Source organism: Microcaecilia unicolor, chromosome 3 (assembly GCF_901765095.1).
Source record: "Microcaecilia unicolor chromosome 3, aMicUni1.1, whole genome shotgun sequence".
Taxonomy (NCBI): Eukaryota; Metazoa; Chordata; class Amphibia; order Gymnophiona; family Siphonopidae; genus Microcaecilia; species Microcaecilia unicolor.
In genome coordinates this window covers 217,699,505-217,760,452 of record NC_044033.1, presented here as the reverse complement: position 1 = coordinate 217,760,452, position 60,948 = coordinate 217,699,505, and the positions used below count along the sequence as shown (strand labels likewise).

At 50.4% G+C, this 60,948-nt stretch overlaps 2 protein-coding genes across 2 annotated transcripts in view; one reads left to right on the top strand and one right to left on the bottom strand.

Annotated features, from left to right (window-relative positions):
- Window positions 1-226: 226 nt before the first annotated feature.
- Window positions 227-36,857, bottom strand: LOC115464362 (E3 ubiquitin-protein ligase TRIM39-like). The gene is made up of 9 exons (XM_030194749.1): window positions 36,442-36,857; window positions 36,205-36,277; window positions 32,045-32,140; window positions 22,338-22,568; window positions 16,336-16,358; window positions 14,125-14,233; window positions 9,409-9,438; window positions 2,736-2,818; window positions 227-664 (listed from the first exon to the last, which is right to left on the bottom strand). The coding sequence occupies exons 1-8, from the start codon at window positions 36,855-36,857 to the stop codon at window positions 2,789-2,791; spliced, it is 1,008 nt and encodes a 335-aa protein (XP_030050609.1). The 3' UTR covers window positions 227-664; window positions 2,736-2,788.
- A 23,283-nt stretch (window positions 36,858-60,140) lies between these two features.
- Window positions 60,141-60,948, top strand: part of LOC115464360 (zinc finger protein 2-like) — a 6,014-nt gene continuing 5,206 nt past the window's right edge. Inside the window, exon 1 of the mRNA XM_030194748.1 lies at window positions 60,141-60,378. Within this exon, the coding sequence (XP_030050608.1) occupies window positions 60,355-60,378 (24 nt within the window). The 5' untranslated portion in view covers window positions 60,141-60,354. The remainder of the gene's footprint in view (window positions 60,379-60,948) is intronic.

Here is a 60,948-nt window from a genome sequence, read left to right as displayed (position 1 = left end):
TTCAGACGGAGCAAAAAAAAAAAAAAAAGAAGAGAGACCTGATACTACAACACCGATGAAAAAAAGAACTAAATCTTGGTAAGAAAGAAACTTTGCAGGATGGGAAATAGCCAGGAAGGAGTAATCCCAGTGAGGAATTGGTGGGTGGGAACTGTCCGGTAGGAACTCATGGTATACCTATGTAAGAAATATAATGTAATGCATTTTTTCCCCTTCTTTTATGACATACTGTTACTGAAGTATTTTATTTGGGTTGAATTTGCTTGAGGAAGCAGTCTACATATATAATGTAATAAAGCATAGCATAATATTATATAGCATACTAATAAAATAAAATTAATTATATTACACCATTAAAATGGCCTCCTGGCCAGGACCCTTGTTCACAAGCTCTAAATATCTTTCCAGTTCGGTTTCTATAAAGAATTTCATAAACTCTGATACACTTGCTAAATCAGAATCATGTATAGTCTCTTCACGCTCTTTCTCCAATGCGTCTATGTCTGTTAATTCGCTCTCCACGAGGCTGTCTCTGGCTGTCCCTTTTCTTTTAGTGTTGTTAGAGGCATATGCAATCTCTAGAAGGCCTTTTATCAAGATTCTTTGAGCTTTTTGTAAAAGGTTGATGGTTCGTCACTTGGTTCTTCAGAATCAATTTCTTGGCCTATGAACCGAAGAAAAGTATTTACAGAACAATAAAATCCATACAATTTTATGTATTTCCCTCCAATATTCAGCCGGCGACAGGTTTAAAAAAAAATACCAACAACTGCAGGCTGATTTATGCCGTATTATTCAGTCCCGGCACTGAATATCCAAGGTGTGGGGTCGCCTCCTCTAATCTACCAGGAATCAGTGATATTTAGCTAATTACCAAGGAGACTTACATGTGCTCAATGCGTGTCAATTTGGAATTACCACCTAGTTACCACGTGGACAGGGCGGTAATTTCATTTTTTTTTACATGCGTCCACTACGCGCGCCACAAAGTAATTTTTATTTTCTGGCATGTGGCTCTAACCGGGTGGTAAAAGGCATGCTATGGGTGTAGACCATAACCACCTGGTTAATGCGTGAGACCTTACCGCTAAGTCAGTGGGTCTGACCCGAAATGGGCGCGAACCAATTTTCATTTTGCCACACATTCATTTTCGGCAAAAAAAAATTTTTAAAAAGGATTTTTTACAGGTGCGCTGAAAAATGGATCTGCACACGTCCAAAACACGTGCCTAAACCAGCACAGGCCATTTTTCGGCACACCTTAGTAAAAGGACCCCTAGTTAACTACAAGGGTAGGAGGCTGAATTATTGGCATTTTTGTTTTGGCTGATCCTCCTCCCAACTGTTCCCCATAAGCTTGCCCCCTCCACACCCCTTAGCGTTATCTGGGTTTAAAAAAGGTTGGACAATTTCCTGGAGGAAAAGTCCATAGTCTGCTTTTGAGACAGACATGGGGAAGCCACTGTTTGCCTGGGATTGGTAGCATGGAATCTTGCTGTTATTTGGGTTTCTGTCAGGTACTTGTGACCTGGATTGGTCACTGTTGGAAGCAGGATACTGGGCTACATGGACCATCGGTCTGACCCAGTAAGGCTGTTCTTATGCTCTTATGTAACCGGATAGTACTGCGGCAATCACAGGCAATATCTAGCAGAACTACCTGCTTAAGTATCACTGAATATTAGCAGATGGTCAGGACAGCAGGGTTTAACTAGGCAAGAGCCTGTCCTGCCCTGTTATACCCCACTGAATATTTACACCTTTCTCTTTTACATAAGAATAGCCATACTGGGTCAGACCAATGGTCCATGTAGCCCAGTATCCTGCTTCCAACAGTGACCAATCCAGGTCACAAGTACCTGACAGAAACCCAAATAATAGCAAGATTCCATGCTACCAATCCCAGGGCAAACAGTGGCTTCCCCATGTCTGTCTCAAAAGCTGGGTCCATCCAGCCCAGCCTCCTGCTTCCAACAGTGGCCAAACCAGGTCACAAATACCTGGCAGAAACCCAAATAGTAGCAACACTCCAATCTACCAATCCTGAGGCAAGCAGTGGCTTCCCCCATGTTTGTCTCAATAGCAGACTATGGACATTTCCTCCAGGAACTTGTCAAAACCTTTTTTTAAACCCAGATGCGCTAACCCACTGTTACCACATTCTCTGGCAACGAGCTCCAGAGCTTAACTGTTCGCTGAGAGAAAAATATTTCCTCCTCTTTGTTTTAAAAGTATTTCCATGTAACTTCATGGAGGAGTGGCCTAGTGGTTAGAGCAGTGGACTTTGATCCTGGGGAACTGAGTTCAATTCCCCCTGCAGCTCCTTGTGACTCTGGGCAAGTCACTTAACTCTCCATTACCCCTGGTACAAATAAGTACCTGAATACACTATGTAAACCGCTTTGAATGTAGTTGCAAAAAAAAAAAAAAAAAAACAGAAAGGCGGTATATCAAGACCCATTTCCCCTTCCCTTCATTGAGTGTTTCCTAGTGTTTGTACTTTTTTGGAGTAGAAAATGGATTCACTTCTTCTCGTTCTATACAATTCAGGATTTTGTAGACCTCTGTCATATCTCCCCTCAACCATCTCTTTCCCAAGCTGAACAGCTCTAACCTCTTAAGCCTTTCCTCATATGAGAGGAGTTTCAGCCCCTTTATGATTAATGTAGAATAACGGACTCAGTGCCTGCTTTTTTTTTTTTTTCACATCAGAATAAGCAAAATGCAGTGCTTACTTTTCGTTTTATTCCATGTTCTGTAAATTGATTCTTTGAGCTGTATGCGTGTTCTATGTCAATTTGCTCACACATCTGCTGAACTGTCAAATAAATCACAAACAAGCAAATTAGTACCTTCTCTCCATTTAGCGAAAGCTACATACCTGTAGTAGGTATTCTCCAAGGACAGCAGGCTGATTGTTCTCACATGTGGGTGACGTCCACGGTAGCCCCTCGGATCGGAGATCTTCACTAGCAGCGTTTGCTACCCCTCGCGTGCGCATGCGCGACCGTCTTCCCGCCCAAACGCGAGCGTGCTCGTCAGTCCAGTAAAAAGCAAAGACAAGGGAAGACGGGCGGGTTGGTGAGAACAATCAGCCTGCTGTCCTCGGAGAATACTTTCTACAGGTATGTAGCTTTCGCTTTTTCGGAGGACAAGCAGGCTGCTTGTTCTCACTGATGGGGTATCCCTAGCCCCCAGGCTCACTCAAAACAACAAATATTGGTCAACTGAGCCTCGCAAAGGCGAGGACATAACCGAGATTGACCTAAACTTATCCAACTAACTGAGAGAGCAGCCTGGAACAGAATAAAAATGGGCCTAGGGGGGGTGGAGTTGGATTCTAAACTTCGAACAGATTCTGCAGCACCGACTGTCTGAACCGACTGTCGCGTCGGGTATCCCGCTGAAGGCAGTAATGTGATGTGAATGTGTGGACAGATGACCACGTCGCAGCCTTGCAAATCTCTTCGATAGTGGCTGACTTCAAGTGGGCCACTGACGCCGCCATGGCTCGAACACTATGAGCCGTGACATGACCCTCAAGAGTCAGCCCAGCCTGGGCGTAAGCGAAGGAGATGCAATCTGCTAGCCAATTTGAGATGGTGCGTTTCCAGACAGCCACTCCCCTTCTGTTGGGATCAAAAGAAACAAACATTTGGGCGGACTGTCTGTGGGGCTGTGTCCGCTCCAAGTAGAAGGCCAATGCTCGCTTGCAGTCCAATGTGTGCAGTTGACGTTCAGCAGGCCAGGTATGAGGATGGGGAAAGAAAGTTGGCAAGACAATTGACTGGTTCAGATGGAACTCCGACACCATCTTCGGCAAGAACTTAGGGTGAGTGCGGAGGACTACTCTTATGATGAACTTTGGTATAAGGAGCATGAGCTACCAAGGCTTGAAGCTCAATGACTCTGCGAGCTGAAGTAACTGCCACCAAGAAAATGACCTTCCAGGTCAAGTACTTCAGATGGCAAGAATTCAGTGGCTCAAAAGGAGGTTTCATCAGCTGGGTGAGAACGACATTGAGATCCCATGACACTGTAGGAGGTTTGATGGGGGGCTTTGACAAAAGCAAACCTCTCATGAAGCGAACACTAAAGGCTGTCCCGAGATCGGCTTACCATCCACACGGTAATGGTGTGCACTAATCGCACTAAGATGAACTCTTACAGAGTTGGTTTTAAGACCAGACATAGACAAGTGCAGAAGGTATTCAAGCAGGGTCTGTGTAGGACACGAGCGAGGATCTAGGGCCTTGCTCTCACACCAGACAGCAAACCTCCTCCATAGAAAGAAGTAACTCTTCTTAATGGAATCTTTCCTGGAAGCAAGCAAGACTCGGGAGACACCCTCAGAGAGACCCAAGGAGGCAAAATCTACGCTCTCAACATCTAAGCCATAAGAGCCAGGGACCGGAGGCTGGGATGCAGAAGCACCCCCGCGTTCTGAGTAATGAGGGTCGGAAAACACTCCAATCTCCACGGTTCTTCGGAGGACAACTCCAGAAGAAGAGGGAACCAGATCTGACGTGGCCAAAAGGGAGCGATCAGAATCAAGGTGCCTCGATCTTGCTTGAGTTTCAACAAAGTCTTCCCCACCAAAGGTATGGGAGGATAAGCATACAGGAGGCCTTCCCCCCAATCCAGAAGAAAGGCATCAGACGCTAGTCTGCCATGGGCCTGAAGCCTGGAACAGAACTGAGGGACCTTGTGGTTGGCTCGAGTAGCAAAGAGATCCACCAAGGGGTGCCCCTCTCTTGGAAAATCTCGCGTGCCACTCTGGAATTGAGCGACCACTTCGTGAAGTTGCATGATCCTGCTCAATCTGTCGGCCAGACTGTTGTTTAAGCCTGCCAAATATGTGGCCTGAAGAAACATGCCGTACCGGCGAGCCCAAAGCCAATTCTCATGGCCTCCCTGACACAGGGGGCGAGATCCGGTGGCCCCCTGCCTTGTGATGTAATACATGGCAACCTGATTGTCTGTATGAATTTGAATAATTTGTTGGGACAAGCCGATCCCTGAAAGCCCTTAGAGCGTTCCAGACTGCTCGCAGCTCCAGGAGATTGATCTGTAGACCTTGTTCCTGGAGGGACCAACTCCCTTGGGTGTGAAGCCCATCAACATGAGCTCCCCACCCCAGGAGAGACACATCCGTCGTCAGCACTTTTTGCGGCTGAGGAATTTGGAAAGGACGTCCCAGAGTCAGACTGGACCGAATTGTCCACCAATGCAGGGATTGGAGAAAAACTGTGGACAGCTGGATCACGTCCTTTAGATCCCCCGCAGCTTGATACCACTGGGAAGCTAGGGTCCATTGAGCTGATCTCATGTGAAGGCGAGTCACATGCACTGTGGAGGCCATGTGGCCCGAGCAATCTCAAACATCTGCTAAGCTGTGATGTGCTGAGACGCCCGCACCCAGGAAACGAAGGACAAAAGATTGTCGGCCCTCGCTTCCGGAAGGTAGGCACGAGCTGTCTGAAGAGTTCAGCAGAGCTCCTATGAATTCGAGTTTTGAACTGGAAGAAGATGGGACTTTGGATAATTTATCACAAACCCTAGCGGCTCCAGGAGCCGAATAGTCATCTGCATGGACTGTAGAGCTCCTGCTCGGAGGTTTTCTTCACCAGCCCAATCGTCAAGATAAGGGAACACGTGCACTCTCATTCTGCGTAGAGACGCCGCTACGACAGCCAGGCATTCTGTGAACACCCTGGGCGCGGAGGCGAGACCCAAAGGGTAGCACACAATACTGAAATGTGCCGTGGTTCCCAGACGGAATCGAAGATTCCGTCTGTGAGCTGGCAGTATCAGGATGTGAGTGTAAACATACTTAAGTCCAGAGAGCATAGCCAATCGTTTTCCTGAATCATGGGAAGAAGGGTGCCCAGGAAAGCATCCTGAACTTTTCTCGGACCAGATATTTTTTCAGGGCCCTTAGGTCTAGTATGGGACGCACCCCCCCCCTGTTTTCTTTTCCACAAGGAAAGTACCTGGAATAGAATCCCAGCCCTATTGCCCCAGTGGCACGGGCTCGACCCCGCATTGGCGCTGAGAAGGGCGGAGAGTTCCTCTGCAAGTACCTGCTGTGGTGGAAGCTGAAGGACTGAGCTCCCGGTGGGCAATTTGGAGGCTTTGAGGCCAAATTGAGGGAGTATCCCAGCCGCACTATTTGAAGAACCCACAGCTCGGAGGTTATGAGAGGCCACCTCTGTTGAAAAAAGTTAACCTCCCCCCGACCAGTAGATCGTCCGGCACGGACACTTGGATTCCGGCTATGCTCTGCTGGAGCCAGTCAAAAGCCCGCCCCTTGCTTTTGCTGGGGAGCTGCAGGGGCCTGTTGAGGCGCACGCTGTTGATGGGAAACGAGCGCGCTGGGGTTTGGCCTGGGCAGCAGGCTGGCAAGAGGGAGGATTGTACCTACACTTACTCGAATAGGGAACAGTCCTCCTTCCCCCATAAAAACGTCTACCAGTCAAGGTAGAGGCTGAAGGCGCCCGGCGGGAGAATTTGTCGAAAGCAGTGTCCTGCTGGTGGAGTTGCTCTACCACCTGTTCAACCTTGTCTCCAAAAATATTATCCCCCGGCAAGGAGAATCCGCAATCCGCTGCCATGAGAGTCTGCGCATCACCACACCTTGAGCAGCGGCCCTGGACGTGACATCAAAACTATCGTAAACACCCCTAGCCAGGAATTTACGACACGCCTTCAGCTGCCTGACCACCTGCTGAAAAGGCTTGGCTTGCTCAGGAGGGAGTTTGTCCACCAAGTTCGCCAAACGAATCCAAGGTTTTAGGGTCTCTGCCCGGGGGGCGCCGAAGCATACTCCCTAGAACTCTTGACCTTCTTAAGGGCCAATCCACCACACCGGAGTCGTGAGGCAACTGAGTCCGCATCAACTCCAGGTCCCCATGGATCCGATACTGGGACTCAACCTTCTTGGGAATGTGGGGATTAGGTTAGCGGCTTCGCCCAGTTGCCAGCAATGTCTTTGAGGACACGATGCATGGGTACTGTGGACGATTCCTTAGGTGGCGAAGGATAGCCCAAAAGCTCAAACATTTCAGCCCTTGGCTCATCCTCCTTAACCACAGGGAGGGGAATGGCCGTAGACATTTCCCGGACAAGGCTGCGAAAGATAGACTCTCGGGAGGAGAAAGCTGCTTTTCAGGAGAGGGAGTAGATCAGAAGGAAGACCGTCAGACTCCTCGTCAGAGAATATCTGGTGTCTTCTCTGCCTCCACCGAGGCCTCACCATCGGTATCAGACACCAGTTCATGAACTTCTGTCCGAAGCCGTGCCCGCCTCGGACTCCGTGGGAACATGGCCATGATGGGTATGTCGAGAGGAAGACTCCCGTGCCGGCGGCGATGAAGCTCCCTCCATCGATGTCGTCGGGGAGGCAGCCGATGCAGGTACTGCAAGCGGTACCGGTACTGGAGACCTGGGCATGGGCCAGCCGTCGCCTCACTCAACGGCACCGGCGGCGCAAGCACCCCCAGTACCGGAGAAGGGCGCAAACAGCTCTTCCAGGATCCCGGGAAGGATGGTCCGGAGGCTCTCGTTCAGAGTGGCTGTCGAGGAAGGCAAGGAGTCCAGTACCAGGCGACGAGCTCAGAATCTGTCTGAGACGCGGAGGCGGTACCGAGCTGTTCACAGTTAGAGCGCATCAACACCTCCTGTATGGAGGGCGAGCGGAAAAGGAATCCTCCCGAGCGTCGACGCTTAGGGGGTGCCAGTTCCCCCGGCGACCCAGAGCTCTCGGTACCACGTCTGGAAGGTGACTGGTGCCGGTGCTTCTTTGCCTTTGCACAAAGCAGGTCACCGGGACCCTCCCGTACCGAAGAGGACGTCTAATCCAGACGCCTCCTCGGTGCCCGAAGAAGGTCGATACCGGGGGGTCTGTACCAAAGGAGCCCTCGAGGCAGGCGGAGACCTACTCGAGGGCTCATCACCGCCACCAGCAGGGGAATGGACAGCTCTCACCTGCGCTCCTGAAGAAGATGCACCACCGCGACATCAGTACACACCGATGACCCCGGTACCGTAGACGTTGAAGCATCGGCCAATGACCTCGGTACCGTAGACGTCGATGCACCGGGCGAGGCCCCGAACAAAATGGTTCCACTGGGGCCAATCTTGCTACCTGAGTCCCTTTTCTTCAACAAAAGACAGAGTGCAGGCCTGGGACGGTGCCCGGCACCCAGACACTGAAGACACGAAACGTGCCTATCAGTGAGCGAAATAGCCTGGCTGCACTGCGTGCACTTTTTGAAGCCGCTGGAGGCTTCGATGACATGGGCGGAAAAATCACGCCGCGAAGTCAAAATTCGCGATGACGATGGCACCAAAAAAGAAGGGAAAACCCCATACAGGCGGCCACAAAAAGGCTGCTCTCGAAAGCGAAAGGAACTTAACGGGGAAAAAAACCTCAAATAAGGGTGTTTTTTTTTAAAACAATACGCAAAGAAAGCAACGGAGAAAAAGCGCAAAGACTTCCGAACGGAAAGAACACCGGCAAAAGACGGGAGGGCCTCCTCAGGGCACAGACCGACCAAAAAAACAGCCGTCCTGAGCCACGGGAAGACGGTCCGCAGCATGCGCACGGTGCATGCGCACAGGCGAGGTGCTAGCAAACACTGTTGCTAGTGAAGATCTCAATCCGAGGGGCTACCGTGGACGTCACCCACATGTGAGAACAAGCAGCCTGCTTGTCCTCGGAGAATGTAGAAATTTATATTAGCAAAAAAGTATATAAATTCTTACTTTAAATGCTATGGTTGTGCAGTTCATCAAACCTTTCTTTGCTCTGAAGGAGCATTCACTCTCAATTTGCAGACACCCTTGTTGATCGTGTACTCGTGTCTAAGACTTGCGTTTGTTTTCTTTGAAATGAATCCAGGCAGGTCTGTGTAATATTAAGTAACTTGTTCCTTTAGCCATTCAACGGCACTGTTCCCTCTAAGCTGTGCGGGAGTCCCCACTACAGTCCTGCCATTGGGGGGTGCTGTTTCACTATTACATTTTCAATAGTGAGGGACAGGCAAGTTCTGCAGACTCCAGGGAACCTGCCTGTCTCTAGTGATTCAAAACAGAATACTGAAGCACCCCCCCCCCCCCCCCCCAACTGGCAGCAATGCAGTTGGAGGCTCCCGCACAGCTTAGTCCAGAAGCCTATGTGACTTGAAGCTTGTTTTTGTCCCCTACTGGAAGAACCCAGGAGCCACTCAAGAGGCATAAGGTGGTCCCTCAGCTCACAGGAGATAGATGTGTGGGAGTTGGTAGTTACACACTGGAGAAACAGAACAAGGCCCTTTGTTCAGATTGTGAGTCTACAGAGGGAGGATCAGAAGGTCACATGGATGGATTTGGTAATTTTGTACAATTAGCTACATATCAGATTGTTACCTGGGTATCTGTCACCTTCCATCCGGTATTCTGCATTAAAACAAAAGAAACAGTGATACAGTGTCAGAGAATAAAAATAAATACAACAATCTAAACTGAATAAAGCCTATCAAATTCTACAGGTTGCGATTAAAAATCTAAAAGAAGTGACAAAGAGGCTCTAGCGTTCATTTTCAAAGCATAACCGGATGTCTCAAAAGACCAAAATGGACATCCCTGTGCTTGAAATGTCCAAATAGCAAGGGGGTAATGTTCTGGGCGTGTTTTGGGTGGCACTAGAGAGGGCCCTGAAATCTGGACATCCAACAGCAATTACCAAAGTAGAAGAAACGTCCATAACATTTTATAGATCTGGCATTTAGCACATCCAGATTACAGATAGGTACTCTAATCGAGCAGCAGTCCCACTGGAGGTATTAAGGCCTGGCAAACCAACTCGATCGCACCAGTGGTTCCTATCTCCCTCTCTCTCCCCTGAGAGTAGAGAGGTTTGGTAGCCGTGTTAGTCCACTTTTAAACATTTCACAGGACCACACGGTCATTCACAAAGGAAAAATATTCAACATTAAGGAATCTTTCAAGTGCTTATCTTCCAATGTGGTATATATCATTCAGTGTAAAAAATGCAATGAAGGCTGCTACATTGGAGAAACAAGTCAGATGCTAAAGAACAGATTTAATTTACATAGACACCATATGAAAAATGCTAGTACCAATCAGGATGTCACCTCTGTGGGGCAGCACTTTACAAAACCAGAACACTGTACCAGTGATTTCATGGTAAGAATCCTGAAAGGGAACTTTAAATAGAGGAACATAAGACCCTTTTGAAGTCAGAATGATTAAATATTTTGACACCCACCAGACGGGACTTAACAAAGATCTGGGGTTTCTAGCCCATTATAAACCATAAAATTGTACTGCTTTGTCACCCTCCAATCTCCATGCATATCTCCCTGTCCCTCATCCACCCAACTCTTCTTGTCTCTCACCTATCCACCCCCATCCTGTTAGACTGTCACTGAAATGCTTTGATGTTTCACTTATATATACTGTCATCTATCAGCATTTGCTTATTTCCGATCTGACGAAGAAGGGCAACTTTCGAAAGCCAATCAAGAAATGTATTAAGTTATGTCCAATAAAAAAGTATCTTATTTTCTTTCCATGTTTTATTTCTATTGACCCCTGAGAGTGAAACCGGAAGGCGATACCAGACTCTGACTGTCAGGTATTATGGGCATTCTTATAGAACAGAAAACAAGTCTGTGGAGTAGCCTAGTGGCTAGTACACGTGGACTGGAAACCAGATTCAAATCCCACTTCAACTCTTGGGTTTTTATTTTGTTAGCTTGTGAGCCCTCCAGAAACAGAAAAATACTACTTTACCTAAATATATTTAAGACACCTGCAAGCCTGAAGTTTTATTGAAGTGATGTAGGTTACTACTACTTATCATTTCTGTAGCGCTACTAGATGTATGCAGCTCTGTACACTGGACATAAAGAGACAGTCCCTGCTCAAAACAGTTACAATCTAACTAGGACAGACAAACAGGACAAATAAGGGATAAGGGAATTACTAAGATGGGAATGATAAAACATGGGTACTAAACAGTGGCATAGCTAGGTGAGACCACAGGGGCCCGGGCCCCCCAAATTTCATCTGGGCCCCTGGTTTTGCTGGCAGGGATCCCCAGCCCCCGCCAGCTGAAGTCTTGTCCAGCACCATTTTCTGGCTCCGCTGCGTTCCCTGCCCTGCTCTCTCTTCCTCCTCAGTTCCTGCACGCTCCTTTTAATGAAATTGAGCATGCAGGACGTGAGGAGGAAGAGAGAGCAGGGCAGGGAGTATAGCGGCGCTAGAGACCGGAGCTGGAGAAGGATTCAGTTAGCATGGGTTTGGGACCCCCGCCATCCAAGGTATTTGTTGCTGTGGGGTGTAGCAGGGCGATGGGGGGGGAGCGGTGAGGCCGTAGGAGGGGCGGCAGCAGGGCAGCAGACTAAAATGTGCCTCCCCCCCCCCACCTTGGCCTCTGGCCCCCTCTCACCGCAAGGTCTGGGTATGCCCCTGCTACTAAACACGTGAGTAAGGGTTAGGAGTTAAAAGCAGCATCAAAAAGGTGGGCTTTTAGCCTAGATTTGAAGGCGGCCAAAGCTGAAGCTTGATGTACCACGGCTCAGGAAATCTATTCCAGGCATATGGTGCAGCAAGATAAAAGGAATGGAGTCTGGAGTTAGCAGTGGAGGAAAAAGGTATAGTAGGTATTTTTCTGTTCCTGGGGGGCTCACAACATAAAAAAAAAAAAAAAGTTTAAAAGTGGAATTTGAACCTAGGAACCATGGTTTACAGTCCACTGTCTAACCACTAGGCTGGCCCATGGTCTGGACAGACATCTGCACATTTAACCTCTGCACAATATTAAATGTAATTGTCACCCGGCAATGACAATGCTAACAAAACTATGTAAGCCACATTCAGCCTGCAAATAGGTGGGATAATGTGGGATACAAATGCAATAAATAAATAAAATCTGTGTGGCAATTTTCTAAGAACGCTGCTATATAGAGGTTCATGAACAGGTTTCACCTGTTCCAAATTTGGACGTTTTAGTTTGGACATTCCAGTGCATGGATGTCTGTCTCGCGTACTTTCAACCACAAGTGAGAGTGGATGTCAGTGAACTCGATGTCTGTCACTGATTCTGGGTAGCATGTCGACGTGCAGGGAATGGTATTAAAAATGTTGGGACTTAAATCACCTATAAAGGGTCTTTATGACCTGCTTGTGTTGGTACTGACTGGAGGAGAGCTGATATAAGAGTCAGTGGCCCGATTCCTTAGACAGATGAGAAGGTTAAAAGAATTATCTAACTTCGAATCACTTAGATTGGTAATCCAAAGAATTGTGACACCATGTTTTGACTACTGTAATGAGTAATTAACAAGGATATCTAAAATATGTTTTAAAAAAACACTTCAGGTAGCCCAAAATGCTGTTGCTCGGATCCTGGTAGGATGTTCATGATACTTAACAATTACGTTGGTTCCAGATTGAACAAGGATAAAAATTAAGGTTTTATTCTTAATTTTTAAAGTTTTAAATAATTGTGTTTCTGTGGTTATTGTTTCCCGTCCGCCACCCTGGGGCCTTGAGATTAGGCTAATGCAGCAATGGTGGACATGTCATCATCTCATGTAATCAAATTAGAGGAGTATCATGACTCAATTTTTTACATAATTGGTCTAAGATTCTGGAATACCATGGCATATCATTTAAGAATGCTGCAGAGTATCGATGCATTTGAAAAAAAAAAAAAAAAAAAAAGGATAGAAAACCTTTTTATTTCAACAGGATAACTTCATTCTTACAATATTCCACCATGCTTGCACTGTGCAGCTCTAAACAAACCAATTCTTTAGAACTATCTAACAATTCAGTCATTCTTCTCTCTGAGTAGCTGTAAAAACCCAAACCAGTGGTGACAATTTTGTGCCTTCTTAGCAGTCTTTCAAGTCTGTTGCACGTGGACATAATCTGGTCCCCATCCATTTGCAATCCTCCCCTCGCCATTCCTTTTCATCCGTCCTCATCCCATCCCCATGGTAATAATTACTTTTTTGTCCCCCATCCCTGTGGGCTTCCCATATCCTCGCTCGTGTGTACACCTCTAGTGCCCACACTTGAGGACCAACGGGGGAGGACTGACCCTGGTGATGGCTGTGGGGGATCAGGTAACTGTAGTGGGGCAGGGGGTATTTGACTGCTGTCATGGGTCGGGTATATCAGAGGGGCTATGGAATAGTGGTCTGGGAAGGTGGGGGAGGCATGCATTGGAGTAAGGGCCGTGTTGGGTGGGGGGAGCATGCCAATGCTGGGATTACATCTATATGGGGAGAGAATGTACATTTACCCCCCCCCAAGTCCAGCTTTCTAAAATTTCTGTTTCCATCTAGAGATATGGAGGAACTGGGATGTGCAGCCTTGCTCGTGTTTTTAAAGAGCCTATACCAGGGCTGGGCAATCTCAGTCCTCAAGGGCCACAACTCATCAGGATTTCCCCAATGAATATACATGAAATCTATTTGCATGCACTGCCTCCGATTGTATGCAAAGGAGGTCATGGCATATTCATTAAGCAATTCCTAAAACCAGACTGGGTTGCGGCCCTTGAGGAACGAGTTTGCCCTCCCCTGGGCTATAATTGGCAGAGCCCCTTGTAAAACAGTATGAGAATTCCCACATGTCCTGACTTAGATGCTGGAATTCCCCATGGCAACGTCCTTCTAATTACCATCTCTTTTCGTGGCAACCCTGATAGTTGTCACATCAGTTGTCTGGATGGATCACCCAGGTAATCCCACTTTGTAATCTACCCTGTTCAGATTTCACAGTAGTGAAAACCCATTGCTATGCATCCTCGCCAGAGTCCTGTTCTTAACTTATCTCTGGTAATGCCCGAGACCTATCACCAAGATTGCAAGTTTAAAAATATTTAAAAAATAAATAAATTTAAGAGAGAACATAACAGAATAAAAAAAAAGGAATGTTGGGGGAAAGGGAAAGAAGGAGTCATAAACACAAGTGAAGTGACAACAAAGCAGAAATCTCTCTTCTCTACAGACAGACTGTATATCTAATTCTGATAAACTTCATATTCTGCCAGTTAATGCTTTAACTCAAGAAAAGAAATCAAACTAAAAGAAAATGCTACTTTACCTCCAGATTTTGTAAACATTTATTCAATTCATGACGGTAACTGAGAGAAAAGCATGTTTCCACCTCAGTAGAAACAACCACTGGTTTTGGAATCCTCCGTTTCTGACACCTACAGAGAAAACAGTCACTGGGATTATTCAGGAAGAGTTCAGCTCTAGAAGATAGAGATGGGACAGGCAAGAGATATGAGACATACCTACAGGTAACGAGTCCTGGGATTATTCTGGGAGATAGTGATCCCAGTTTATAGAGGTGGGGCAGGAGGAGGGAAGAGATTTACCTATGGGTACAAGAGTCACTGGGATTATTCTAGCAGATATTTATTTTTTGTTACATTTGTATCCCACATTTTCCCCACCTATTTGCAGGCTCAATGTGGCTTACATAGTACCGTAGCATGTTTTGCCGGTTCCGGTATGAACAAATACAAGGTGTGCACAAGTACAGAAGGGGTGGTTGCGGTAGAACAGGTTCATATATGGTAGATACAGTGGGGGAGATTAGGTAGGAAGATGGAGAGGTTGGGGTGTGTCCCTTATGTTCTTGTGTAGCAGGTACTATAGTTCTTATGTTGGGGTCAGTGGGGTACGCCTTTGGAACAGGTGCGTTTTAAGTGTTTTCCGGAACTTTAGGTGGGCTCAACATTGTTTTTACTATTTTTGGCAGTGCGTTCCATAGTTGGTGCGCTTAAATAGGAGAAGCTGGATGCATATGTTGATTTATATTTGAGTTCTTTGTTGTTTGGGTAGTGGAGATTAAGGTATGTTCGAGCTGATCTTGTTGTGTTTCTGGTTGGCAGGTCTATGAGGTCTTTCATGTATCCTGGGCTTTCGCCGTAGATAATTTTATGGACCAGGAAGCAGATTTTGAAAGCAAATGCGTTCTTTGATTGGGAGCCAGTGCAGTTTTTCTCGGAGGGGTTTTTGGGCTTTCAAAACACGATTTTCCAAATATAAGCCTGGCTGCTGTGTTTTGAGCGGTCTGGAGTTTCTTTATAATTATTCTTTACAGACCGGCGTAGATTCCGTTGCAGTAAGTCTGCATGGCTTAGTAACCATTGATTATATCAAGTTGCGAAATATTTTCCCTTGGGAAGAATGGTTTCACACGTTTAAGTTTCCACATTGAGTGGAACATTTTCTTTATGGTGGATTTCGCTTGATTCTCTAGTGAGAGGTTCCGGCCGATTGTTACTCCGAGGATTTTCAGACTGTCTGCGATAGGAAGGGTGTAACCTGGGGTGTTTATGTTTGTGGGTTTATATGTGTTGTATTGGGATGAGATTATGATTATTAATCCCCACGGGATAGTTATGGGACAGGTAGAAGGAATGAGATTTACCTATGAGTAAGAGTGTCATTGGGGATATTCTAGGAGAAGAAACATAGGACAGATGGAGGGAATGAGGTACACCTATGTGATCTTGGTTCCCTGTGATTAATCAGCTGGAGGCAGATCAGCAAAATCTTTTCATTAGCACAGAATTTGCCAGTCCCCGCAGAGTTACTCGAAACCAGCTGTGCTTCCTAGCCGTCGGTTCCAATACACACATCCTGCTCTTTACAGGTGGAGTCACAAACTTTTCACTTCATCAACATTCCTCTCTTTCAGTATGGGGAAGGGTTAGGGATGGTCCTCCACACCCCCAGTGCAGAGAGGAGTTGAAACTGGTGTCTGCTGCAGAAGAGACTGCAGTGGCACCATGTTTTAATTGGCAAAGATTGAGCTGGTTTATACAGAAGAAATGGTGGGTGGGTATGGGGTCTGTGAGAAAATATTGAACAGCTTCATTCCCAAAACTACTGTATATTATCAGTGCCAGATCAAAGACTAGTCCCAACCCAGCAATGGGGCATAGAGGGAAATAACATAGGTAGGGTAGTGTAGAAATGAGATACATGATGGGGATGGAGAGAAAATTCCTGGAGGGCTAGAGTGGGTTGCAAGTCGAAGAGGATGGGTGGTAGAGACATTATGCCATAGCAGGCAGAGAAAATGGGGAGTGAAGATGGAAAAGATCTGTGATTGTCCATCCCTCTACTCCCTTCCCCCTCATCTATCAATGATTCCTATTTGTCCTTAATAGTCGCTCTCGCCTTACTTATTCAATTTCTTCCACCCTTTTCCAATCAATGAATACTCTATCTCCTCATCCTCTGAGAAAAATGAAATTATTCAGCCATACAACAAAGATCAGAAAACTAGCTATACCTGCTCAGGATGCCTTTTATATCCTAGAAGGAAATGAGACAGAAATTATTTCTCGTGATATTCCATAAATTATGAGTAGACATTATACACCATCATAGCAGTCTAGAAAGGGGCATATATATTTAGGAATGTACAGGACACCTATAGGAAGTCTATTCTGTAAGGAAAGTAGGTATCTACTGGCTGATATTCAGAAGCCACGATTGCAACTTGGCCAGTTAAATGCCCTCAAGCTGGCTAGCCACCGATATTCAGTGGGAGATAACTGGCTATCTCCCTCTGAATATCGCCAGTTACTGATAGACATTATATCACGCGATGTAACCGGCTATTCACTGATTTTTATCATGGGTTTGGCGGCCATCTTTGGCCTCCTGTATAGGTGGTATATCTTTTGGTCGGTTTGAAGTTAACTGGCCAGCGCCGAATATCAGCTTGGCCAGCTACATTCGAACCAAAGCGAAGTTACTTAAACCTGTAGCAGGGATTCTCGAGGACAGGAGGCTGATTGTTCTCACTGATGGGTTGACGTCCGTCAGCAGCCCCAGGAACGGAAATCTTCCTAGCAACAAAGCTTGCTAGCCCTTGCGCGCACGTGTGGCTCACCGCGCATGCACGACCGTCTTCCTGCCCGCAGCGCGAGCGTGCCCCTCAGTCAAGTAAAAAGCAAAGACAAGGAAGACACAACTCCAAAGGGGAGGTGGGCAGGGTTGGTGAGAACAATCAGCCTGCTGTTCTCGGAGAATACCTGCTACAGGTAAGTAACTTCGCTTTCTCTGAGGACAAGCAGGCTGCTTGTTCTCACTGATGGGGCATCCTAGCCCCCAGGCTCACTCAAAATAACAACACTGGTCAATTGGGCCTCGCAACGGCAAGGACATAACTGAGATTGACCTAAAAACAGAACAACTACAGAGTGCAGCCTGGAACAGAATAAAATGGACCTAGGGGGGTGGAGTTGGATTCTAAACCCCAGATTCTGCAGGCACCAACTGCCCGAACTGACTGTCACATCGGGTATCCTGCTGAAGGCAGTAATGAGATGTGAATGTGTGGACTGAAAACCACGTCGCAGCCTTGCAAATCTCTTCAATAGTGGCTAACTTCAAGCGGGCCACTGACGCTGCCATGGTTCTAACACTGTGAGCCGTGATATGACCCTCAAGAGTCAGCCCAGCCTGGGCGTAAGTGAAGGAAATGCAATCTGCTAGCCAATTAGAAATAGTGCATTTCCCGATAGGTACTCCCCTTCTGTTGGGATCAAAAGACACAAACATTTGGGCGGACTGTCTGAATGGTCATGTCTGCTCCACATAGAAGGCCAATGCTCTACTGCAGTCCAACGTGTGCAACTGACATTCAGCAGGGCGGGTATGAGGAGGGGGAAAGAATGTTGGCAAGACAATTGACTGGTTCAGATGGAACTCCGACACCACCTTCGGCAAGAACTTAGGGTGAGTGCGGAGGACTACTCTGTTATGATGAAATTTAGTATAGGGAGCATGAGCTACCAAGGCTCGAAGCTCACTGACCCTACGAGCTGAAGTATCAGCCACCAAGAAAATTGACCTTCCAGGTCATGTACTTCAGATGGCAGGAATTCAGTGGCTCAAAAGTAGGTTTCATCAGCTGGATGAGAACGACATTGAGATCCCAGACACTGTAGGAGGCTTGATAGGGGGCTTTGACAAAAGCAAACCTCTCATGAATCGAACAACTAAAGGCTGTCCAGAGATAGGCTTACCCTCTACACGGTAATGATAACACTGATTGCACTAAGGTGAACCCTTACGGAGTTGGTCTTAAGACCAGACTCGGACAAGTGCAGAAGGTATTCAAGCAGGGTCTGTGTAGGTACAAGAACGAGGATTTAGGGCCTTGCTGTCACACCAGACGGCAAACCTCTTCCATTTGAAAGAACAACACCTCTTCGTGGAATCTTTTCTGGAAGCAAGCAAGACTTAGGAGACACCCTCAGAAAGACCCAAGGAGGCAAAGTCTACGCTCTCAACATCCAGGCCATGACAGCCAGGGACTGGAGGTTGGAATGCAGAAACGCCCCCTCGTTCTGAGTAATGAGGGTCGGAAAAACACTGCAATTTCCAACGGTTCTTCGGAGGTCAACTCCAGAAGAAGAGGGAACCAGATCTGACGTGGCCAGAAAGGAGCGATCAGAATCATGGTTCCGCGATCCTGCTTGAGTTTCAGCAAAGTCTTCCCACCAAGGGCATGGGGGGATACGCATACAGTAGGCCCTTCCCCCAGTTGAGAAAGGCATCTGACGCTAGCCTGCCGTGGGCCCTGAAGTCTGGAACAAAACTGAGGGACCTTGTGATGGGTCTGAGTAGCAAAGAGATCGACCAAGGGGGTGCCCCACGCTTGAAAGATTCTGACCGTACCACACTCGAGTTGAGGGACCACTCGTGAGGTTGCATTATCCTGCTCAATCTGTCGACCAGACTGTTGTTTACGCCTGCCAGATACGTGGCCTGTAGAAACATGCCGTGCCGGCGAGCCCAAAGCCACATCCTGACTGCTTCCTGACACAGGGGGCGAGAACTGGTGACCCCCTGCTTGTTAATGTAGTACATGGCAACCTGATTGTCTGTCTGAATTTGAATAATTTGATTGGACAGCCGATCTCTGAAAGCCTTTAGCATGTTCCAGACCACTCGCAACTCCAGGAGACTGATCGGAAATCCTGTTTCCTGGAGGGACCAACATCCTTGAGTGTGAAGCCCATCGACATGGCCCCCACCCCAGGAGAGACGCATCCGTAGTCAGCACTTTTTGTGGCTGATGAATTGAAAGGGACGTCCTAAGGTCAAATTGGGTCGAATTGTTCACCAAAGTAGGGATTCAGAAACCCCGTGGACAGCTGGATCAAGTCCTCTAGATCCTCAGTAGCTTGATACCACTGGTAAGCTAGTGTCCATTGAGCCGATCTCATGTGAACACGGGCCATGGGAGTCACATGAACTGTGGAGGCCATGTGGCCGAGCAATCTCAACATCTGCCGAGCTGTGATCTGCTGAGACGCTCAGACCCAGGAGACAAGAGGCAGAAGATTGTCTGCCCTCGCCTCGGGAAGGTAGGCATGAGCTGTCTGGGAGTCCAGCAGAGCTCCTATGAATTCTAGTCTTTGAACTGGAAGAAGGTGGGACTTTGGATAATTTATCGCAAACCCTAGTAGCTCCAGGAAAATTAGCAGGTAAGGCCTAATTTCACCTTCCTCAGCAATCCTCCAGACCGTTCAAGACGCTTGGGACATACCAAAGCAGTAAACACAGCTAAGGGTGGGACCCGCGAAGCCCAGAGGACAGGACTGCAGCTCCAAAACTGGCATCCTCCCTTGCCTGTACATCCACTCTGTAATGTTTGACCAAAAGAATGCAGGGAGGACCACACCGCCGCTCTACAAATGTCCACCGGTGGAAACAAAACTACTCTCTGCCCAAGAGCCGCCATCCCCCTAGTGGAATGTGCCTTGAGCCCCACCGGCACCGTACGGCCATGCAATATGTAAGCCAAAGAGATGGCATCCTTCAACCACCGAGCTATAGATGCCTTAGAAGCAGCCGCTCCCTTCTTGGGCCCCCCATGAAGGACAAATAACTTGTACAAAGACCTGAATTCCTCCGACCTGCGCAAGTAAACCTTCACACTCTGCGCACATCCAATTTCGCCAACCGACGCTGAGAAGCATCCCTCGTCCGGTCCCCCAAGACCGGCAACGAAATCACCTGATTGACATGAAAGGAGGATACCACCTTAGGCAAAAAAAGAAGGCACTGACGCAGCAAAACATTTTCCTTAGAAAACCACAGAAACGGAGGCCTACATGAAAGAGCCTGAAGTTCTGAAATCCGGCGAGCCGACGATATACCGTATTTTTCGGACTATAAGACGCACTATTTCCCCCCCAAATTTGGGAGGAAAATGGGGGGTGCGTCTTATAGTCCGAAGGTAGAGATTTCCCTCCCTCCCCCCGGCCCTGTCACCACTTCTCCCTACTCACGTCACGCGATGTTCCCTGGTGGTCTAGTGACGTCGGGGCAGGAAAGAGCCCCCTCTTTCCTGCCCAGCGCGCTGCTCTCCGTCCTCCTGTATGCAGCCTGACGTCTTGGCGAGATTCAAAATGGCCGCCGAGACTTCAATTCTCGGCGGCCATTTTGAATCTCGCCGAGACCGTCAGGCAGCATACAGGAGGACGGAGAGCAGCGCGCTGGGCAGGAAAGAGGGGGCTCTTTCCTGCCCCGACGTCACTAGACCACCAGGGAACATCGCGTGACGTGAGTAGGGAGAAGTGGTGACAGGGCCGGGGGGAGGGCGATCCCGAACTCGGACAAGACGCACCGGAGCACCTAGGTTTAGAGGAGGGAAAAAGGAAAAATTTTTTTTTTCCTATTACCCTCCTCTAAACCTACTTGCGTCTTATGTCCGGTGAGTCTTATAGTCCGAAAAATACGGTAGCTACCAACAAGACCACCTTCATAGTAAGGTCTTTTATCGAACAAGACTCCAAGGGCTCAAAAGGAGAACCCACCAAAGAGTCAAGAACGATATTAAGATACCACTGAGGAACTAACAGCCGCTGAGGAGGACGAAGCAACTTCACCCCCTCAAAAAACGGACCACAGCCGAGGAAGACCGCAACCGACCTGCCCTGCACCTTACCCCGAAACACGCCAAAGCAGCCAGCTGCACCTTCAAAGATGACAATGAAAGGTCCTTCTCAAAACCATCCTGCAAGTATCTAAATGCCGACACAGAAGATGTCGAAGGGACACATGCCCGGTCCCCCACACCAATCTTCAAATATGCGCCACACACGCACATAGGCAAAGAACGTCAAACGGTTGCGAGACTGCAGCATCGTCCTGAATCACCTGAGGGGAAAACCCTTCCTTCTCAAAACCGTTCCCTCTCAAGGCCACACCGTAAGAGAGAACCGAGCCGGATCCGGCATGACAACTGGACCCTGACAAATAGCACCGAGCCCCCAGCTGCAGAGGCTCGCCTTCTAACTCTGTAGGACTCGACCTATCAAGGGCTAAGAGGGAAACATGTACAGCAACACCCGCTGAGGCCAGGGAAGGACCAACGCATCGATCCCTTCCACTCGCGGATCCCGACGCCAACTGAAATACCGAGGAACCTGAGCATTCTGTGCCGACGCCATGAGATCCACTACTGGCAATCCCCACTTTACAACTATCTGGTCGAACATCGACTGGTGCAGAGACCATTCTCCGGGGTCCAACATGTGTCTGCTTAGAAAATTCGCGTTCACGTTGTCCACCCCGGCCACGTGCGCCACCGATCTACCCTCTGCTGAGACTGAGAAATACTGGTTAGTAGAAGGTCTGCACAGGCTACTTGTATAAGAAGTTTTAGTGTTCTCAGTCTCCCTCTGCTGGTAGGAGTGCATAACCCAAGCATCTTGAACGGTCTGGAGGATTGCTGAGGAACTATGGAATTCATTGCCAGAGAATGTGGTGAAAGCAGTTAGCTTAGCAGGGTTTAAAAAAGGTTTGGCTAACTTCCTAAATGAAAAGTCCATAAGCCATTAAGAAGGACTTAAATCCACTGCATATTTCTAGGATAAGCAGCATAAAATATATTGCACTGTTTGGGGATTTTGCCAGGTACCTGGATTGGCCACTGTTGGAAACAGGATGCTGGGTTTGGCTTTGGTCTGTCCCTGTATGGCAATGCTTATATTCTTATGTTACATACAAGTTTGGGGACAAGAAACCATCCCCATTATAAAACTAGAAAAATTTGAAAGGAAAAGAGAAGGAATTCCATATCTCAAATAAGACTAGATAATGTAAGTAGACCATAGATTGATCAAAGATTAGGAACAGAAAAGCACATGTCCATATATTACTATAACTGAAACAAAAATGGCAGTTTAAGATTTCTGATCTTCTGCTTGAATTCTCTAATTCCTTATTGTAGAGCTATAACTTCCTTGCCAGAATACCTGTAGATCTCACCTTCAGTAGCCTGATGGCCTTCTGCTGACACTTTTCCTCTGTCTCGGAGATAAACTGCATGAGGGAGGAACTTTGTTCTTCTACCCGCATCACATTTTCCCGAATTTTCCGGAGAGCCTTCTTTTCTTCTTCCTCTAATTTTGAGAGAAGGCTCTGTTTCTTCTTATTCAGAAACTGGTACAAGTCTTCAAAGTCGGACACAATTTTCTGCCTCATGATCTCTGTCCCACTCTAGATAAAAAAACAAGGACGTAATTCTCAATAACACTGTAGTGGTTTTGTTGCACACAGCTGTGGATGCAGGTTCTGCAGTGAAAACACAAATCTCTTCCCCGAGTCAGACTGACCTTTATTTATGCATTTCCTGCTGCACAATGGTACCTTGGCTGTCGGGGGTCCCCAACCCCCACCAGCTGAAGCGTTTCTCCCGCGCTGGTCTTGCATTACCTGCCCTTCTCTGTTGTGAGTCACACATGCTCAGTTTCACTAAAACGAGCGTGCACGGTGTGACTGAGAAGAGCAGGGTAGACAATGCGAGACCAGCACGGGACAAACACTTCAGCTGATGGGGGTTGGGGCCCCCCTGTCAGCCAAACGGGAGCACCAGAACCAATTTGGGGGGGCCCAGGCCCCCGTAGCTACACCACTGCTCTGTACACTGAAAGAGCCACAAATTTCTTTATTGTACATTTGACTAGACTTGACACGGGCCATGATTTAGCCTATCGTCCTGCTTCAGGAGTCTAAGTATGTAGGGTTAAATGACAGACGGTGACGGTGATATAACCAGCTATCTGCTGATTTTCAGTGCATCGCCAGCTAATTTTGTTGGCTAAATCTGGCCACGTCAATAGCAGGCCTGTTTTTGGCCAGTTTCAATTTAGCCGGCCAGCACTGAATATAGGCTCAGCTGGTGAAGTTGAAACCTGCCAAAAATAAACCAAATATTCAATGTTGTTCACCAGGAGGGTATGTGACATTTGGGCAGCTTAGTATTTTGGGGACCCAAATTTTGGCTGCGCAAATGGAAGTAATTCAATAAAGAGCGCTCAGATTTAAGTGCCTAAATTTGGGTGCGCTCAGTATTCTCTAGTGGCACTTTAACGCACTTAAACTGTTACAAAATAGTAGTGTGTCGGCATATAGGTGCCTAACGTTAAATGCAGGGGCAGCCCAAGGCAATCTGCTGCCTGAGGCAGGGATGATACCTTTGTTTGGTGATTTTATTTTTTACTCATGTTTGTTCCGGTCTCTGGTTCTGCTTTCCTATTAGGGATCCATATTGAAGCAATTTAAACTCGCCAGAAACGCCTCCCGGCCAGATAAATTGCCCGTTTGGGGTTCACCGCTAATTCTGACTGGCAGTTAACTGGTTAGTGCAGCTGGAAATAACTAGTTAGTCCTGAACACAAAACCATCTATTCTGGGTGCATTCTGGGGGTAGATTCGGCAATTGGCTGGTTACGTGTCACTTAACGTAACCAGCCAGGTTAACCCCATAAACAGGACCACATAAAAATCAATCCTATCTTTATACAGTAACCCATAGCCAGTTAAGTGCTCAACTTAATCAGCTATGTGTTAACTGGCTCCACAAACCTGGAAATTCAATGCCAGTTTTCGGACATAGGTGGTGTTGAATTTCCAGGTTTAAACGCTGGTGGCAGTCAGCGTAATTCTGGCTGCCGCCGGCTGAATATTTATTTACTGCTTGCAAGCCTGAAAAGCAATGAAAGCGGTATACATTCAGGCAGAATAGGTATTTTTCTGTCCCTGGAGGGTTCACAATCTGAGTTTGTACCTGAGGCAATGGACGGTTAAGTGACTTGGCCAATACTAGTATAAGTAGCCACAGTGAGATTAGAACTGGGCTTCCCTGGTTCTCAGCTTTCTTGCTTTAACCATTAGGCTTCTCTTCCACTCCATTGTTTCTTTCCTCTCCACCTGTCTTCTTCACTTCCTGTCCTTCACCCATCTTTCATGTTCAGCTTTCTTCCATTTTTCTGCATACTTCTCACTGTCCAGTCCTCAAGCTACCTTTTTTATTTTTACTGCATCTGTCTAGTTTTCCATCTCTTCCTTTCCCCTCCATCCATACCCAACATCTCCCCTGTCTCTACCCTTCCCCCTCCATTCATGCTCCTCTTTCTCTCTTTCCCACTTCACGTCCAGAATCCCCCTCTCTTCCCTTCTATTATTCCATCATCTCCTCCCTAAGTAGGGATTGCTTTTGTACATCCCATCAGTTAATGGATTTATCTGCTGCTGATGACAAGGAAGGGAAAATTAGGTTTTTACCTTGATAATTTTCTTTCCTTTAGTCACAGCAGATGAATCCATTAACTGACGGGTTGTATCAGCCTACCAGCAGGTGGAGATAGAGAACACTGAAAAACCAACTGCCTTCAGTATTTGAGATTTCCAAAGCAGAGTGAACCATAAAGGTATAACAACATAAACTTTCCTCACAGCGAACAATCGCCCCAGAACAGGAGCATCAAAGGAGGGAAAATCTCAACCTCCTGTAGTAGAACATCATGTAGAAATTCTGAGAACTGTTTTCCAACTTCTCCCAATGCGATTTATATCTGCTTGAAAGATCTGAACAAAAAACAAAGTCAGACAGGGAGGGATCATGGATTCATCTGCTGTGACTAAAGGAAAGAAAATTACCAAGGTAAGAACCTAATTTTCCCTTCCTTGTCATCAGCAGCAGATGAATCCATTAACTGATGGGATGTACAAAAGCAATCCCTACTTAGGGTGGAAACATGCCAAGCCATGAGCCAATACTTGAGCTCCAAAAACAGCATCCTGCTTCACTGCAACATCCAGCCTGTAATGCTGGGCAAAAGAGAGCTGAGAAGCCCAAGTAGCCGCACTACAGATCTCTTGAAGAGAGAGTGCACCCGTTTCAGCCCACGAGGAGGAAATTGCTCTCGTGGAATGCACCTTAAACGCTTCAGGCGGAGACCGACCTGAAAGCAGATACGCAGCAAAAATGACTTCCTGAGCCAACGGACTATAGTGGCCTTAGACGCTGGACCTCCACGCTGAGAACCTGACAACAAGACAAAACGGTGATCAGAAGTCCTGAAGTCATTAGACATCTGTAGATACTGCCACAGAGCCCTGCAGACATCCAAAAAGCGTAACTGCCCAAAGGAGTCCGGAAACTCCTCCTTACAAAAGGAAGAAAGAAAAATGGACTGGTTCAGGTAAAAAGCTGAAACCAACTAGGCAGAAAGGAAGACACCGTACGAACAGTCACTCCGGATTCCGAGAACTGTAGAAAAGGATCCCGACAGGAAAGAGCCTGAAGCTCAGACACTCTTCTTGCCGACGTCACTGCCACTAAAAAAGCTGTCTTGATGTCGTGTTCTCGAGGACCTTGGCATTCTGTCAGGTTTCTTCCCCAGGAACCCTGGGTACGTGAGTCCTTGGACCACGGCCGAGGAGCGGTAGTGGCAGGCAAGATCACCTTCAGAGCAGAGAAGAGACAAGGCTGGACTTTAACCCCAGACTGGAGTCCTGCACTGGAACACTTGGGACTAAAACACACTGGACTGGAACACACTGGAGTAGGCTTCACCTACGCTTAGCTGCCTTTCCCCGAGGGTTGAGCCCTCAGGTTCGAGCAGCCGGTAGGGCTTACAGGAAAACCAGAACTGGAACCAGCAACAGGAACAACCGGAGTCAGGATCCAGCAGTGCTCTCAGGTACCTAGGCTAACGTGAGACAGGCAGGCAGGGAATGTCCGGGATCTGGCAAAAGTCCGAGACAGGTGGCTGGCAGAGAAGATCTGAGTACAGGCAATAGGCAGAGACAGGTGGCTGGCAGAGAATAACTGAGTATAGGCAATAGGCAGAGACAGGCGTGGTCAGGTTTAAAGCAGGAGTCTCTGGGCAGGCGGCTAGCAGAGCAGTAGATAGGTACAGGCAAGGGTCAGAACCAATAGCAAGACTAGGGCTGGAGCGCCAGTAACAAGGAGAACTGGCAAAGGACAAGACTAGGGCTGAAGCTCCAGAAACCAAGGAAACCCCACCGGGGAAAACCAGAGGCTAAACTCAGGAGACCTAGAAGCTGTACACAAGCTAACAAGCAGAGCAGTGCCCAAGCTAACTAGTCAAACACTAGGGAATCACACAGAGCAAACACAGAAGAACTAGTAAAGCTGTACACAGGCTACCAAGCAAGGCTGTGCCCAAGCTAACTAGTCAAACACTAGGGAATCACACAGAACTGGACAATGTAGCAGTGCACAGAGCACTCTAGCATACCAGGGACCTTATACGATGCAAAGGCTGCAGTCTCTAAGTGATTAATAAAGCCCTTCAACACCAGAGACACAGCTGCAGCAATCTCTAAGTAACTACGGAGGCTGTTCAGGCACAAACCACAGAGCAGGCAGAAAGCACAGGGAAACACAGAGAGGCTTCCCACACCCAGGTGTAGTGTAGTGAAACAATTAGAGTCATGCTGGAAGCAGCCAGCACACAGAGAGAGAGAGCTAACCCAGGCAACACCCACAGGTGCAGTATAGTGAGGCAATTAGAGTCATGCTGCTGGATGCAGCCAGCACAGAGAGCCAGAGCTAGCTCAGAAAGGACAGACAGAAGAAACAGGAGCCAGCTAGGAAGCTGACCCCCAGGAACAAGGTAAGTCTGAGGGTGGTCATGGCCACAGACGTGACACTTTAGACATAAGTACATAAGCATAAGTACATAAGCACTGCCACGCTGGGAAAAGACCAAAGGTCCATCAAGCCCAGCACTCTGTCTCCGACAGCAGCCAATCCAGGCCCCAAGAACCTGGCAAAAACCCAGAATTTTCAGAAGCCCGTTTAAGAGGCTCAAACGGAGATCACTGGAGCGCCTACAACACGAGCCCCAGGTTCCAAGCAGGACAGGGCGACAGCAAAGGAGGACGGAGATAAAGCGCCCCTGTGAGAAATCGGACAATATCCGGATGAGCAGCAAGGGACAAGCCGGAGACTTTCCCCCGGAAGTAGGCCAAAGCTGCCATATGACCTCGAAGGGAATTGTAGGACAGGCCCTTTTGTAGCCCGTCCTGCAAAAAGTCCAGCAAAAGCGAGACTGTCACCAGTCGGCAACATAGACTTAGAGTACACCACGCCTCAAAAGTGCCCCAGATCCGAGCATAAGTCGCAGAGGTAGACCGCATGCGATCCTGCAAGAGCATGACAATAACCTATTAGAATAGCCCTTGCCCCTCAATTGCGCCCTCTCAAGAGCCAGGCCGTAAGACCAAAGCAGCAAAGATCTTTCACAGTCACCGGAACCTGAACTAACAAGTTTGGAACCTGAGCCAAAGGAGGAGGCGCGTCCACCAGCATCCACCAGAGATCCCCGTACCACGGACACCTTGGCCAATCCGGGTTGATGAGAATCACCAATCCTCGGTGCAGGCGAATCCGAAGTAGTACTCGCCCTATCAAGGGCCAAGGAGGGAACACATACAGGAGGGCCCGAGGGCCAAGGCTGAGCCAGGGCAACCAACCCCACAGAGTGAGGATCTCTCTTTCTACTGAAAAGGCGAGGGACTTTGGCGTTTACGCTTGACGCCATGAGGTCCAAGCCTGGAGTCCCCCATTTGGCACAAATCTGAAGAAAAACTTCTTCTGCCAGTTCCCATTCCTCCGAGTCGATCTGATGTCTGCTGAGGAAATCGGCTTTGGGAAGCTTGCCAGGTGCCCTTGGCCTGGATTGGCCGCTGTCGTGGACAAGATGCTGGGCTCGATGGACCCTTGGTCTTTTCCCAGTATGGCATTACTTATGTACTTATGTTGCTCTGACCGGCTATGTGAGCCGCGGACAGCAGCTCTAGGTGGCGCTCAGCCCAGTCGCAGATCTCAGACGCCTCCGCAGCCAGGGCCCTGCACTGAGTGCCACCCTGACGATTCATGTAGGCCACTGCTGTCGTGTTGTCTGAACTCAGACAGGAAGACCCTTCAGCGTCCTGTGGAAGGCCAGAAGAACCTGGAGTATCGCTCTCAGTTCCAAGCGATTGATGGACCATCCCACTTCTGCGGTGGACCACAGACCCTGAGCATAGCGTCCCTGGCAATGAGCTCCCCAGCCCAAAAGGCTGGCATCCGTTATCACCAGACACCAAAAAGGAAGAGCCAGTGGCATCCCCTGCTGCAGCATGCTGTTGGAAAGCCACCAATCCATACTGAGCTGGGCCGCGGGAAGCCACCATAGTCTGCGTTGGTATTCCTAGGAAATCGGAGACCATTGCTGAAGCAGAGCAAGCTGCAGCGGCCTCATGTGAGCTCTCGCCCAGGGAACCATCTCTATGGTGGCCGTCATCGATCCCAGGACCTGAACAAAGTCCCAAGCTTGAGGGCGAGGCATCCGAAGGAGCAGGCGGACCTGATTCTGAAGATTGAGACGCCTGCTGTTGGGAAGAAAAACGAACCCCGAAGCTGTGTCGAACCGGACCCCCAAATACTTGAGAGACTGACAGGGGGTCAGGTGACTTTTGGGCATATTGACTACCCCGCCCAGAGTCTGAAGAACTGAAACAACTCTGGCTGTGGCAAGTTGGCTTTCGTCTGCCGAATCCGCTCTGATGAGCCAGTCGTTGAGATAATGGTGAACTCTGATACCCTCTCGCCTGAGAAAGGCAGCCACCACTACCATCACCTTAGAAAAAATCAGAGGGGCAGTTGCCAGGCCAAAAGGCAAGGCGCGAAACTGGAAATGTTGGCTCAATACCGCAAACCGGAGAAACCGCTGATGCGGCGGCCAGATGGGAATATGCAAATACGCTTCCTTGAGGTCCAGAGACGTGAAAAACTCTCCTGGCTGTACCACTGCAATGACAGAGCGCAGGGTTTCCGTACGGAAGTATCGCACTCCTAAGGCCTCGTTGACTACTGCGTAAGTCAAGGATAGGTCTGAACGACCCACCTTTTCGAAGTACCACAAAATAGATGGAGTAGCGACCGCAGCCGCGTTCGGCGGGAGGAACCGCAACCACCACTCCGAGCTTCAGCAACACCTGCAAGATCTCGTTTACCGCTGCCCGCTTGACGGCAGTGCCGCATCGGGACTCCAAAAAAAAAAAAAAGTATCTCCCACCGGGGCAGCGAATTCTAGTCCAGAACCCACTGATCCGAAGTAATCTTGGTCCACTCCTCGAGAAAGAGGGAGAGACGACCCCCCTACTGCGGGAACCAACGAGTGGACTGGCACCCCAGCATTGTGGAGGACACCCCTGAACTCCAGGACGTTGCCCGGACGTCGCAGCATGTTTGTCCGAACGAAAGGAGTTCCTCTGCTGGAAACAGGTAGGTTGACCAAACCCCGCAAAGCGCCCCGGGCGATACCTGCGAGCTTCGCGAAAACGTGGCCTGGAAGAGGAGGGAAAAGAAGGACTTTTGGAAGAAGGCCTCGGCCTACCCTCAGGCAACCGTTGGGACTTAGTCCCCTAGGTCCTTAACAATCTTCTCCAAATCCTCCCCAAATACCTCACCAACCTTTGTTTAGAGGCCATGCCGCAGCCCAATGCCAGAGCCAAAGAAGGCAGCCACCGACATCTGCTGAGCCGAAGCTCTGACCAGATCATAAAGGGCATCAGCCAAAAGAGACAGGGCAGACTCCATACGTGGGCCGACCTCAGCAAGGGAACCTGCTCCATTGGCAGGCTACTGCCCGTAAGGACAGGCCCGAGATTTCAAAGGAACGCTTCAGCACGGATTCCAGCCGCAGGTCCTACATATCTTTCAAAGCGACCCCTCCCTCCACTGGGAGAGTAGTCTTTTTAGTCACAGCCTTGACTAACGCATCCACTTTAGGCAGCCCAAAGAGGGCCAACTGACTTTCACTCAGCGGATAAAGGTGACACATAGCCCTGGCCACCTTGAAGGGACCATCAGGGTCAGACCATTGATCTGAAATAAGCTCTTGGATGAAAGCATGCATAGGAAAAGCCCGAGAAGGCTTCTTAATACTAGCCATCCGAGGACTAATAGAAGAGGCAGCGCCCTCTTCAGGATCTTCAATACAAAGGGCCTGTAAGGCATCAGAAATGAGAGCTGGCAGCTCGTCGCGATGGAAAATCCGAACCGCTTTAGGGTCATCCAACTCCTGTATCAAGCAGCCACCCTTGTCTGGATCATCAGTCCGTGAGGGCCTGCCAGACCCCTAAGACTCCCCGAAACTAGACCACGGGGGAGACCAAGGTGAAGAGTCCCCCTCAGATGGGGTAGTCACTCGTCTACGCTTAGCGTCAGCCAAAAGCTCAGGGGAAGAAATAAAGTCTGCAGCAGACGCTGGGCTATCAAGAACTGGAGGCAACCCAGTCCGAAAGGAATTATCAGGAGCCTCAGGCAGTGCTCTTTTTAACATAAAAGCCTTATGCATCAGCAGCACAAATTCAGGGGAGAAAAACTCACCCTGTGTATCCGCCCCCACATTGGGGGAAGCGCAGGCAATAGCTCCTCTAGAAACCTCGAAACGAGGTGTCCCCCTGCACTCAGACCACTCCGCAACCGCAAGGGTCGAGTCACGCGGCGCCTCCAAGATGGCGCCTGCTGCCAACTCCATCGGGCGGGAAGAATCACCGCCCGCCATGCTCGTGCCAGCATTAGCTTCAAGGCAGTATGTGCTGCAAAGCCCCACTGCTGATCTGCATTTCCCACAGTGGGAGCAGCTCTTAACCCCTTCAGCAGCCATCAAATACAGAAAACAAAATGGCATCTTCGCACCAAAACTTACCCCGCACAGAGCGCTGTCAGCGGCAACCTCCCCGGAGGAGCTGGGCACCACTCTCACCTCAAGAGACCGAGTCAAACAAGCTTCGGTCAAGCTGCACCGAACCAGGAGCTCTGGAGAAAGTCTCAGATATTTTTTTTTTTTTTTACTGTGAGGAAAGTTAGAGGCAGGCAGCCACAGAGGAACTCCGGGAGGAGGGGGAATGGGGTAAGGCAGGGACAGGGAAAACCAAGTATGCCTTTAAAGTGGGCACCACCAGCCACAACATCCCCCGCTCTACTGGCAAAGCACAGGAGCCACCCCAGGCAGAAATCCAGGAGCTGAGAAAGCAACGACCACACCTGCTGGGAGATACTGAAGGCAGAGGGGGCTGGACGTCCAGGAACACCATGTGCTTTCAGTGCTCTTTATCTCCACCTGCTGGTAGGCGGATACAACCCATCAGTTAATGGATTCATCTGCTGTGGATGACAAGGAACTCTTCTTCAATCCCTCCATTGCAACTATCATCTCTCCCTCTCTTCCCTTCCCCCTCAGTCCATCACTGCCCTTACTTTTCTACCCTGCCACTGCTGTCACTGCCATGATCTTCATACATCAGGTGCTGCTGCAGAAGTGAAAGGTCAGTGCACGACATTACAGCTCGTGCCTAACTCAGCATCTGCTGGTCCCAGTCTTACACATGCACAGATGAAAATTATCTTTCATTTCACAGGCCTTGGTTTAAGACTGAAATTTATACCCTGCAATTTAATTGGTTAAAATGCATCCAGAAAGATGGACCCCTGACCTCAAAGGGAGAGAGTAGAAATGTACTGATTCAGAATCTGCCTGTCCTCAGCCGACTAGGAATATAAAAAAAATATATATTGCCCATACCCAATGTGAGAAGGCAGACTTGAATCCCATTATTTTCCTATTGATATGGCTCAGGGTATTGATACAACTCAGGAGACAGATACCAACCCTTAATTCTTCAGCTTTCTTTTCTTCCTCAGATTTAAACTGCAGAAGATATTCCAGGTCCTTTCTCAGAGGCCTCAGGCACTTTTCTATTTTTTGCTGTGAACATTAAACATCTCTGTTTAGAATTTCAATATTATTTATTTATTTTAACATTTATATCCCACCTTTAACAAGTACACATTCATAAACAAAAATATACACAAAATAAATCTAATATCATAAATCATTTTAGACTACGGGACTGGTATTCAACCCTGATTAACCGGGTAAAAGAGGCTCCTACCTGGTTAACTAGCACTGACCAAGCAGACGCTGATGCTCATCAACATTTAACCAGATAGTGCAGTGGCGGCCACAGCTGATTTTCTGTCGCACTATCTGGGAAGTGCCAGCAGTTACCAGGGCACCACCAATATTCAATGGCTGTAAAAGACTGTCATAGTGGAGGAGTGGCAGAGGTCGCTGGTTCAAATTCCGCTGCTGCTCCTTGTGATCTTGGGCAAGTCACATAACCCTCCATTGCCTCAGGTACAAACTTAGATTGTGAGCCCTCCTGGGACAGAGAAATATCCAGTGTACCTGAATGTAACTCACCTTGAGCTACTACTGAAAAAGGTGAGAGCAAAATCTAAATAAATAAATGTTAACCAGGTAGCTACTGAGTCCCAGCAAACAGTTAAGGGGTAAGGGCCCCCCCCCCCCCCAAAAAAAAAAAAAAATGGCTGCACAGCAAGTGCTTTACTTGCTGCTCGACCATTTCCTGCAGGAAAGAGGGACTTGCCTTTTACCCACTGCAGTAAAATGGGGCCTTGACGTGCTTGAAAAACCTGCACCAACGCCACTGCAGGCCCCCTTTTGCTGGTGGGACCCTAATTAGGATAGAAATACTCACTTCTCCATCTCCACACTGGCTCCCTCCATGGTAAAATTAAAAAATAATTCTATAGCGATAACCCAGAAATTACTACTAGTAGTAATCATTTCTATAGCGCTAGTAGACGTATGCAGTGCTGTATATGTTATCCCCCAGATACTATATAGCGTGCCTAGAGATCCGCGCCACGCACGTAACAAGCAATAATGAGCACTAATAGGCACTGATTAGAATTTAGGCTCACAACTCGCTAAGCGTGTTTTGTAATAAAGTGCGCTGAATTTCTAACACATACAGGGGGAAAAGGTGTGGTTATGGGTGGAGAAATGTGCGTTTCAAAATTTATGCATGCAGTTATAGAATATGGCCCAGCGCACGTAAATCTATGTGCCTCATTTTTGTTGGTGTAAACGGATGTGTGTAGTTTTAGGCACTGAGATATCGGCACCGATTATTAAATACACTTAGAGGGGCATTTTCGAACGGGGACGACCATCTCTAAGGGAGCCTATCTCTAAGGATGTCCCAGCGAAGGGGCGGGGCAACCCATATTATCGAAATAAGATGGGCGTCCATCTTTCGTTTCGAAAATACGGTCGGGGACGCCCAAATCTCAACATTTAGGTCGACCTAAATGTTGAGATCGCCGACCTCAGAGATGGGTGACCTCGGTTTTTGTCGATAATGGAAACCGAGGACGCCCATCTCAAAAACGACCAAATCCAAGGCATTTGGTCGTGGAAGGAGCCAGCATTCGTAGTGCACTGGTCCCCCTCACATGCCAGGACACCAACCGGGCACCCTAGGGGGCACTGCAGTGGACTTCACAAATGGCTCCCAAGACCATAGCTCCCTTCCCTTGTGTGCTGAGCCCCCCAAAACCCACTCCGCACAACTGTACACTGCCATAGCCCTTATGGGTGAAGGGGGGCACCTACATGTGGGTACAGTGGGGGTTTTTTTTTTTTTGGGGGGGGGGGGGTTTAGAGGGCTCGTTTACCACCACAAGTGTAAGAGGTAGGTGGGGATGGGCCTGGGTCCGCCTGCCTGAAGTGCACTGCACCCACTAAAACTGCTCCAGGGACCTGCTTACTGCTGTCATGGAGCAGGGTATGATAGTTGAGGCTGGCAAAAAAAAAATTTAAATTTTTTTTTAGGGTGGGAGGGGGTTGGTGACCACTTGGGGAGTAAGGGGAGGTCATCCCAGATTCCCTCCGGTGGTCATCTGGTCAGTTTGGGCACCTTTTTGAGGCTTGGTCGTTAAAACAAAATGAACCAAATAGTCGGACAAGTGCTTGTCAGGGACGCCTTTCTTTTTTCCATTATCGGCCGAGGACGCCCATCTCTTGAGCACACCCCAAGTCCCGCTTTCGCTATGCCTCCGACACGCCCCCGTGAACTTTGATCGTGCCTGTGACGGAAAGCAGTTGAGGGCGCCTAAAATCGGCTTTCGATTATGCTGATTTGGGCGACCTTTCGAGGACACCCATCTCCTGATTTGTGTCGGAAGATGGGCGCCCTTCTGTTTCGAAAATGCCCTTTAGTCAGCACTGATTTTTTTTAGGCGCCGTATATAGAATCTCCTCCTATATGCAGGAACTTTCTCTGTCCCTAGAGGGCTCACAATCTAAGCTTTTGTACCTGGGGCAATGGAGGGTTAAGGGCTCCTTTTACTAAGCGGCACTAAGCCCAACGCGGGCCTACCTCTCACTATATAGTAAGTACCGCCGGGCTACCGTAGCAGCCCAGCTGTACTTCCCACCCTTTGCGCGTCATTTCCGGCGCTACAAACATTTATTTATTTTTGTAGCGCCGGGGTGTACTCAGTGGTAATCGGGCAGTGCCGGGTTAGCGCAGGAGCCCTTACCACCGCAATGGGCGGTGGTAAGGGTTCCCCCCCCCAAAAAAAAACAAACAAACCCAAAATAGACGCATGGCAAGTGCTTTACTTGCTGCCCGACCATTTCCTGCAAAGGGAGGGAGAGAGATGCAAGAATTGGGGGAGGGGGTCCATAACTAAAGGAAGAGAGAAGAAATAAGCTGGACACGGATAGGGACAGGGACACAGAAGATGTGTTTGGCCCTAGAGGGAGCACAGAGACAGGGACACAGAGGGGAGACACTGGACAGGATGGATAGGGACACACAGAATGCAATGCTCAGACAACAAAGGTAGAAGAAAAGTTGTCTTTTTTTTCCTGGATTTATTTATTGTAATATGTCAGTTCTGGGAAATGTGCATCCTTCCTTCCCTCCCCACGTCCCCATTACTTGGGAGGAATGGCATTATAGGGAGCCCATCTCAGGGCCTATTCAGTCCTAGGCCACTGGTACTCTGCTACTCCAGTAGCCGACATTTTGGCTTATGAGGAAAGGCTAAAGCGGCTAGGGCTCTTCAGCTTGGAGAAAAGGCGGCTGAGGGGAGATATGATAGAGGTCTATAAAATAATAAGTGAAGTTGAACGGGTAGATGTGAAGCGTCTGTTTACGCTTTCCAAAAATACTAGGACTAGGGGGCATGCGATGAAGCTACAATGTAGTAAATTTAAAACGAATCGGCAAAAAGTTTTCTTCACTCAACGTGTAATTAAACTCTGGAATTCACTGCCAGAGAATGTGGTAAAGGCGGTTAGATTAGCAGAGTTTAAAAAAAGGTTTGGACGGCTTCCTAAAGGAAAAGTCCACAGACCGTTATTAAATGGACTTGGGGAAAATCCACTATTTCTAGGAAACAGGATGCTGGGCTTGATGGACCTTTGGTCTTTCCTAGTATGGCAATACCTATGTACGTATGCTACTGCTTCTGACACACTGAACTGTGACTGCCAATTAAAAAGCCCTTTCACTGACGCGCATAGGCACCTATGCGTGTCCAACACATGTCAAATTGGAACTACCACTTGGCTGCAGCATGTCCAAGCAATCATAAACACATGGTAGAAATCTTCTACCGTGTGGCGCTTACCCGGCAGTAATCAGCAGTGTACATGTGCTGACGATTACCCCCTGGTTATCACATGAGATCTTACCGCTAAGTCAATGGGTGGCAGTAAGGTCTCGGGCCGAAAATGGACATGCACTGGTTTTCATTTTGCCACACGTCCATTGTCGGACACAAAAAAAAAAAAAAAAAAATCTTTTTTTGCAGGCGCCCTGAAAAATGGCCCTGTGCGTGTCCAAAACACGGGCCTACGCCAGCGCAGGCTATTTTTCAGTGCACCTTAGTTAAAGGGCACTTAAGTGACTTTAGTGAACAGTTGGTTCTGAAGAACAACCTTAGACTCACCTGGCTTATTGTAAGAGTGGATAAAGAGAGACACAGTGGCTTATTGGCCTTTTGGAGAATTCCAGTCTCGGCCCTGCCAATAAATCTTGTTTATATACAGGGCTTATTCAACATCTGCAAACACTCCAGGTGAAAGCACCATCCCCATACTTTCAGCAGGCTGCATGGGGGCACTTAAATGGATCTGCCCACTTACAGAATCGGCTCCTTTGTGATAAGAATGAAAACAACAGGTACCTTGTATCTCTGTGCAGCCTTTTGACGGGGATCACAGTGTGCGAGGCGTGATCCCGGGATCTTTTACACACCACACAGATCACTCTCTGATCCTCTCGGCAGAACAGCTTCAGCTTCTCTTCGTGCTTCTCACACACGTTACACTTTTTGCGTCCGGCTGAGCCCTGGCTAAGTTTTCTTGCTGTTTCTATCACGTTCGCCAGCTGCCGGTTAGGTCTGATGCTGGTCCTGTGCCGAGACCATTCCCTGCACTGAGGGCAGGGGAAGTCTGTGCCGGTCCCCTCCCAGCTCCCACTGATACAGGAGCGACAGAAGTTGTGGCCACAGTCTATAGTCACTGGGTCCGTAAAATAATCCAAGCAGATGGCGCAGGAAGCTTCTTTACGCAGATTCTCAGCGGGATTGGCGGCAGCCATGCTTCTTACGAGAGGAGACAGTTTAGTTTTAAATTTTTTTTGTATGCTGGACCTGTGATTGGCTTGAACGTAAGGGAGCGTCTCTAAATGAGTAGATCTTTGCCAACCTGTGAGTGGCTTGAACGTAAGGGAGCGTCTCTAAATGAGTAGATCTTTGCCAACCTGTGAGTGGCTTGAACGTAAGGGAGCGTCTCTAAATGACTAGATCTTTGCCAACCTGTGAGTGGCTTGAACGTAAGGGAGCGTCTCTAAATGACTAGATCTTTGTCATCTGTCTGCTGAAAGCCCAATCGGAATACTCCTATGCTGTCTACCCTGCCTTTTCCTTTCCAGTTCCTCCCTGCTGCACCAGTCCATCTTTTACTACTACTATTTAACATTTCTAGAGCGCTACAAAGTGTAGGCAGCGCTGTACAAACACAGAAGAAAGACAGTCCCTGCTCAAAGAGCTCACAATCTAATAGACAAAAAGTAAAGCATTTAAATTTAAAATATTTAAGCAGTCAAGCACAAGAGAACAGTCACAGAAGGACTGAAGATGTTGAAGGGTGCTCAGTGTGATTAGGTGTAACTCTGGTTGGAGTAGTGGGAGAAGGTGATAGAAGAATAGAAATGGGTGAGGTAAAAGTAATGAGTGGGTTGATAGGGAGGTTATATAAGACATGTCACTCTAGGGGTGGGTGGATAGAGGGGTAGGGTGGCCGGGACTAAGTCTAAAGCAGGAGAAGGTATTCTCTGCAGCCTATCTGTGAGATGGAAAATGCTCTCTGAAGCTGCTGCTATAAGTTGTTAGTTTTCTCTCCATGAAAGAGATCCAAGCCACACCCACGAAGTTCAAACTGTCTGTGGGGAGGGGAGGAAATGGCAGTGCTCGATGAAAAAGAGAGTTCAGTTTCCAGTGATAGGGTTATAAGTGTGGGCTGCACAAGCAAGAACAGCAGTAACCTTCCTAAGCCTAGCATTCTGGGTGTAATGTGAAACATGGGGCAGGGAACACAGCACAATTCACTGGAGCAAACAAACGTTTCTGTGTAAGGGATAGGGCTGCTAACTAGACTGAACAAGCAGGACTGCTACTGCTACAGATCCTTCCTTACACAGAGATTACAAACTAGCAAAAACCTCACCTAAGTACATCATCTCTGGCCATCTTCAAATCTAAGCTAAAAGCCCACCACCTCTTCGATGCTGCTTTTAACTCCTAAACCTAAACGTAACCCTTCAACTGTCCCCTATCCCTGATATGTCTTGTCTGTCCTAACTCTTATCCCTTACTTGCCCTGTCTGTCTGTCATAATTAGATTTTCCATATCATCATGCCGATCAATCCATAGACTGGTGGGTTGTGTCCATCTACCAGCAGGTGGAGATAGAGAGCAATCCTTTTGCCTCCCTATATGTGGTCATGTGCTGCCGGAAACTCCCCATTATGTTCTCTATCTCAGCAGGTGGTGGTCACACACAGCAGCAGCTCTGGATAGGTCTCCAAGCCCAATTCTTAGGTTTTGTTGAGTACCTGGGGTTGAGAGCTCTTCTTGAGCAGGTGCAAACCTGGTGGTGCCAGGTCCCTCCTTTTCTCCCCCCTCCCGCTGGCTCCGTTAAAAAAAAAAAATTTTTGAACGTCCTTTAAGGGCGTTTATTTCAACGTTTATATCAGCGTTTATTGCAGCTGCTCACTGGGACACCAGTTCGTTACAGCTCGGAGCGAGAAGCAGGTAATTTTACTTTTTATAGCGGGCAGGGGGTTCCCCGTTCGGTCTCCACGTGGCTTATGGCGTTGGAGGGCGAGGGCACGAAGATTCGCTCCCCGGACCGCGTGTGTGCGTCTAGCGGGGATGCGGGGGTTTCAAAGCCTGACTCGCCTTTGTTTGGGCGTCAGTTTGGAGTCCGGTCAGTGTCCTGGTTCTTCCTCCGGTGCAGCGGTTTTTTTCCCGCCATAAGCGCCCATCCCCCACTGCTCGCGCCCCCCCCCCCATTTTGGCCGGCCACTCTGCTCGGACGGCTTCTTCTTGGGCCGCCCTTGAGGTGGGAGACGTTAATGCTATGGTCGCCCTTGATTCGGGCGATGGCAAGAAAGCGGCAAAAGTTAAGCGCCGTTCTTTCCGCGCGGCTCCTTCTCAGAGTTTTCCGCCGGACGCCATTTTGGATGCGCAGCATGTTTCCCCCCCTCTCCTGCGAGCGCCGGTTGAGGGTGCGTCTAGGGCCGTGGCCCAGGCGGCAGAAGTGCACAGTCTAGGGGGTTCTCCCCTGAGTTCATTTTGCTGCTGCATCAGGCTTTTTCTTATGCTAAACGCTGCCCCGGCTCCCCCCTCTGATCAAGGGGTTGAGGCCTCCGGAAGCAAACGCCCTCGGGTGGACTTCCAGGCCCTAGAGGACTCTGTCTCCTCTGATGTAGATTAGGGCAGCGTATCTGAGTTCTCCCAACGGTCCTTTGGGGATTCCTTGGAGGAGACAAATTCCTGCTCGGATGGAGTGGATGACCCCTCTGCAGCACGGATCTTTCGCTCAGAGGATTTGCCCAACCTGTTAGTGCAGGCCATGAGCATTTTGAAGATTTCCTCTCCGGAGGACGTCTCTCCCTCAGCCTCTGTTGCCTCTGCCATTATGCTGGGGCGAAGCGCCCGCCTAGAACCTTCCACGTGCATGAAGCCATGCACACCTTGATTTCGGCTCATTGGGATTTCCCAGTAGCGAGCCTTAAAGTGGCTAGGGCTTTGTCCCGCCTCTATCCTCTGCCTGAAGGTGAATGGGAGGCCTTTCTTGAGCCTACCGTGGATTCTTTAATCACTGCGGTGACTAAGAAAACGGCGTTGCTGGTGGAAGGTGGCATGGCCCTAAAGGACGCTCAAGACAGGAGATTGGAGGCGGCTTTAAAGTCGTCCTTTGAGGCGGCTGCTTTAAGTTTGCAGGCCTCAATTTGCAGCTCCTATGTGGCCATGGCGTGCCTGACGCTGGTGCAGCGGGCTTCCCCCTCGGATCCTTCCTTGAGGGCTGATTGGCCAGCCCTGGAATCGGGCTTGGCCTACTTGGCAGACTTGCTGCATGATGTCTTGAGAGCCTCGGCTAAAGGTATGGCTCAGACAGTCTCTGCACGGCGGTGGCTTTGGCTAAAGCATTGGTCTGTTGACCACGCCTCTAAGTCTCGCCTGGTTAAGTTGCCTTTTAAAGGCAAGCTGCTCTTTGGGGTTGAGCTGGACAAGATTGTGACCGATCTCGGCATGTCTAAGGGCAAGAGGTTACCGGAGGTCAGGGCTCGGGCCACGGGTGCCCGCCCCGGTCCCTCCAATGGACGGTTTCAGGAAGCCCGTCGGTATTGCCCGGGCAAGTCGGGCTCCTCTGCCCCCTTTTCCTTCATAAGGAACTTCTCCCTCAAGCAGCATTCCTTTCGCAGAGACCGCCGTCCCGGAGGTGCGCCCTCCGGTCCTCCCCCAGGGTCTCGTACCCAATGACGGGGCGCTGGTCCATGGCCCAGAGCAGATTGAAGGACGCCTATCCTCGTTTCTGGGCGAGTGGACCAGGGTAACTTCAGTCGCTTGGGTGCTGGAAGTCATCAGAGACGGCTACAAGCTAGAGTTCTGCCGACCCTTAAGAGACGGGTTTGTGCACTCTCCCTGCAAGTCTCCGGTCAAAGCTGTGGCAGTGCAGCAGCCTTTGGACAATCTGATCCGCCTGGCTGCGATCGTTCCGGTGCCAGAAGATCAGCTTGGCAAGGGACGTTACTCCATTTACTTTGAGGTACCAAAGAAAGGAGGTTCTGTCTGGCCTATCCTCGACCTCAAAGGGGTCAATCGGGCCTTGTAAGTTCGGCACTTCTGGATGGAGACTCTCTGCTCTGTTATAGCGGCAGTGCAGGCAGGGGAGTTTCTGGCATCCTTGGACATCAAGGAAGCTTACTTGCATATTCCCATCTGGCCTCCTCATCAACGCTTTCTGCGTTTTCCAGTTCTGAGCCGACACTTCCAGTTCAGAGCCCTCCCGTTCGGGTTGGCTGCTGCTCCGCGGATCTTCTCCAAAGTAATGGTGGTCATCGCAGCCTTCCTTCGCAAGAAAGGAGTACAAGTCCATCCTTATCTGGACGACTGGTTGATCCGAGCCCCCTCTTATGCAGAGTGCGGCAGAGATTCAGACCGGGTGTTTGCTCTTTTGAGCTCCCTGGGGTGGATCTTCAACTGGGAGAAAAGCCAGCTGCGCCCGACTCAGTCCCTGGAGTATCTGGGAGTTCGATTCGACTCCCAAGTGGGCAGAGTGTTCCTGCCAGACAATCGGATTGTCAAGCTTCAGGCTCAGGTGGACAAGTTCCTAGCAGCCTCTCCTCTTCAGGCTTGGGACTATGTGCAGCTGTTGGGCTCTATGACGGCCACGATGGAAGTAGTGCCCTGGGCCAGGGCCCATATGAGACCTATACAGCTCTCTCTGCTGCAGCGATGGACTCCAGCTTCGGAGGATTACGCTGTGCGCCTTCCCTTGGATCCGGCAGTGTGCAAGGCGCTGAGTTGGTGGCTGAGGCCAGATAAGCTGTCCGCAGGAATGCCTCTTATGACCCCGGAGTGGGTTGTCGTCACAGCGGACACCTCTTTGACGGGCTGGGGAGCCCACTACTTGGGAAGGACAGCACAGGGGCTCTGGCCCCCTACAGAGGCAAAGTGGTCTATCAACCTCCTGGAACTCAGAGCCATTTGGTTGGCGCCTTTGGAGTTTCTCCCGGTCCTGGCGCTGAAGCCAGTACTGGTCCGGTCGGACGATGCCACGGTTGTGGCCTATGTCAATCGCCAGGGAGGTACCATGAGCGCCCCTCTAGCCAAGGAGGCCATGAAGCTATGCCTGTGGGCGGAAGCGAACCTGGAACAGTTGTCGGCGGCCCACATTGCGGGAGTCATGAATACTGCTCAGGCCTTCTTGGACATCACGAAGCGCTGGGGCCAGCCGAGCCTAGATCTGATGGCCTCATCAGCCAATTGCCAAGTGCCGCGCTTTTTCAGCAGAGGACGGGACCCTCGATCTCTGGGAGTAGATGCTCTTCTCCAACAGTGGCCGACACAGGAGCTTCTCTATGTGTTCCCGCCTTCGCCCATGTTGGGCAGGGTGCTAGGCCGGGTGGCAAAGCATCCGGGCCAGATAATCCTGGTGAGTCCAGATTGGCCCAGACGTCCCTGGTATGCGGACTTGATCAGGCTCTCAGTGGACGGCCCTCTGCAGCTGCCAGCGGAGCGGGGCCTGTTGCATCAGGGTCCTGTGGTAATGGAGGATCCCTCCCCCTTTGGTCTTTCGGCCTGGCTATTGAGCGGCAGCGTCTGAGGAAGAAGGGCTTCTCAGACAAGGTCATCGCCACTATGCTGAGAGCGAGGAAGCGCTCTACTTCTACTGCTTATGCCAGGGTTTGGCGTACCTTGGCAGCGTGGTGTGAGGCAGGCTCACTTTCTCCCTTCACTGCTCCAATTTCTTCAGTATTGGCGTTCCTGCAAGAAGGTCTGGAAAAAGGCCTGTCGCTCAGTTCCCTTAAGGTCCAGGTAGCGGCTCTTGCTTGCTTCAGGGGTCACCTGAAGGGTGCTTCCCTGGCCTTGCAGCCAGATGTAGTACGCTTTCTCAAGGGAGTTAATCACCTGCGCCCTCCTCTGCACTCAGTGGTACCTGCGTGGAATCTCAATCTGGTGCTAAGAGCCTTGCAGAAGCCGCCTTGTGAACCCTTGTCGAGGGCATCTCTGAAAGACCTGACGTTGAAAGCAGTCTTTTTGGTGGCTATCACTTCAGCCAGAAGAGTTTCCGAGCTCCAGGCGCTATCATGTCGGGAGCCCTTTCTGCAGTTCACTGAGGCAGGAGTGTCTATTCGCACAGTGCCTTCCTTCCTGCCCAAGATTGTTTCTCGCTTCCATGTGAATCAGCAGCTCTGTCTACCCTCCTTTCGTAGGGAGGACTACCCAGAGGAGTACTCTGCTCTCAAATATCTAGATGTGAGATGAGTCATCATCAGATACTTGGAAGTGACCAATGATTCCGGAAGTCGGATCATCTGTTTGTGCTGTTCGCAGGTCCTCGTAAGAGTCTGCAGGCTGCCAAGCCTACAGTGGCACGATGGGTCAAGGAAACCATTGCAGCGGCTTATGTGGCCGCGGGGAAGGTGCCGCCTATCCAGCTGAAGGCTCACTCCACTAGAGCACAGGCGGCCTCGATGGCAGAGGCCGGGTCCGTCTCCTTGGAAGAGATTTGTAGGGTGGCAACTTGGGCATCGGCTCATACCTTCTCCAGACATTACCGCTTGACTGTGGCTGCTCGGGCGGAGGCCTGGTTTGGAGCTTCAGTGTTGCAGTCAGGGATTTCTTTGTCCCGCCCTGGATGAGTACTGCTTCGGTACATCCCACCAGTCTATGGATTGATCGGCATGATGATATGGAAGGTAAAATTATGTATCATACCTGATAATTTTCTTTCCATTAATCATAGCCGATCAATCCATAGCCCCTCCCAGATATCTGTACTGTTTATATTCTGGTTGCATTTCAGGTTCAAGTTTAGTCTTCAGTTCCTGTTCAGGAGGACTTCGTGTTCAAGTTTTTTTTTAATTGGATTCTTCAGAAGTTGCGACGATTTTGTGTTACAGTGAGCTGCTGCATTCCTCTCCCCTCTGTTTTACGGGGCTGGATTGAGACCTAAATTCTGCCGGCGCTCCCTCCCGCTTCGTGCGGCTGTAGGGCAGCTTTGTACCCCTCCCGCTTCGGCGGTGTTACTACTACTACTACTACTACTATTTAGCATTTCTATAGCGCTACAAGGCATACGCAGCGTTGCACAAACATAGAAGAAAGACAGTCCCTGCTCCTCCCTCGGTTGCGGTTGCAGGATAAGCCAGATCCCCCCGCATTGGCGGGTGTGGTGTCCCTCCCCCGCTCCGCGGGGATGAGCTGGACGGATTCCCCTCCCCCACTTGTGTGGGGATGAGCTGGGTTGATTCCCCTCCCCCGTTTCGGCAGTGGTGAGCTGGGCAGAGTGTCCCTTTGTGGGTGTAATTCTCTAAGTGCTGAGTCCTGCGGATGGAGCTTTGATATCGACATACTGAGGAGTTTCTGGCAGCACATGACCACATATAGGGAGGCAAAAGGATTGCTCTCTATCTCCACCTGCTGGTAGATGGACACAACCCACCAGTCTATGGATTGATCGGCTATGATTAATGGTAAGAAAATTATCAGGTATGATACATAATTTTACCGTAAGCTGTATCGAGCAGGGACTGTCTCTCCATGTTCAAGTGTGAAGCGCTGCGTACGTCCGGTAGCGCTATAGAAATGATAAGTAGTAGTAGTAGTAGATCTACAAGTGATATGAAAACATATTACCCCCTCCTGATTTCTCCGATTATTGCATATGTGTCTCACTGAATGGTTTTGTATCTTCAAACAAAGTGTAATGTTAGACAAAGGGAACCCGAGTAAACACATAACACAGTTTTTTTTTTTAAATTATTACTTCATTTATGTACGGAGCAAAGTTAACCAGCACCTGTATCGACCAAAGGATGCATATAGTCTGGGGCTGTGCTGTACAATATTTGAAAGATGAATAAGTACAAAAGTATTGCCATACTGGGATAAGACCAAAGGTCCATCAAGCCCAGTATCCTGTTTCCAACAGTGGCAAATCCAGGTTACATCCAGTGCTTTTTTTGTGCCGGTACGCGCCGGTACAGTGTACCGGCACCTTTTTCATGAGGCCCCGCTCCCGTCCGTTCCTGCCCTGTGCTCCGTTTAAATAACATTACCCGTCAAGATTCTCCATCCCCTCCCCTCACCTACCCTCCATCAGCACGTCGCCTCTCTCCACTGCCCTCCCCTCTGCAAGTCGCGCGAACTGGTCCGGAAGTGAAGGCAGCAAGGCAGGCACGCAGCAGACAGGTTCCTCTCCTCTTGCGTCGCTTCCCTTTAGCGCACCCCGCCTTTGTGGGCAGGACGCGCTGAGGGAAGCAACTCGAGAAAAGAGGAACCTGTCTGCTGCGTGCCTGCCTTGCTGCCTTCACTTCCGGCCTGGTTCGCGCGACTTGCAGAGGGGAGGGCAGGGCAGTGGAGAGAGGCAACGTGCTGGACATGGAGGGTAGGTGAGGGGAGGGCAGGGGAGGGAGAATCGCTGGACTTGCAGAGGAGAGGGCAGGGGAGGGGAGGGAGAATCACCGGACTTGTAGAGAAGAGGGCAGGGGAGAGAGGAGAAGTACTGGTCATGGATGAGGGGAGGGAGGCGACATGCTGGGCATGGAGAGGAGGGGAGAGAGAATCGCTGGACAAGGAGGGGAGGGCAGAGGAGAGATGAGAAGTGCTGGGCATGGCTGAGGGGAGGGCAGGGCAGGGGAGGGAGGATAAGTGCTGGGCATGGACGAGGGGAGGGAGGCGACATGTTGGGCATGGAGGGGAGGGGAGAGAGAATCGCTGGACAAGGAGGGGAGGGCAGAGGAGAGATGAGAAGTGCTGGGCATGGATGAGGGGAGGGAAGTGACATGCTGGGCATGGAGGGGAGGGCAGGGGGGAGAGGAGACATGCTGGACATGGGCAGGCAGGGGATAGAGAAGTGCTGGGCATGAATGAGGGGAGGGCAAGGGAGGGAGAAGTGCTGGGCATGGATGAGGGGAGAGAGGCGACATGCTGGGCATGGAGGGGAGGGGAGAGAGAATTGCTGGACAAGGAGGGGAGGGCAGAGGAGAGATGAGAAGTGCTGGGCATGGATGAGGGGAGGGCAGGGGAGGGAGGTGACATGCTGGGCATGGAGGGGAGGGCAGGAGGAGAGGAGACATGCTGGACATGGGCAGGGGAAGGCAGGGGAGAGAGGAGAAATGCTGGGCATGAATGAGGGGAGGGCAGGGGAGGGAGGCAACATGCTGGGCATGGAGGAGAGGGCAGGGGGAGAGGAGACATGCTGGACATGGGCAGGGGAGTGCAGGGGAGAGATGAGAAGTGCTGGGCATGGATGAGGGGAGGGGAGAGAGAATCGCTGGACATGGAGGGGAGGGCAGGGGGAGAGGAGACATGCTGGACATGGGCAGGGGAGGGCAGGGGAGAGAGGAGAATTGCTGGGCATGGATGAGGGGAGGGCAGGGGAGGGAAGCAACATGCTGGGCATGAAGGGCAGGGGAGGGAGGTGACATGCTGGGCATGGAGGGGAGGGGAGAGAGAATCGCTGGACATGGAGGGGAGGGCAGGGGGGAGAGGAGACATGCTGGACATGGGCAGGGGAGGGCAGGGGAGAGAGGAGAATCACTGGGCATGGGTGGCTGGAGGGGGCAGGGGGAGAGGAGGGTTGCTGGACATGGATGGAAGGGAGGGAAGAGTGAGGAAGGAGATGAGATGAGGGAAAAGGAAGAGAGGAGAAAAACTGCACATGGATGAAGAAAATAGGCAGAAGCTGGATCCACTGGACAGTCAAGTCTGCGGAGTAGGACCCAGCTTTTACTTATGGATGTAGGGCAAGAAATGAAGAAGAAAAGTGGAAAGTAAAGAAATAAATGGAAAGGAAGCCCTGGAAACGGAGTTAAGAGGACAGATAGCAACAGAATCGGATACTGGGCTAGCATGATCAGAAAAACAGTCACCAGACAACAAAGGTAGAAAAAATCATTTTATTTTCATTTTAGTGTCCGGAATATGTCCAATTTGAGAATTTACATCTGCTGTTACAGGTCTAGTATCCCACTGGGGATACTGGACCTGTAACAGCTTACAGAAATTATTTATAATAAAAATCACATTATTTTTTTCTCCTATACTACTACTAGCCGTTAAGCCCGTTAAAACGGGCGCGTATTGGAATGTTTTTTTTCCCAAGGCCCCCCTCCCGTTGCAGCTGCAAGGCCCCCTGCCATCCTCCTTCCCTGCCAGCTCCAAGGACCCCTCTGTCCCTCCCTCCCAGCTCCAAGGCTCCAGTCCTCCCCCCTTCCCAGCTGCAAGGCCCCCTGCCCGCCCTCCCTCCCTCCCTCCCAGTTCCAAGGCCCCAGGCCCTCCCCCCAGCTCCCAAGGCCCTCCCCCCCAGCTCCCAAGGCCCCCTTCCCTCCCTCCCAGTTCCAAGGCCCCCTGCTCTCCCTCACAACTGTAAGGGGCCCCATTCCCTCACAACTGTAAGGGGCCCCCTGCCCTCCCTCCCAGTTCCAAGGCCCCCTGCCCCCCCCCGTGCCTTCTTCCCAGCCAGCTGGAAGGCCCCCTTCAGTCCAGCCCTCCCAGCTCCAAGGCCCCCCCTCCTTCTGAGACCTCCCATGTCCCCTCCCCCCCCAAGGTAGCCGCTATCGCCCCCCCACCCCGGAGTCGCCCCCGCCCCTCCTTCACCCGGCCCGGGCCCTCTCTTCGTTATTCAACTTACAGCAGCGCCAAAACAGCAGCAAGCAGCAGCTCCGTTGGCCTTCCTTAACTGCCTGTGCCTCGCCCTCGTGTGACGTCACGTCGGCGAGGGCGGGGTACAGGCAGGGAAGGAAGGCCGACGGGAGCTGAAGCTGAGCTGCTTGCTGCTGTTTCGGTGCTGCTGTAAGTTGAATAACGAAGAGAGGGCCCGGGCCGGGTGAAGGGGGGGTGGTGGCGACTCCGGGGGGGGGGGGGCGGGTAGCGGCTACCTTGGGGGGGGAGCGGTAGCGACGTCAGCGGTTCCCTCCCTCCCCTTCCGCGCAGTTTCCCTCTCTGTCCCGCCCCCCTCCCCCCGTCATCACGTCTTGACGCGGGGGCGGGACAGAGAGGGAAGTCTCTACTGCGCATTTGCAGGTGAGTCGGTCACTTGCCATTTATAGGTTTGATAATATTTTCAATGTCTGTTTATATGTGCCTTGGCTGGTATAAGGGGTGTGGCTATAACAGGGGTGGAGCCATATGTGGTGACCCTGCCCAAAATGAGTACCAGCACCTTTTTTTCTACAAAAAAGCACTGCATGTACCTGGCAAGATCCCAAAACAGTACAATACATTTTATGCTGCTTTATTCTAGAAATACGTAGTGGATTTTCCCCAAGTCCATTTTAATAATGGCCTATAGACTTTTCTTTTAGGAAGCAATCCAAACTTTTTTTAAATCCCACTAAGCTAACTGCTTTTACTACCTTCTCTGGTAATGAATTCCAGAGTTTAATTAATCGTTGAGTGAAGAAATATTTCCTCCGATTCGTTTTAAATTTACTACTTTCTAGCTTCATTGCACGCCCCCTAGTCCTAGTATTTTTGGAAAGAGTAAACAAGCAATTACAATGTGTTACAGTATATTGAATTGTATGGATTCATTACCTAAAATGTTTTAGAGATTTCTTTCTTCATGTTATACTAACACTGTAGGGGAAGCTTAGCCAAGATTGGGTGGCAGAGCCGGTGGTGGGAGGCGGGGTTAGTGGTTGGGAGGCGGGGCTAGTGCTGGGCAGACTTCTACGATCTGTGCCCTGAAAATGGCAGAAACAAATCAAGGTCAGTTATACACAAAAAGTAGCACATATGAGTTTATCTTGTTGGGCAGACTGGATGGACCGTGCAGGTGTTTTTCTGCTGTCATCTACTATGTTACTATCAGGCTTATTTTCGAAAGGGATTGCCGGCGATCTTCCGACATAAATCGGGAGATGTCTGGCGATCTCCTGATCCCAGCCAAATCGGTATTATCGAAAGCCGATTTTGGACGGCTTCAACTGCTGTTTCGTCGCGGCGCCGGCCAACCTTCAAGGGGGCGTGTTGGGAGGGTAGCGAAGGCGGGATGGGGGCGGGACAGGGGTGTGGGTACGAGATGGCTGGCTTCGCCTAATAATGGAAAAAAAGATGCCGGCTCGAATGAGCATTTCTCCGGCCGGACTTGGTCCATTTATTTTTAGGACCAAGTCTGGAAAAAGTGCCCCAACTGACCAGATGACCACCAGAGGGAAGCAGAGATCACCTCCCCTTACTCCCCCAGTGGTCACCAACCCCCTCCCACCCAAAAAAAAACTAAAACTTTTTTTGCCAGCCTGTATGCCAACCTGAAATGTCATACCCAGGTCCCTGGAGCAGTTTTTAGTGGGTGCAGTGCACTTCAGGCAGGTGGACCCAGGCCCATCCCCCCCTACCAGTTACATTTGTGGTGGTAAATGTAGAGCCCTCCAAACCCCCCCAAAACCCACTGTACCCACATGTAGGTGCCCCCTTCACCCCTTAGGGCTATGGTAATGGTGTAGAATTGTGGCGAGTGAGTTTTGGGGGAGATTTGGGGGGCTCAGCACACAAGGTAAGGGTGCTATGCACCTGGAAGCTAATTTTGTTTTGTTTTTTTAATTTTTTAAGTGCCCCCTAGGGTGCCCGGTTGGTGTCCTGGAATGTCAGGGGGGCCAGTGCACTACAAATGCTGGGTCCTCCCATGCCCAAATGCCTTGCATTTTGCCAGGTTTGAGATGGCCGGGCCTGGTTTCCATTATGGCTGAAAACCGAAGCCGGCCATCTCATATACACCCAGCGATCCGCCGGCGATCCTCTTGTAAACCCGGCGAGCGATTTGGCTGGCGCCAAGCATATTTCGAAAATACGCTTGGTTCCGCCCGTTACAGCGCCGGCCCCGAAGATGGCCGGCTATCGATTTGGCCGGCGCCATTCGATTATGCCCCTCTATGTTACGTGTACCCATTCCACTCCACTCATTATTTTATAGACCACTATCTTATCTCCCCACAGAGTCTAAAAGTAACCGTGGCTTTTAAAGCTAACCAGTGCAATTTTTGTAGTAATGGAGTAGCTCTCTCACAGAGAGATCTCTATAGACTAGTCATGCTGCGGTTTTCTAGGCAGTCTGTAATTTTTTCAGCAGTGGTTAGAGGCGATATTCAGCAGGTGGCACTGCTCGCTTTAGTACAGCTGAATTTCAGAGGGCAGGTGCCCGCGGGTGATTTAAGTGGGGAAAAGCCTCTCCTACCCGCTTAAATCACTTTGAACATCGGCCCGATAGATGCAGACTGACACTAGTATTCTTGAAGAGTTTCGCACAGAATTGCTGTTTCAGAATTTGCGCCGTGAACTCATCTTCCCTGCACTATTTATTGAATTTACCCCTACATGTGTGTGAGAGCGTTTGTGCCACCCAGTGGCGTAGCAAGGGGTGCTGCCACCCAGTGGCGTAGCAAGGGGTGCTGCTGTAGGAGTGGAGCGCCGGACACTACCCGAATACTACTGACCAACAGAACAACCTCATGTTTCCTGCATACTGATGGACTTATACTTATGCATACTACCTCTGCTTTTTATACTTTATGAATGCACTGGACATTTGTGCCTTACCCAGTGTGCTGTTTACTAATGTAAGACAGAATGCAGGGCTATTAGATATAGCTTGTAAAGTAGTAGCAAGGCTTACACAAGACCAGCTTGCACGTAGGCGTCATATGAATAGCTGACCTTGGAGGGTGTAGACACCCCCACCCTGCATCTCTGAGCCTAACGAACCTTATCTCCTGTGCTAGAAAGGAGCATTGTGTGTGTGTAGAAGAAGATGTTAAGTTTCGTTTCCCTAGCCAGTATCATTTCAGTATTATGACGTGTGTATGTACTGTGAACTACAAATGTGCACTGTAAGAACTACAAATGTTTACTGCGCATGTCTACTGTGACGTATAAGGGGCCTAATGCGCAGGCCCAGTAGGGAAGTATAAATGTAAGTGTCAGATGATTCGTGACACACAGTATCCTGAGAGAACTCAGTGCTGTTCATTGCTAGCAATAAAGTTGCATTGTTTCGGAACCAATTTGGCCTTTTGTCTTCTGATTCGCTTAGCTGCTTCATTGGCGAGCCAGCCAGGAGTGTTTACAAAAGGGAAAATCGGATTATATTCTTTCCCCTCCCCCATTGCAGTCGGGACGGGTCATCGATCCCCTCCCGAGAAGGTGGTGAGTGGCCACCGCTGATTTCAGTATCCATCTCCCGGAGGAGGGTCGATCAACTCCGCCTGACTGGAAAGGGGCTGTGTGGTTCCGGCAAGGCACCTTTTTGTTTTTTTCTACTCCAGTGAGAGACGCGTACGACGGCGCGGCCTGCGACCCCGGCGGACAGGCGAGTATACTCTACGTAGTGACCGGCCCAGTAAGGACCGAAGAAGAGGCGTGATCACCCTCTTTTAGCCAGTGACTAATACGGACTAGGTCCCGAAACTCACTAGGCTCGGGCGAAGAAACCGAACGGGAGGGTTTCTTGTGGCGTATGAGAGTGTGTGAATGGGCTTGCATTTCCGGACCGGGCGACCGCGTTCCGGTCAGGCCGAGTGTGACCCTTCTGTGTCCGGTGGAAAGAGACCCCTTACTCCTCCACCATCCCTCTCCCTCTTTGTCTGTGGCCTATCCTTTGGCACTCAGGTTAGGATGGGCGGGGGTGGGTCCACACCTCTAGACTTAATGACGGAGCACTTTAGCGAAGTGTTCGACCAAGATAAATGTAGTAGGGCCGGGATGATACAGCGATGTCAATTTATGTGGCCAGGGTTGGGAATCGCGGAGTGGCCACCGGAAGGGTCATTTGAATATGAGAAGGTAGCAGCGATTATGGACATTGTTATAGTTGAAGGGAATCCTGGCTGTCCTGAGGACATACCGTATATAGAGGCGTGGTTGAATGTAGTCCGGAACCCGCCAGACTGGGCCCAACATAAGGTAGAAAAAGCGGCCCTTATGGTGGTGAACCAGAGAAAGGGCCGGAAAACTAAGCTTAAAGCCCTGTCAACCCATGCCTTCACGCTCCAAACCCCGGCAACCGCTGCCGTTCAGAAGGCCGCAGGGACCGCCCCCATAAGGCCGACCGCTCCTAGCATTGAAGCCATAAAGACCACGCCCAGTGCTACTATTGCTAGGACAGAGACCACGCCCCGTACTACCTACACACTTCCTAGAGTGAAACCCCCGAAGGGAACCCGAGGGAAAGTTCAGGATTTGCCCGGAAAGATACCCCCGAAGGCCCCGATACTGGCTATGACGGAGACATATGAAGACGATATTGCGCCACCGCCATACGCCCCCATATACCCCGATTTCGCGGGCCTGGCGGTGGGCCCGGATAACGCCGAGGCTTCCGAGTCAGAATCGGAGGCCGGAGAGACATCCCGACCTGGCTCACCTGAGTCAACTGGCCCTGCAACCTCCCGGAAGAGCAAGAGGGTTGTGAAGAGAGTCACTCGGTTCCCTCAATCGAGTCCGCAAAATGCCCCCCCTTCCAGTCGTAGGACGGGGATTACCAACTTATACCCAGTCCGACTATCTACCACCTTTACCCCTAACCCGGCAGAAGAAGGGGGCCAGCCCATTGAATCAACCGTCTATAGTCATGTCCCCTTCTCCAGTGCCGACTTGTACAACTGGAAATTGCATGGGCCCTCGTACGACCAGAAACCTGAACAGCTGGTAGAATTGGTGGAGGGCATTATCTATAGTTACAACCCGACTTGGGGTGACCTTAGGCAATTAAGCGCCCACATTCTAACCACTGAGGAACGCCGCCTCTTACAACAGAATATGGAACAAGCCGTCCGGGACGCGAACCCCGGCCATGCTAACGTACAGAACCTAATAGAAGCGGAGGCACCCACCGCTGCTCCTGCGTGGGATTACCGAACCGCTGAGGGCCAAACCGTTATTCGCAGGTATCAGCAGGCGTACCTGGCAGCCCTTAAGAAGGGGAAACAGAAGGTTACCAATATGGGAAAAATCCATAGTGTAGTTCAACTGAAAGACGAAAGCCCGGGAGACTTTCTTGAACGACTAATGGAGTCATTTAGGAGACACAGTCCTATAAACCCCGAAGATCCCAAGAATCTCCCCACAGTGGTTATGAGCTTTGTCAGCCAGTCGGCGCCGGATATACGAAGAAAGCTACAGAGAACGGAAGGGTTTGAGGGAATGAGTATCAGCCAATTGAAAGCTATAGCGGATCGGGTATTCGGATACCGCGATCAAGAGGAGAAGACGGAAGCCTGGAAGGAATCGACCAGACGGATGCGGGAGAAGGCAGATGTGTTGGCCACGGTGCTGGAAGAACGCCTGGGGTCTAGATCACGGGGTAAAGGCAAGGGTCGAAGGGGAAGAGGGGCACGATCCCCCATAGGACGTAACCAGTGTGCAAATTGCCGGGAAGAAGGACACTGGTGGGCTGACTGCCCGGAGAAGCCACGGGATCGGACGAGAGAGGAGGAGAACGACGACCGACCAAGGGGGCCCAGACGGGGCCGAGGACGAGGCCGAGGACGAGATGAACAACAGGAATGGCAGATGGCCCTTGATGCCACCCGGGACAGTACTGCATGAAGGGACCGGGAGGGCAGAGTCCTCACTGACCCTCTGGTGGAGATCCGGGTGGGGACGCAGTTGATGAAGGCCTTACTCGACACTGGGGCCCAGCGATCTGTTATCACCACTGCCATAGCACCAGCCACGAAAGAAACCATACCGATTGTGGAGGCCTCCGGGAAAGCACTTACGGCTCCCCTCCTTAAAGAACGCCAAGTCCAGATCGGAGGGACGATGGTGTCCCATCAGTTCATACATGTCCCCGGATGCCCAATCCCACTGATCGGTCGAGATCTACTCTGCAAGCTCCAGGCCACCTTGAAGTTCAAGACCTCGGGTGAAGTGGAAGCTCACTTTGAAGACCGACCAGTGACGCTTGTCTGCCCCGTGAGAGAAGAATGGAGACTACACGCCCCCCCCCCCCCCCCCCCGTTGCAGGCCCCAATGACTGCCGTTATGCCCAAGACACCCCTTTTGCTCAGCGGAGACGAGCCTTAATGGATGAGGTGCCCAACGTATGGGCAGAGGTGAATCCCGGGGGACTGGCTGTTAACGCCATCCCCATCTGGATTGAACTCAAACCAAATGCTCAAGTCGTCAACCAAGGACAATACCACATCCCTTATGCAGCCCGACATAGTATGCAAGCTCATCTACAGAAACTCCTTCAACAAGGGGTCCTTAAACCGATCCGATCCGCATGGAACACCCCGTTGCTGCCCGTTAAGAAGCCAGGAACCTCGGAGTACAGACCCGTCCAGGACCTGAGGAAAGTCAACAACCAGGTAGCCGACATAGTCGCTCTCGTACCAAACCCCTACTCAATCCTAGCCCAAGTGCCAGCCCAGACCAAGTGGTATAGTGTCATTGATCTGAAGGACGCCTTCTTCTCCGTTCCTCTTGCTGCCGACAGTCAGAAGTTGTTTGCCTTCACGTGGGAAGACTTACAGACTGGGAATAAACAGCAATTCACATGGACCCGACTTCCCCAGGGATTCAAGAACTCGCCTACCCTCTTTGGTGACCAATTAGCCCAGGACTTGAAGACGTATCAGGACGAATACGGGCCGGTCGTCCAATACGTGGATGACCTGTTGGTGGCCCGTGGAACGTACACGGACTGCGCGGAAGCCACCCTTTACCTCTTGAAGACCCTGGAAGCCCAGGGGTACCGGAGCCAGCCGGAAAAAGGCCCAGATATGCGAGATCGAAGTCGAGTATCTGGGATTTCGCCTCCGAGAAGGAACCCGAAGGCTCGGCACCCCTCGCACCCAAGCCATTCGCAACCAACCCACTCCTGCCAATAAGAAGGAATTGCGGGCATTATTAGGAGCAGCTGGGTACTGCCGAATCTGGATCATTAACTTCGCTGTTCTGACCCACGATTTGTACGCCAAACTGAAGGGGCCTGAACTCGAGGGCCAAAATCTCCCGTGGGAGAAACACGAACTGAAAGCCCTTCAGGACCTCAAGGAGGCCCTTGTGGCCCCACCAGCGCTCGGATTGCCGGATGTGACCAAGCCATTCCACTTGTTCATCGACGAAAAGAAGGGACTGGCACTTGGGGTCCTCACCCAACTGGTCGGCACCTGGCAACGCCCTGTAGCATATCTCTCCAAGGGCATGGACAACGTGGCACGAGGGTGGCCGGGCTGTCTCCGAAGCATCGTGGCGGCTTGCTTGCTGATACACGAGGCCAATAAACTCACGTTTGGCCAGACCCTCTTTGTGACTACACCCCATTCCATCCGCGGCCTACTCGAGAGCCATGGACCCAGATGGATGACCAACTCCCGATTGGTTAAATACCAGGCCCTCCTGTGCGAAAACCCGGAGGTACGGATCCTGGACACTACTAACCTTAACCCTGCCACCCTCCTTCCGGCCCCTGAACCACCATTTCACGACTGTGAGGAGGTAATGGCCACTGTGCATTCTAGCAGACCTGACCTCAAGGACCAACCCTGGCAAGGGGGCATCACCCTTTTCACCGATGGAAGCAGCCAGGTGATAGAGGGAATTCGAAGAGCTGGCTATGCTGTCGTGTCTGAGGACCATGTGATCGAGGCTATGGCTCTGCCGCCCAGAACGTCAGCCCAGAAAGCGGAGCTGATCGCCCTCACCAAAGCCCTCCTGTGGGCTGAAGGAAAAGTTGTTAACATCTACACCGACTCCAAATACGCTTTCCTCACCCTCCAGGTGCACGGAGCCTTGTACAAGGAGAGGGGATTTCTGACAGCTGAGGGGAAAGGACTTGCAAATGCCACTGAGATCTGCCAATTACTCGAGTCAGTATGGAAACCGAAGAAGGTGGCTGTAATGCACTGCAGGGCCCACACCGGCCGGACGGACCCTATCGCCCGGGGAAACCAGCGGGCGGATGATGCCGCAAAAAGGGCGAGTCAACTCCCTTACCCTTCTCATTCTTCTGACCCCGTACTCATCGTTCACCTCCCCACAGAGACCCCCATCTATACCCCACAAGAAACTGAGTGGGCCCGGCAAGAGGGACTGGAGTCACGCAATGGCTGGTGGATACTACAGGATGGGCGCATATGGATACCCGAAGCCTTGGCCTGGACGGTGGCCAAGGAGGCTCACGACCGCACCCACCTGGGCAGGGACGCCCTGGGGCGCCTACTCGAGAAGACCTACTACATCAATAAACTGTCCCTGTGGACCAAAAATGCTTCCAGCCAATGCGTAACTTGTGCTCGAAACAACCCAAGAACGGGGCCCGGTCCTACGCCAGGACACCTTCTCCGAGGCACTAGCCCTTTTCACGTCTGCCAGATTGACTTCACGCATATGCCTCCAGCCCGGGGCTACAAAGCCATCCTCGTCGCCGTGTGTACCTACACCGGATGGATTGAAGCCCAGCCCACCAGAACGGAAATGGCTAAAGAAGTCACCTCTTTACTGATACATCATATCTTACCCAGATACGGTCTCCCCAAACAGATAAATTCCGACAACGGACCTGCATTTACCAGTGAAGTAACCCAACAGCTCAGCACGAGGCTGGGCCTCAATTGGAAGTTGCATTGTGCTTGGCGACCCCAAAGTAGTGGGATAGTGGAGAGAGCTAACCGATCCCTGAAGAACCAGCTCGCTAAGCTATGTCAAGAAGCCAAAGCCAAATGGCCCGACCTACTCCCACTGGCCTTGCTGCATCTCAGGTGTACCCCCAAGGCTACCGGCCTTACCCCTTACGAGATGATGTACGCTAGGCCGCCACCACTACCCTCCTTTCCCGACTCCTTGCAGATTCAGGGCGAGAATTCCTTAGTGAAACAGATGAAAGCCTTACGTGAAGTAGTGCAAGACATCCAGCAATACACTGAAAGGGTAGGCCCCCTTGTTCTCACCAGTCCTACACATCAGTTTAGAGTAGGGGAGGAAGTCTGGGTAAAAGAGTGGGATGAATCTGACTGTCTCAAGCCCAAATGGAAAGGGCCCTCCCTTGTTCTCCTAACTACCCCAACCGCTGTTAAAATTGCAGGAAGCCCTGTGTGGATACATTGGACCAGGCTGAAGCCCGCTGCACCTACCAATAGCGTTCCTAAGCTGTGGACTGCCCATCAGCATCCCGACGCTCCACTACGGCTGACCCTAAGGAAAAAGTAAACCTACAGATCCATGCCTACCCAGCAACAGAAGCTCAGCTATTGGACCCACTGCGTCTTCGGCTGTTTGTTTATCGCAGCCTTCATCGTGGGTCTCATCATCTTCCTACTGCAACGACTGGGGTACCTACCCCCAAATCTATGATGCTGTACCCGCTTATCTTACTCCTCCTCTGCCCATTCTCCAACCAATCTCCTTCCTTGAGTCAGAACTGCACTGAATGTTTGCGCTTGGTGCGCCATCGCATAGAGGGGGGATACCACCTGATCACCACCCTCATCCATCAGTCGCAGCCCCCGGAAGGTGGCTGCCGGCCCCTTCCGGCTTGTGCCATTACCACCCCGGCTGGACTTCAGCAGTTTCACAGGTGTTTCCAGGGCAATCTCACGATCTGTCACAGTCCAGTCAAGCCACGATATTATAATGTCACCCTCAGTGTGGGCCTCCCCCAATACGTCAGTTCCATGGGAGTCCAGGGAGATGGTATCCTGTATTACGTGAACTCTACCCGCATCATCGCGGGTGGTACTCAGACTGTGGCCACCCTTACCTTTGACGTCTGTGTTGCTATCGACAGACACCCCTGGTCCCACAAGTGCGGCAGTCTAGCTTGGCGCCAGGCCTATGCGAACGATCACAAGTATGTCTGGAGCAGAAGACACCCACACACTATCAGACCACGGTTGTCGGGTACCAGGACATATTCGACGAAATCGCTCGTGCTGAGGAAGCAGCGACTAAGTTCCCCATTTCTCCCGAAGCTCGGAACATGTTCCTCAACCTGGCCGAAAACATTGCCCTCTCCCTGGGAATTGCCAACTGTTTCGTCTGTGGAGGCACCGACATGGGTGAGCAATGGCCCTGGGAAGCGAAGGAGATCCGACAGCATATGTGGGACGCTCTCAACACCACCAACATTACCTTTCCCCGGCGTCCGAGGCCCTACGAATGGGCCCTGAGAACCAATATCATAGGTACCCTTTGCGCTAGCCGAGCGCCATCGAAGCGTTATTCTGTACCAGTGGGAGACTCCGCTTGTACGGGGGTCCTTCAGTTTAATGGAAGCCGACATACCTGGTGGCAGACGGACAACCTGCCCGCCCCGGAGCCCATCTGGACTGAACCCACCTTGAACTCAACTTGGACATTCGGAGGAAACGCCTCCCTTAAGTGGATAGCCCCGGAGGGCTACTACTATATCTGCGGTCGCAGGGCCTATGAACAGCTCCTGGTCCGCTGGTACAGTACCTGTCTCTTGGGCACCGTCCGTCCTAGTTTCTTCCTTCTGCCCCTACGCGTCGGCGAGACGTTGGGCATCCCCTTGTACATGGAAAAGGGGCCTGGTAATATTGGCAGGCGTAAACGGTCCCCTCCAGACCTCAAACCCAAAGTCCAGATAGGAGACTGGAAGGACAACGAGTGGCCGCCAGAACGTATCATTCACTACTATGGACCAGCCACATGGGCTGAGGATGGTACATACGGGTACCGTACTCCTATCTACATGCTGAATCGCATTATCCGATTACAGGCCGTGCTCGAAATCCTTACCAATGATTCGGCCTTTGCCCTCAACGTCCTGGCCCGCCAAAACACTAAGCTCATTACTGCAGTTTACCAAAATCGCCTAGCTCTCGACTACCTCTTGGCCCAGGAGGGGGGGGTATGTGGCAAATTTAACCTCAGTAATTGCTGCTTACAAATTGATGACCAGAGCCATGTCATCAGAGAGATAACTGACAGGATGGTTAAGTTGGCTCACGTCCCAGTCCAAACCTGGAATAGCGCCTGGGACTGGACCTCCTCCCTAACCAACTGGCTGCCGACCTCCGGCAGCCTAAAGAGCCTCCTCGCTATGGGGGGCCTGTTCTTGCTATCCTGCCTATTAATTCCTTTGTCTCTCCCCTTAGTTTTCAGGTGTCTCCGCTCCACCATGGAGAGTATCGCTGACCGCCGAGCTGCTTCCCAACTTATGGCTCTCCAGATGTACTTCCCCATTCCGCAATCTGATGAAGCAGAACCTTGTGGTTGATGCGGACTTCTATCCTCTAGAGTCAATTTTATGGGCCAACACCCTTGTGCCAGCATAAGACCGGCTACAAAGGGGGGGGGGGGATTCCACTAGGGGCCCTCCGTCTCAACCCCGGCGAAGTAACCAGCGGCTGCACAAGGGCCTAGGGCTCCTTTTCGCCTCCTTGCTAATGTTTCTTGTCTTTCTTTTCACCTTCAGGGTTCTGGGAGTGATACTCTCCATCAGAATGACTGTTCTAGTATCAAAAGGGGGGAATTGTAGGAGTGGAGCGCCGGACACTACCCGAATACTACTGACCAACAGAACAACCTCATGTTTCCTGCATACTGATGGACTTATACTTATGCATACTACCTCTGCTTTTTATACTTTATGAATGCACTGGACATTTGTGCCTTACCCAGTGTGCTGTTTACTAATGTAAGACAGAATGCAGGGCTATTAGATATAGCTTGTAAAGTAGTAGCAAGGCTTACACAAGACCAGCTTGCACGTAGGCGTCATATGAATAGCTGACCTCGGAGGGTGTAGACACCCCCACCCTGCATCTCTGAGCCTAACGAACCTTATCTCCTGTGCTAGAAAGGAGCATTGTGTGTGTGTAGAAGAAGATGTTAAGTTTCGTTTCCCTAGCCAGTATCATTTCAGTATTATGACGTGTGTATGTACTGTGAACTACAAATGTGCACTGTAAGAACTACAAATGTTTACTGCGCATGTCTACTGTGACGTATAAGGGGCCTAATGCGCAGGCCCAGTAGGGAAGTATAAATGTAAGTGTCAGATGATTCGTGACACACAGTATCCTGAGAGAACTCAGTGCTGTTCATTGCTAGCAATAAAGTTGCATTGTTTCGGAACCAATTTGGCCTTTTGTCTTCTGATTCGCTTAGCTGCTTCACTGCCACCCGGGGCGGTTCGCCATTGCGCCCCCCCCCCCGGGTGCAGGATGATGACATCCCCTCCCCGACCCAGTGCCTACCCTGAACTCCGTCTAAGCTCCCGCACCCTACCTTTAAAAATGCTCAGAAACCGAGCCGAGGCTCAGAAACCGATGAAGAAGGGCTACCTTTGAAAGCTAATCTAAAAATGTATCCTTAGCCTTAGTCCAATAAAAAAAGGTAACATCTTGTTTTATTTTCTTTTATTTCTATTGATTACCTTTAAAAGTGGAACACAGCTACCACATCTCTCTACTTAATGATTTCTAGAAATCCAGCAAAAATACAAGTTTGTGATACCAAAGCTCTAAACCAATGATCTAGCTTGTCCTTTTTCTGAGGCTGCTGCTTGCTCTTTCTACAGATCCACCTTAAACAGGAGTAATCCTCACCATGACTCTAGCTGGGGAGCTTTGCACATGCTCAGTGGCTTTGTCCTTCCTCTGCCAGAGCTCCAAAAAGCAGACAAGACTCAGAAGAAAAAGCAGAAACTTTCTTTATTCCTGGACTGCAGATTCCTGCATGTCTTAGTGGTAGAACTGCATAGGGGGAAGGAGGAACCTTAACTGAGACCCTGAGGAATCTGCCTGCCTTTTCCTGTCTTCTTCATCTTTCCAGGACAGGGAATTCTCCCAGCCTGAATCCATCCCAGCAACTGCAGACTTCAGAGGGAAATGTCTGACCCAGATTCTGATCAGGTAAGAAATTCTTCTTTCTCTTTGTGTGCCACGTTCTATCACACACACCTGCATGTCTTTCACACTTATGCTTGGCGGCAATCATTATAGTCTTGCACATGAATACACATTCCTTGTACCACGCCTCTGCATGCATGAACAAGCGCACTCTCTTACATGCATATAAACACACACCTCTCTCACACATAAACCTACTCTTTGGGGCAGTGGCTTATCAAGGGCAAGGCGGTGGGGGTGGACCGCCCCGGGTGCAGGCAGCAAAGGGGAGCACGGAGCAGTTGCATGACTGTCGACTCCGCCAGTTCCCTACCCCCTCTGACGTTACTTCATGTTCCGGGGCAGGGGACTGGTGGAGCCGACAGCCATGTGACTGCTCTGTGCACCCCCAGGTGATGAGGATGATTCATTTCAAGGGGGGAGGTGGGTGATGCACTTCGGTGGGGAGGGGTGTTGTAGCGACCCACCCCAGGTGGCAGCCAACCTAGGTATGCCACTGCTTTGGGGCCTTTTTACTGAGGTGCATTAAGCAGTTAGCAAAGGTTTTTACCACGTGGCAGATGTTAGCAGTGC

Coding starts and splice junctions, on each gene's coding strand:
- LOC115464362 (XM_030194749.1), bottom strand. CDS start 36,857: ATGGCTGCCGCCAATCCCGCTGAGAATCTGCGTAAAGAAGCTTCCTGC. Junction 32,141..36,204: donor CCACTCTTACAATAAGCCAG/GTGAGTCTAAGG, acceptor TAATGTTCACAG/CAAAAAATAGAAAAGTGCCT. Junction 16,359..22,337: donor AGGCCATCAGGCTACTGAAG/GTGAGATCTACA, acceptor ATTTCCTTCTAG/GATATAAAAGGCATCCTGAG.